This window comes from Sceloporus occidentalis, unplaced genomic scaffold (assembly GCF_023333645.1).
Source record: "Sceloporus occidentalis isolate IW3139 unplaced genomic scaffold, rSceOcc1.0.p SCAF_2, whole genome shotgun sequence".
Lineage (NCBI taxonomy): Eukaryota > Metazoa > Chordata > Lepidosauria > Squamata > Phrynosomatidae > Sceloporus > Sceloporus occidentalis.
Window position 1 is genome coordinate 74919456 of NW_028316982.1, and position 72089 is coordinate 74991544.

Here is a 72089-nt window from a genome sequence, read left to right on the forward strand (position 1 = left end):
CTTATTCATCCAGAATACTAGATACAAACACTGACTGAAAACAGTACTATTTCTTGGTGTGGGATATTGACATCTCTCTCTCTTTCTAGTAGAAGTCTTTTAAGAAATCCAGTAGTCATGTTGGCACATTATTATGTTGTCTAGTTCAGGTTCTTGGAAACAAGCAAGTGGGACACTTCAATGATTCTATGGCATTTACTCTTTATGCACTAAAACCATCCAAAGCAAAACTCAGCTTTCATAGATTTTCATGCCGGCGGTTACCATGGGTTAAAGCACCTGTAAAATGTCCCTGAAACATGAGGGCGTGAAAGCCAGTCAAGCTTCTGAAATGTCAGTGAAGCATTCCCTCACCTCTACCGTCATTGAATCATTCATGGAGCAGCCATTTCCTTTTAATGGGAACTTTACTTCAGGGATGCTTTACTGGCGCTTTACCGTCGCTTAACACACGGTAAATGCTGGTGTGAAAATACTATCATGCTGAATGAGATTGAACTCTGGAGAAAATCATGAGAAGAGAGAGAGAAAAAATAATGGTACATAATAGTATGTGAGGAACAGACTTCTCAAAGTATAGTGGAAAATAGGGCTGGGAATAATATATATATATATATATATATATATATATATATATATATATATATTTAAAAAACCATGTTTTTAGGGTGTCAATAAACTCTGGACTAACAGTAATCTTTAAAATTCAGGATTTGGATTGGAATTCACTTGGATACTTCCAAATGAATAATCTTCATAATTACATAGCTACACAGTGACTCCCAGCCTGATCTCTGCAATTCCCACTTTCTGGGTGGCAGTTACTGCAATCAATGGGGGCCTGTTCTTGTTGATCAGAAAGTAGCTGATAGATAGTCTCATCTCCTCCCATGAGGGATCACCTGTATGAGGGGTAGAAAGAGGATCCACCTCACACTGCAGATTGCTCATGCAAGGGGGGTGGGACCTTCATTCACTTGCTTCTTGATCGACATAAGAACAGACTCCCATTAATTGTAGCAGCTGCTGCCTGGCAAATGGGAACTTTTCTGGGCTCTTACATTTTCCTTAAACTAAGGAATATGTAGGGATTGTGAATACAAAACAGCCACAAATGTGTAACTCCAGGTTACACATTTATAATTGACTTATGTACAGAACACACTGCAGATATAATCCAGTCTGAGACCGCTTTAATTGCCCTGGCTGAATGCTGGAGAATTCTAGGAAATGTAGTTTTGTGAACCATTTAGCCTTCTCTGCCAGAGAGCTCTGGTGCCACAACAAACTATCATTCCCAGGATTCCCTACCACCGAGACAGGGCAGTTAAAGTGGTCTCAAACTGGAATATTTCTGCAGTATGTTTTGGACCTTCAGTGAATTTGGCCTTATTATGTGCAAAATTCATATGTGATTGTTTTGTACAGAAAACAAGATTTTTGAACAGGAGACAACATTTTTGTACAGAAAATTTTGTTTGTAGGCAGAAATTTATTTTCTGCACAGAAAAGGCTATTTCCTGTGCAAAAAGTATGAATTCTGTGACATGTTTTTGTAGAGAAAACTTAGGTCCAGCTTACTTACAGGAACGTCTCCTTCCATATAATCCACCCCGCACACTCAGGTCCTCTGGGACTAACTTACTAGAGCCAAAGAAGACCATGCTTGCTGTGGTTACCCAGAGGACCTTTTCATTGGCTGCTCCTAAATTTGGAATGACCTACCGGAGGAGATCCATCATATAACATCTCTTGAGGCCTTTTAAAAAGCCGTTAAGATGGATCTCTTTCGGCGGGCATTCCCGAACTGATAAGCCAGCCAACTTTCATCAAAACAATGGATTTGACCCTTGATTTCCCTAAATGCAAACCATAATGCAAGCTGCAAAGGCCTCTAAAAACAGTAGTTGAGAGACATAATATAAAAAAGCGTTCCTTCTTTGAACTTTGATGTGAAGCCTCCATGGAGGGAGAGGCTTTTGAATGCCCTTTGCCTCCTCCAGCTCAGGAAAGTTGGTTAATTCCCTGAGTTGTCCTTGAATGCAGTGTAAGGACTTACATTGGAAGAGGAAATTGCATAGGAGATCAACAATGTTATCATTTCATGAATACAATTTTCGAGTTGGAAATAATCCTAATGGTGATCTAGTCCAATTTCCTGTTGAATTACTTCTAAAGTGCAGGAAGTGATTGCTACAACAATTGTTCCTAATAAAGGGAAGGGTGATCATGGACACTTTTGACAACTCAGTGAAAGTTAAGGACATATTATACACCAAAAAAAAGTTTAAATGCCCTTATCAAAATAACGGAAAGGAAATTGAAGAGAGGCCTTAAAAAAAACTGGTTGTTGTTTGTTTTTTTTGAAACCCACAAGTTAAGAATCCTTGAACTGTAGCCACTTTCACTGGTGATTATCCACACTTACCTTAAATCTCTTCAGTGAAGAATAGCTCCATTTTACTGCAGTTTCGGATTGTTGGATCAAGACATTTCTCCTGCAACCTAAAATTAGCTTCACAGCACTGTACCATTTATGTATACAAACATATGCATACAGCCAGTGGTGTATCTAGCATATAAGGCACCCGGTGCAGATAAATTTCTTAACACCCTCCAACATAATTATTTTCAGTAGTGATTATGAAACGAAACATGATGGTGATAATGATGATGCCACTGCTACTGCCCATCTCTTTGGGGTGCTGGTGAGGAGATAGGCTATCAGCAGTGGTAGCAGGGTGGTGGAGCAGACTCCATGTTTCTGCCAGTGCCTCTACTGACCATCTCTTCAGGGTGCAGGTGATCCCGAAAGAGACAGGCAATAGCAGGAGCAGCAGCAGTGACAGTGGTGGAAGTGGGGCTGACTTCTTTTTTCTGCCAGCGTACCCTCCTTGCTGCCTAGCTTTCCTGCTAACCCAGCAGACCTTTCTAGGTCTGCAGGGGCTATTGGCCAGGTAGGAAAAGGAGGAGGAAGAGAAGAAGAGTCCATGGCCACCAAGGCTCAGTGCGTGGAAAAGGAGATGCTCATTGACAGTGACTGCTAGCGAGGTGAGCATCTTCACACACTGAGTCTCATTCACACATCCCATACCTTTGAGGCTCAGTGGGCAGGGAAGGGGATGTCCACCTTGCTCGCTGACAATGACTGTGAGTGAACATAATTCCCCATCCACTGAGCTGCACCTCACCCCACACCTTCAAGGTTTAGGGATCAATGGTGTCACTCCATTTAGGGGTTCACCTGGTACATCCTGCATACCCACATCTACCTAGTGACACCCCTACATACAGCCCCAAGTACCTTACACATTACCTAGACAAAATCAAACACATCCCTGCCTCCAAGAAGCATAAAATCTAAAATAAGGAAAGGGAAAACAAAAGAAGAGGTGAGAAAGGAGGAAAGAGAAAAAATGCAGGTTAATATTAAACCTCTCTCTATAACTTCCTGCTACATTTAAATATGCAGTTGTGTCTATATCTATAAGTAGATAATGTATGGATCTGGATTGGTAGGTGTATAGTTGAGAATGATGATTGGGAATGGGGATTAAGGAGAGATCAGGGCCATAACATTAAAGTTCTTGCCAAAGACAACTGAAAGCTGTAAAAGTTACTCTTTATACTACTACTACTAATAATAATATGTTTTATTTATAGACCGCTATTCCACAATGATCATAGCGGTGTACAGTAAAAATCTTAATGCAATACAAATACAAGGTGACAAAGGAGGGAGAAGTCTCGTCCTTCAGGCAGTCCCTGATGTTGCTGGGTCTGCCTGATGACTCCCTCTGAGGCCGAGATGACAGTTGAGGAGGGAGGGGCCTCTTCCTTCAGACAGTCCCTGATGTTACTGGGTCTGCCTGATGACTCCCTCTGAGGCTGAGATGACAGTTGAGGAGGGAGGGGCCTCTTCCTTCAGGCAGTCCCTGATGTTGCTGGGTCTGCCTGATCGCTCCCTCTGAGGCCGAAATGACAGTTGAGGAGGGAGGGGCCTCTTCCTTCAGGCAGTCCCTGATGTTGCTGGGTCTGCCTGATGACTCCCTCTGAGGCCAAGATGACAGTTGAGGAGGGAGGGGCCTCTTCCTTCAGGCAGTCCAAGATGTTGCTGGTCTGCCTGATGGCTCCCTCTGAGGCCGAGATGACAGTTGAGGAGGGAGGGGCCTCTTCCTTCAGGCAGTCCCTGATGTTGCTGGGTCTGCCTGATGACTCCCTCTGAGGCCGAGATGATAAAACTAAAACTCCCATAATCAGCTAGCTAGGCTGGAGGAGGGATGTATTGGGGAAAACAACATCAAAATTACAAGCTACAATTTGCAATTTCAGTTTTGTGTACATATATCTTGCATCCAAATGTATGTAAAATGTCTCAACGTTAAAAATGCTATTAACTGAAATAAATGTATAGAAGTACAAAATACTTTTTAAAATACCTGTAGGGATTCCAAAAAGAGTTTCCCCAGAATTTTCCAGCATTTATGCCTGGCAGGTGATAAGAGATTGTCGCACTCAATTGAGACCAAATTACACTGGTGCCTCGGGTTACGAAATTAATTCGTTCCGCCATTCCTTTCGTAACCCGAAAATTTCGTAACCCGAAAAATAATCCGTTAGCACTGGAAAGCCTATAGCTGCACTTTGCAGCATTTGAATTTCGCGCCGAAATGAATTTCGTAACCCGAAAAATATTTCGTAACCCGAAACAGTTTTTGCCAATCCAACTTTTTCGTATCCCGGAAATTTCGTAACCCGATCATTTCGTATCCCGAGGCACCAGTGTATCCCCGACTAGATAAAGTCAAATTTAAATTTAAAAGTAGCTATTATTGCACTCAGCCACGGCTGGGTGAATGCAACCCATCTGCAGCCCAGACCCCAGCTGCACTTATCCAGAGGCTTTTCAAAAACGACAAGTTCCTGGGACAAATCCTCTTTAATCATGATGTGTGCGAAAATCTTCACACAACTTTCCCAGGATAATGAACAGTTTAAATCCCAAATCCCCCCCCCCCCCGATTTCCTCCCATGTGATAAATTGCTATGAAATAACCCGGTGTGAAACTCGAGTTATTTCATAGGTGCTCATAGTCCCTCCCAGCTGCACTCAGTGCAGTTTGTTGAGTTGGGGGGGGGGGCACCAAAAAACCCACTTGCAAATCTTTTTTCATGGTGCCTCAAGGATCTGGATCCTTGGTAATGGGAACTACCAATCTGGATCGGCGCCCCTATGCCCCTTCCATCTCTCCTTCTTCATCCTCCTCTTCCCAAAGCAGCCACTGCACTGCTGCCCCCTTCCTCCCTCCTCCTCTTCCTCCTCCTCCCTCCTCCCTCTTCACTTTCTTTCCACTTTTCTTGATTAATGTCTTCAGAGGAGTTTTGCTATGGCTCTGAGGCTGACAAAGTGTAGCTGCTTCTGCACCACTGCCTCTTCCTCCTCTTCCTTCCTCCTCCTCTTCCCCATCCCCCTCACTGCTGCCGCTGCCACATCCCTCATCTTCCTCCTTTTCCTCTTCCTCCCCCCCTCACAGCCACATCCCTCATCTTCTTCCCTCCTCATCTTCCTTCCTCCTCTTCCTCTCCCCTCACTGCTGCCATCACCGCTGCATCCCTTTTCCTCCTCCAGTATGAATGGCAAGGAGCAATTCAATCAGGATAAATACAGTGAGAACTATGAACCTGATCGATTTGGTGTGGCATCGCAAAGGAGATCCCGGATCTCCTCAATGCAAAAATATAAGTATGAAGGGGCCCATAGACACTAGGCACAGGCCTCTTATACCAATGGAACCCACTTCAGCTTCTTTATTTTAGAGTTCTGCTGATAATGTGATCTGCTGGAAATACTTTTCTGCTGTCTAAAACCTACAGTAGGCAGAAGAGCCACAAAGGGGATAAAAGAAGGAAGAGCCAAATTAAGCCAGATCCACTCTTTCCACTCTTGAGTATAATTTATCCTACCCACATCATATAAAATAGAAGTCTTCAATGTCTTATTGCTAAGTTTTCATTGGAAATCATTGCCAGCAGGTACATTTTGGGATCCAAAGTTGCTTTCAAATTAAAAATCTTCAAGAACAAAGTGTTATTCTTTTGGACCATAATTTCCCCACTGATCCAGTGGGATGTTCTGACCTACATCTTGGACATATTTCACCACGTTCTCTTTAATTATTTCAGCCTCCATTTCTAATTTTAATAATAATTTGTAAACTTGGGAGATTGGTGGTTATTTTCAGAAGTTATTATTTTGTCAGAGTTTGGATCTGCTGTCCCTATTCCCATATTTATCATCAACCTATTTCTTTAATTGTTGAAAGAGGAACAAATTACAATTACAACCTTCTGAAATTAATTCTTCTTGTGATTTTATCTTTATCTGATTATGTTCTAAACTGATGAGATTGACATAGGTTATCAATTTCTGACTAAACATCTTTTCTATAGAATTCTTCATTAATTGAGTCTAATTCTGGTATATCTTTACGCAGTTTTAATTTATACTTCATTCAGACCTTTAATAGGGATATTTTTACAAAGCGATTCTCAAAGTCCTTATTAACTTTTGATTTATCATTCAATAGGTAGGCATGCTAACCAAATCTGTTACCCATAACTTCCAAATGTAACAGTCATCTGTTTTTTGTGGGGTTTTTTTTTGTAAAATAAAATCAGTAATCCAGTTGAAACCACATGCATAATAATATAGTTTCAAGTTAGGTAGGGCCATGCCTCCACTACCTACATCATTCTGAATTGTCTTAATTTTAATTCTTAGTTTCATCCCTGCCAACATACATGATGAAAGTCCTTCAGCCGGTTTTTAAAGGGAATATCGTTTGTAATAATTGGTCTATTTCAGAACAAAAATATTATTTTCTGTAACACACTCATATTTAGTCTTGAGATTCTGCTCATCCATGATAGTTTATCCCATCTCTTTCTATTTTTTAAAATATCTTTTATATTTACAGTAAGATATTTTTATGTCTTGTCAATCTTTATATCTTTATTGTAGTTGTTTTGAAACAAATCAGAATTCTTAGTTGCCAGTGTTATTCCTAAATACTTAACTCATTTTGTATTGGAAAATCAGTCAGTTTTACAATATCTTCTTTTTCCTTCCCAGTCAGATAAATAGTCAATATAGATCTTTGTTAATTTGGAACTTTGATGCAACTCCATAGTATTTCAATGTATCCAAAATGACATTAGCATCTTCTAATGGTTTTGCCAAAGTAAGTACAGCATAATTGATGAATACCCAAAGTTTATATTCATATCCTTTAACTCCTATCAGTTTGTTTTCTCTAATGTCTCTATTCAAAATTTCACGTGTAATCAAAAACAAAAGTGGTGACAGAGGGTACCCTTATCTAGCCCCCTTCTGTATATTACAGCTGTCAGTCCTTACTCCATGAGCAATTTGTTTTGTATAAACTGCCCCTATCCACCTTCGGAAAATTTCCCCCATACCTATTCTTTTTAAAATTTCATTCATGAACATGCCCTTGACACTGTCAAATGCTTTCTCATTATCTATAAATATTAAAGCCAGGTTTTTGTCTATATTATTTTCATGACATTCTATCATATTTAATACCATCCGAATATTATATTTTAGCATTTTCTTTGGCAAAAACCTACTTTGATCATTATGAATCCAATCTACAAAAAACTTTTTAAAATGTTCTGCCATAATTGATGTGAATATTTTATAATCACCACTGAACACGGATACTGGTGTATAATTTTAAAATCTAAGACATTAAATGCTCTATCCTCTTCCAGGTTTAAAGTGATATTTGCTTCAACCCATGATTTAGGTATATTTCCATCTAAAGTTGCATTCATTGTTCTTTGTAGGGGCATTGCCAATTTTTCTTTAACTTTTTTTTTTTTTTTTGCAATATTTTGCAATGAAGCCATCTGGACCAGGAGCTTTTCCATTCTTACCTCTTTTTATTGCCTCTAGGACATCAGAAAATTAGTTTACAAAGTGCTGGGCAATTCTAACTCTTCTGCATCATTCTTATAGTCACATGCTTTGTTTAATGCCAGTGCAATGCTTCTTCCTTGATTGCATCCTACTTCAGCTGTTGTGACATACCCTTACTTGCTCACGTTTTGCAGTTTGGCCAGCTACGAATGCACACTATGCCACTGGTCTTTAAATGAGTATTATTCTGAAAATTCTAATTAGACTTTGGGCAGCTTCACATGAGCACATTCCTTCAGGGACTATCATAACTATGGCCCCATACAGACAGGCCAAAATAAAGCTGCTTCAGGTCACTTTGGAGGTGTGCTGTTTTAATGATGCATGTGTACTAAGAGTCTGGAAGCTGCGCCAAAGCCAAGATCCAGTCCTAACATACCTCCAAAGTGACCCGAAGCAGCTTTATTTTGGCCTGTCTGTATGGGGCCAAAGTCTTGGATGTGATTTCTTTGGGGGGGGGGAGGGAGCTAGCAGAAGGATGAAACATAGATTCAGTGTAACAGCCTTTGGGGAAGAAGTCAAGACAGAGTAGAAATGGAATTGCTTTTTATTGGGTTGATTTTCCCTCTGTAGTAAGCTTTGCTTTCCCACTGACTAAGACAAAGAGGAAGTGATTAAGAAAGGTCTATGAGCAGTCAGCTTTTGTGCAGCAGGGAGAGGGCTATTCTTCTAGGGGCTATAGTCCAAAAAACAAATTTCTCAAAGCTATGGGTCACGCTTCCTAATACTGAAAGTTATTCAGCAGTGAAACAGATAGCTTCAGGAAGATGGTGGTTTCTTATCTGGTAGAGTCAAAGTGGTCTGGTGTGATCACTATTATGGCAAACCTTTCAAAGTTATACTGTACAGTGTAGAGAGCTGGTGTTGTATAGTACCTGGAGTGTTGGAGTTGGACTCTGGGAGACTGGAGTTCTCCCTGTTCAATAATGGAAACTGACTGGATGACATTGAGCAAGTCACACACTCTCAAGCTAAGTTAATGGCAATGCCAACTCTCCTTGCTGAGAAAGCCCTATGAGTGGGTTGCCATTAAGTCAGAGTTGACTTGAAGGCACACAACAACCAAAACACTGCCTCTGAAGAGGGAAGTTCCAATGCCTTGTTATGGCTGAATGGAAGGGCTTCTGGGGTAGAACTGTTGGCTTTCAGGTTGATTTTAGGGGGGAAATGTTTTTGTTTGTTGTTGACAGCCATGGCTTAGTAATAGATCAGTGGAACATGCTGGACCCTTCCTTTTTCAAGCCAACAGCTTTTAACTGGCAGGAGCCATGAGGAAGAAGAATTATACCATGTGTGGTATGACTCTCCAGATTTTGTTGGGTTCAAATTCCAATCATCCCTGATCATTGGCCATGTCAGCTGGGGCTGATAGGCGTTAGAATCTAATAACATCAAGAAGAAAACAGGTCTTCTCAGCCTGAGTTACTCAGAGGATCAAATGACAAAGTTAAGATTAGGAGCTCAATAGTTTGAGGATAAGTAGCTCAGGAAGTAAAAGAGATGGATAGAACTTTTCATTAATAGCATTGCTATAAGCACATGATGAACAAGCCATTCACTCGACACATGAAGCTTGATGATGGGGACTTAAATTGCCCAGGCTTCAAGAATAAGGTCTCAAAGCCTGGACAAAGAGCATACCGTTCTCACAATGCCTTCCTCCAAGAGTTTAATTTCCTCTGAAAGTAGTTATCGCTATGAACAAAGTCAGCAAATTGGTCAGCATTCTGGATGACAATAGACTCTTGATTCAGGTAGAGGTTATGATTGTTCAGGAGGCAATATGGAGGAAGGTCAGTGTTTATAAGGGCTGAAATGAAAAACTGTATTTTTGTTGTGTACTTGGTACTTTCCTCCCATGGTTACCTATTTTACTTAACTGTTACTTGTTTTAATATAAATAACTATTCTCTTTTTTAATAATTTAAATCCCACTTGACAGTGTCAATTGGGATGCTGAAGCAGCTTAAACATCAATGAAACAAACAGAATAAAAATGTTTCAACAAAAAAGCCAAAAACAAACAAAAACATTTTTTACAAACCATTATGGCCATACACAGACATAATGCCTGTAATTACAAAACTGGTGTGAATTTCAAATATCTGGATTGAGGGAAAATATCCTGATGCATAGTTACACCAGACAAAAGAGACCCATCTTAACTTGTCCTGCACTTTGGAATCCATATTAGTTCAGGCTGGAGCTGAGTAGGGAATCATCCTCACCAGCCAGAATCCAGGGCTAATCTGGCCCCAGAGCTGCCCTGGATTCCCTGTTTGCTTGATCTAGACACTATATTTCTATTGATGCAGCCAAACACATCCAGTTTGGGTAACAGAACACCACTGTAGCCACATCTACATGTGCTAATTAAACCAGTTTTCCCCTCCAAGTTGTCTACAAATCTTCGATTCATGTATGGATTGTTGTTTATGATGTGAGACCAGTTCAACACCAAAATCTGCCGCATTCCTCCTCCAAACCTGGTTTAAAATAATTAACTTTTTGCTCTGGATTATGCAGGAAAAAAACAGATCACTCGATTGGGACACTGGGAGGATGACTACACACACATCCCAACTGTGTCAACTGGCAGTTCTGCTGCTAGAAAAAAATTGTAGGATTGAAAGAGACCTCAAAAGCCATCAAGTCTAACCCCCCTGCCATGCAGGAACTCACAATCAAAGCACCCCTGACAAATGGCCATCTGGCCTCTATTTAAAGACATCCAAAGAAGGATATTCCACCACTCTCCAAAGGAGTGTGTTCCATGGTTGAACAGCTCTTACTGTCAGGAAGTTCCTCCTAATGTTTAGGTGGAAACCCTTTTCTTGTAGCTTGCATCCATTGTTCCAGGTCCTATTCTCTGGAGCAGCAGAAAACAAGCTTGCTCCATTTTCAATATGACACCCCCTCAAATACTTAAACAGGGCTATCATATCACCTCTTAACCTTCTCTTCTCCAGGTTAAACATACCCAGCTCCTAAGTCTCTCATTATAAGGCATGGTTTCCAGACCCTTCACCATTGTGGTTGCTTTCCTCTGGACATTCTTCAGTTTGTCAACATCCTTTTTGAAATGTGGTGCCCAGAATGGACACAGTATTCCAGGTGAGGCCTAGCCAAAGCAGAATAGAGTAGTACTATTATTTTCCTTGCTCTAAACGGTATACATCTGTTGATGCTATTGCATTGGCCTTTTTAGCCAAGTCACTCCCTCTGAGGTCACAGCAAAAAGGTGCCCAACTCTACGATTGCTGCTGAATGCCTTGTTTCTCACACTCTTTCTCAACAAGGTTGAGAAAATTGGTGAGCACTCTTTACATATGTAGTTAAGAATAACTTATCCACCTATTGAATGAAGTTGTGTATGCTGATGCCATTGATTCACTGCCTTACCTTGCTGTATGACTGTGTTTTAAATTTTGTATAAGTGGGTTTTTATCTAGAGATGTTTTGTAACGGTTTTTTATGGTTGTAGTGGTTTTCTATGGCTGTAAACCGCTTTGATCTGTGGAAAAGTGGTATAAAAATAAAATGTATTATTATTATTATTATTATTGCCTCAAAGTAGTTAATTTTGAAGCTGTGTTTTCCCTTCTCATTCTCAGTATAGAAATAATTATTGCACAGAGAAAAAGAATGGAACATTCCAGATTTCAGAGTGCTTGCTGGAAATGCAGAGTAGCTGCAATTGGTATAGTTGGTAGTCTCTCTAATTCAGGTTTAATCTCACAGAAGAGCAACCCCCTCATACCCTTGTTCATAAAATTTATTTTTAAAAAATACACTGTGCCAGTGCAAATGCATGTCAACTCTGTTGAGTGTGCAGTTGAAAGACAGTGGGTTGCATCCCTCAATATGGACAATAAAAATATAACTGGTTGACAACTCATGAAAATTTGGTGGGGTTTTTTATAACTGGCTCTGGGAAAGAGCAGAGCTCATTGTGACTTGTATTTTAACCTCTATGTGTGTGTCTTTGACAGGCAGAATGAAAGCCTTGCTTAAGCTAATAATGTTGTTATTAAGAAATCTCCTTTTGTTGACAGGCTGTCTGTCTGTGTATACCAGTGACTGATTTCCTTCCCCCCAAATTAGGCTTTCTGGCCCTTTATAGATTAAATGTTTTCAACCTCTGCTTAAAATATGTAGAAGCTTGTAGAGTGGTAAAACGTCACGATCTGGCCACAGCCGTCACCATTATGATGAGACATATTGTGCTCATCTTCACATTACACCCCCTCACACACACACACATGTATCTTGTACATCTGTGCCCCCCTTTGCTGGTGAGGTGGTGAGACCAATCCATATGCATAATACTGAGAGTGAAGAATCTCTGTTTAAACACACAACAGCCTAGTCAGAGCAAGAATGGAAGAGCACGAAAGAAGCCTTGTGTATGGCACCTTAAACTGCATCATTAAAGGGTGATACAAATATATTAAACAATTGAAAATAGTCTTATTAAAATTCTTCTCTTTTCTCAACATTCTCCAGAGGTCTTGCCTGAGCAGAAGTTTACAAACCTACCATACACTCTTAATTTAGGCAAAATATGATGGCAATCTAGGGATAGGCAAAAGTGCAAAACCAGCACACACACAAACTCAAATGTTAGACTGTGGAATGCTATCTAACACTATGATCCACCATACTGTACTTTCATAGAATCATAGAATTGTAGAGTTGGAAGAGACCACAAGGGCCATCCAGTCCAACCCCCTGCCATGCAGGAACTCTCAATCAAAGCATCCCCGACAGATGACCATCCAGCCTCTGCTTAAAGACCTCCAAAGAAGGATACTTCACCACACTCCGAGGGAGTGTGTTCCACTGTTGAACAGCCCTTACTGTCGAGAAGTTCCTCCTAATATTGAAATGGAATCTTTTTTCCTGCAGCTTGCATCCATTGCTCCAGGTCCTAGTCTCTGGAGCAGCTGAAGACAAGCTTGCTCCTTCCTCAATATGACATTCCTTCAAATATTTAAACGGGGCTATCATATCACCTCTTAACCTTCTTTTCTCCAGGCTAAACATCCCCAGCTCTCTAAGACGTTCCTCATAGGACATGGTTTCCAGTTAGTTTCTCCTTCATCATAGGTACCCCACCCCCATGTACTCCTGTTTCATCTTTTTTAAAATTGTATAGTCTCTCCCTTCCTTCTTTCCACTACTCTTCAGTACAATCCCAGCCTGAGGAACTCCTCGTATCACCACCAGCAGAAGCAGTAACAGAAGCATTTTCAGGCTATATTATGTGAAGTAAGAAACTGTGTGCAATTCGCCTTCATTCATGGAATTTATTCTTGTTAAAAGAATGCACAATTTTATGTCACATCATCTAAGTTTCATTGAACTCAGCAGCCCACACATATCAATTATAGCATAAAAGATACTCCTCTCTGGAGAGACAACAGTGTAACAAGAAAAAACAAACCACATTTATAGCACCACACTAGCCACAATACAATTGGGGGCTGGTCCTGTCTTTTTTCTCTGCCAGGAAAACATTTTCTTCAGCTCCGCTCTGAAGCTATTGTGTAGCCAAGCATATAGGAAGGCATTAGTACAAGCAGACATCATAGCAAACCAGTGGCAGAGGAGTTGAATGAGGTTAAAGTACTGCTTGTTGATTAGTTTAATATCTATGTCCTTTATGATATTAAAGATGTGCAGAGGCAGCCAACAAATGCCGAAGGCAGCTACTACCAACACCAGCAAGCGAAAGGTCCTCTTTCTTCTGGCTCGGACACATTCAGATTGGCTCTGGGTGACATTCCCAGGGACTATGCGGTTCTTCAGCTTGATGGAGATCCTCAGGTAGGACACAGAGATAACTGTTAAAGGCAGGACATATGTGAGGATGAGGGTACTATAGGCGTAGGCTAAGCGATCCTTCTTCCTGTGGAACCAAAATTCTTCACAGATAGAAAAGTCCAGTTCTGGGAATTCTGCATGGTAAGTGCGGACCAAGGCTGGGGCAGCTAGAATGTAGCTCAGCAGCCAAATAGCAGCCAGAATATAGGCACAGATGGGTATAGTGAGCCTTCCCCGGAGTGGATAGACCATGGCATGGTATCTGTCCACAGCTATGACAGTCAGAGTGAAAACAGAGACAAACACTGTGACTGGTTGCATTAGAAATACAAAGTAGCACATGAAGCGTCCATAGACCCATCCTCTAGGCTCAAAGGCGTAAGCCAGGGTTAGGGGGACACAGGTGGCACACATAAGCATGTCTGAGAATGCCAGGTTCCCAACAAGGAAGTTGGTGACGTTGTGCATTTTTTTGGTTTTGCAGATAACATAGATGAGGAGGTAATTCCCAATGATGCCAACAAAAACCACAAGGGAGTAGCAAGGAATGATGAGAGGTTTGAAGAACTGGACCAGCTGAAGCCCCAGGAAGAGGTTGCTGGCATTGCTATTGATTGCTGAAAGCAAACTCTGTGAGGTTAAGTTCTCTAGACTCATTGTCTTTCTCCTGTACAGTTTTTGTTGCCAGTTGAGTTAATCTGAGCACATACATAGAAACAGAGATATGTACAGTTGTATACTTTAGTTCACCTTGGATGAAATGACTATATACTCATCTGAAAAAGAGAAGAAGTGAAGGTGAGCCTCTACAGTACGATTTTTCTTCTTAAGAATGGCTAGATGCAATCTGTCTACTAGTATTTTCTTCTCTTATTCCATGTTAAACCAATCACTTCACAAGCATGCTGTTTAATAGATAATTATTACAAGTACTATACTTACAGTGGTTGTCTCTAGAAATCAATTGGTTTCCTTCTGCATGCCAGTTTAAAGCTGCTCTTTCTTTTTTTGCTGCAAATGCAAAGCCAGCTCTGTGTGTGCATGGGATTGTCGTGCATGGGATGTGTGTGAGAGAGAAGGAGAGAAAGAGAGAGGGAAATGGCAGGAGGGAGGGAGGAAGAGAGGAGAAATATGTTCAAGCAAATTGCAGTTTATATATTATACAGCAGAGATCAATCCTTTTAGTAGCCTTGACTAAACCTAAATGTCTGTGGAAGGCTATATCTCCATTGGCTATCTGCATCATTACATGTCTTCAGTATATCCTTTGCAGTTTGAAAGACACACATTTCTCTCCTTGTCTTCTAGTTTATCTGTGAATCCTGTGTCACAAAAAACAATAGAACATTTTCCATTAAAAATCTTGAAAAGACTGGAGAACAAATCCTTTTAGAAGAATCTTCATAGGAACACTGGAAATAGCTGGCTTTGGCACTGCTGACTTTTAAGAAATCAAATACATACTAAAAGGTGATAGTGCTAAAATGTAATGCCACTAGGGGGACTCAGCTACATGAAAGTTAATAATTGTGGCCTTCGATCTGTGTATAGCTCTGATTCATGTTTAATTATCAGTGGCTGAGTGTGTCAGTTTCTCTATAAGGTTCAAATATAAATCCAGAATTCTCTCCTTTTCATTGCTTACATATTTTCAGTGCATCTGTAGTGCTAAGGGAATATGTTTTGTATCTGATAGTTTGAGGGGCCTAGATGCTCTAAAGGCACCAGATCCTATCTGATCTTGAAAGCTAAGCAGGTCAGCCTAGGACTTGGATGGGAGACCACAAATGAATACCAAGTGCTGTAGAGGATGGAACTGGCAAAACCACCTCTGAGTATTCATTACCTTAGAAAACCCTACGAAATTCACAGACTAGCCAGAAGTCATAGAAGTTAGCAGGCATGTGCGTGTGTGAGTAGACACACACACACACACACACAGCTGATAGATTGACATTTCTCAAAATGGAATTACATTTTTTTTTTTGTTTCCACAGATCTAGTCTCTTGAGCACATATGTTTGGTTGCATTATATTAAGCAGAGTTTTGTATTTAATTTGTTCTCTGTTTAGTACTTTAGCATTAAGCATACTTCAGTAGTCACATAGCTATTACTTCTACCTTCTGTGTGAAAATAATTTCAAAACAAAATAGATATCTGAGAATCTCTTAGTTGCACTAATGATAAACTCTAGTCCTTTTCATTATTTTGACTTGCAGTTGGTCTAAATCCGCTATGTTTCTTCTCAGTCCACCTGGAACCCCCCAACACCACATCCTGATAGATCAGGCATACTAAATGTGTTTTTATCCATCAACATGATGGATTTCATAAGTAATGCATAGATAATCATAATCAAATCCCTGCCCTGTTCTCCCACTTCTTACAGTCATCCTTCCTTATCTAAGGTTTGTAGAGATTTAATCTTCCACACTTGAAAATATTATTTTTGCCATTTTATATAAGGGCCATCATTTTACTATCCCACTGTATATAATAGGACTTGGGCATCCATGGATTTTGGTATCCATTGGGTATCCTAGAACCAACCCTAGCATATATCAAGGTCCGACTGTAGTTTATATTTGAATTATTTGCTTTACATTCACAAATAGCTTTAGTTTGATTTATGGTAGTTTACAGTTATGCCCACACACATGACCATTAACAACTCGTTTTAGAGAATCTGGCTGACATTTGCCAAGAAATTAATGAACAGTAGTGATTCCCTTCTCACATAGCATCCTGATGTAAAGTGACAGGGGAGACTATTATAGTCCTCTTTACAGGAAAATGTTTGAATGTTTGGCAGGTTTTCCTCCATCCCTAACTTGGAAATAAAGAGAGATGACAATGATGAAGTAAACTAGGGCCACAACATATTTATAAATCACTCAAGTCTTACAGTGGAGTCTTTCCTAGAGCAGAACCACCTGTCATTCTGTGTCAACCTCCCTGGCTATTCAGACTGATATACTGTATATATACTCATGTATAAGTATAGATATTTTAGACAAAAAAAGTTGACTTATACACTAGTCAATGTAGGTAGTGTACTTTAATCCATATATAACCATCCCCTGGTGAAAGGCAAAGTTTAATTTGCCCTGGAAGCACTGACTCCCATCTACTCTCTCACTCATTCTGTCTTTAGTATGAGAACAGTTACACCTGCTGGAATTTTTTAAGTTCTTTCGCATTGTTTTCCTTTGCTTCATTCTTTAGATCCTTTGTTACATGCCAATAAGTTTTACCCTTGATTTATTCACAGGTCATATCAAAATCCATAATTTTGGCTGCAAAATTTGCCCTCAACTTATACATGAGGTCAATTTATAGTTGAATATATATGGTATACCTGACCCAATATACGGTATCGCTACAGACAGATACTAGCTGGCTTATCTCCTATGGAAATGCCTGCCTCATGCACACTGCCCCACAAACCCAGAGGCTTTAAGGCAGGGATGGCCTTCAGGCTGCATATCCTGGATGATACGTTTGTGGTCCTTAAGTCCCCACCAGTACCCAAAGACCCCACAATACCACCAGTTATGTTTTTTTTAATGACATAATTTGGAGGCAATTATTACCTGAAAACCGTGCAGAAAATCTGCCAAGCATGTATAAACACCTCACCAATACAACCTGCCCGGAACTCCACATGGCATGCCCTTAAATGCCCTGGAGGAGCCCTGGTGGCACAGTGGTTAAATGCCTGTACTGCAGCCACTCACTTGCAAACCATATGGTTGTGAGTTCAATACCAGCCAGGGACTTAGGGTTGACTCAGCCTTGCATGCTTCTGATGTCACTAAAATGAATACCCAGATTGTTGGGGGCAATTAGCTTACACATTGTAAACCACTTAGGGAGTGCTTAAGTGCACTGATAGACGGTATAGAAATGTACTTGTTATTGCTATTAAATGACTCAATTTTCCTCTGTACTCCCTCTCAAAATGGTGACAGGAAGATATTTGAGTTTTCTGTGGCTGCAAGATGTGGGTTATGGGGAAGTTAAGGGAATTGTCCCCTTTCCCCACACAGCTGCCTACTGTGTACTACCTGTCACAACAACAGAGCTAACCTTAAACATAGCTCTTTACCCCACAGAGCCATTCAGGATGATATAAAGGCAATCTGAGAGGAAGCTGTGCTTACCCAAATGTGAAACGTGTAGCCCATCACTTCTCCAGAGCTGTCCTTAGCTCATTATTGACTTTGTGTTTAGACCAGTCCAAACAAGTGGCCAACCAGAACTGTGCTAGCATAGTTGCTAGAATAACCTGTATTGAATATGGACACAGTATTTTTCAGGATTTGATTCTGTTGTATCAGAGCCTAGAAAAGTTATTGGTTAACACCTGGCCAACAAAAAGTTTGAAGAATTCCCAGAAAATATTTTTTTTTCTCATACTGTTGTCAGAAACTCCTAGGCTTATAAACCAATTCCGGAATATAGCAGAGTAGCTGTCAATTTGCAGAAACGTGTTCACAGCCCCCAGTGAAGATAACAGCCACTGGATGTCTTCCAGGAGTGAAGGAATGCAGGATCCTTGGGAACGCTCCAGCAAATGCTGCACCGGCTTCTGCTGATTAACGACCAGTCAAGAGCCAGACTCCTGAATGTGCTTATCTTTATTTACAGAGTGCAATTCAATCACCAACACTATCATACAGAACTCACTAAACCAAACTCCTCTCAAACCCACACAGAATACTGGAAGCCCCTGAGTTTATATACACACCAGACCATGCGGTCCTCTAAACTCAGCCACTTCCTATGTCACACAGTAAAGTGTCCTCCTGTCCATACAGACACGTGTTCATCTTTGTGCTTTGCTGCACGCAGACAGCAGACTGACCTTGTGCCTATGAGCATCAGCTGTAGCTGATTAGCTTTGTCCTTGTGGTGCTGAATGCCCATGGTTGCCACACACATCTAAGCATTTCACAGCTTGCTTTAACCCTTAACAACTGTGATGTTACAAAAACTACAAACTAGTCCTGAAAAGTATTATGCTCATGCTCACAATGGCCTGTTCTAAAAGTGATCTTGGCACACTAATAGAAAACAGTTACAGGTACATCTACCCTGTAAAAATAATGCAGTTTGACACCATTTCAAGTGCTGTAGCTCCATCCTATGGAACCCCAGGATTTCTAGTTTTACTAGGTCTTTAGTGTTCTTTGCCAAAGAGTGTCAATGTTTCACAAAACCGCATTTTCCAGGATTCTATAGGATGGAGCCATGGCAGTAAAAGTGATGTCAAACCACATTATTTCTACAGTGTAAATGCACCCTACATTAGACTAGGACCACATTATTACAGCTGGATATGTTCAGACAATATTTTATTCAATAACTCCGTTGGAAAAGCCAAATAGCCAATTAATATTTATCTTCCAATCATATTCCAAATATCACCACTCTTCAGAAGCCTAGTTATATTAGAAATGCCTCTTCTTCTCAAAAAAGTAATTAACTCTTTCTGACATTATTTGAACCTGTGGATCTGGGCCACCCACCAGTTAACTAGAATATTTGGGTTTTAAACTTATTTTAATTCAATGACCTCAGTTAAACCAAATCGGAGCCTCGTACATACCTCTGGGAACACGGCCTGTTTTTCCATGGAGGGACACCGCAGCAGCCAAACTGCCCCATGTCCCTCCATCCCCAAAAGAACCTGAAAAAAGTGTTCTTTTTGGGTCACCGGATGGATGTCACAAGTGCGCCGGCGCACTCATGACGTAAGTGATGCACAGCAATGTGTATATACTGCATGTCGCTTACACCAGTATGGCGGCACCTGTGTGGACGGGATGCCTCCATTAGGCTGCTGCCTGCCGTGCCAGAGTTAGGGACTGTGTGGTTGGTGCACGGTCCCTAACCCTAGTATTGGCGGCAGCATGGCGCTTCAGAACCGACTGTCCCAGGCCTAACTTAATTGCAATACTTTGCAAGTGGATTAAAATGTAGATCATTTTTGTGATCATAGATTGTAGTTACTGAGAGCCTCGTTTACACTGAAGTCTCCTTAGACATTCTGATATGCAGAAGGTTTCTCATATCCAATCCAAGTAAGCCTCGTATATTAAAAACTTTTATTAATATGCACCTCACTGTAACTCCCAAATAATCCCCTGTGTGTTATCTAAACTTCTGAATAATCAAATGTTTCTAAAATACGTATTTTCTACATTCTAAAATAGGTATTTTCCCTAGCTCTCAGGCATTAGTGTTAAACATTGATTAGTTAATGGTTAGCTGGGGGCAAATTGTCACTACTGAAACAGTTACAGTTTTCATATTATAAAGTTGGCTGAAAGAGATTGAAAATATTGGCTGATAAGCTTTTGCCATTAGACTTTCTTCTTCCACTTATTATAAAGGAGGACATCACACTTTCATTATCACATCTACAAAACCTTGTTGATGTTCTGTTTTGACATGAAATGGTCATATTCAAAGGATAGGGATTTATGTTCTTCTGTGGTGGAAATTCCTTGTTGAAATAAAAAAGCTATAGAAAGATGGAGTCACCTTTGTCAGCCAGAGAGATGGTTTTTGAAATAAAGGCTTGGAGTTTAGAAAAACTAGAGCAAAGGAATAATGAGTGCGTCTTGACCTGGATGGAAGCTGGCACCAGTAAAAAGACATAACATAAACTACTGAGATAAGGACATTCAGGAGCAAGGTTAGGAGGAAAGCCACTGAATTCCTACAGGAGGGGGTAAGGAGTGATGCAGTTTTAATGTATGCATGTATTTCTGTTCTGATTGTAAGAATTCTGTATGTTTAAATTGTAATTAGCCAATCAGGTGTATTGAAGAAGCTTCTTTGTCTTGAATAATATAAAAAGAGCCATTTTGTCTTGTTCGGGGTCTCAGCTTTTGGAACTTGAATTCCACTGAGTTCATTGTTTTCCTTTGTCGACAATTGGAAATAAACTTATGGATTTTCAATTACTAGGTCCTCTTGCCAATCCTATTGCTCTGCCAATCCTAGAAATTTAAGTTTCCTGAAATTTCTGTTACACTTCCAGATACTGTGATGCTAAGTTGGACTCACATTGTTTCCTCGGTCTTTTTCAATTGATCCACAGTCTCTTTGTAAGCTTTAAAATCTGGCATTAACAGAATAGAATTTAAGAATGCAAAATGAATTATCATTATAATAATTATTATATTATAACATTATAATAATTATAATTATCATAATAACCCATTCTTCCTCCTAGGTCCAAAGAGCATTTTCATGGTTCCCATCCTTTAATATGCACTGAAGATTTTCACACCAGCACTTACCATGGGATAAGCACTGATAAAACACCAGTAAAATGTCAGTGAAGCACACGTGTTTGAAAGCCTGACACACTTCTGAAATGTCAGAGAATTGCCCCCTTGCCTCTAGCATCCTTGAATCATTCGTAGAGCAACAATTTCCTATGAACTCAAAATTTCCGTACATAGGAAATTGCTGCTCTGCAAACAATTCAAGGGAGCTAGAGGTGAGGGGACAATTCCCTGACGTTTCAGGAGCATGTCAGGCTTTCACACACACATGTTTCCCTGATGTTTTACCATGTTTTACCAGTGCTTACGCCACAGTAAGAGCTGGTGTGAAAATCTTCATTGTCATAGTCTTCTGGACTATGACAAGCGTTGTTATCTAGCCTCAGTGTCACCCACTGAGTTATATAACTAGCACCACCCTATTCAAGATCTACAAAATTGGGAAGCTTTTATTTTCCATAATATGCAAAGTGCACACATCAATGGTGGCAATGCTTGTTTATCTGGTATTAGGCCTGCCATGTGTCCCAGGAAACCATGAAAAGTCCCAGATTTAAGAGTCTGAAAAATGTCCTGGCTCGCTTGTTGATTGAAGAAGCAGATCCAGGATTCCTCAAGCCAGGAGTGAAATCACACAAGAAGACCCATAATCCTGTCCTTCAGACTCTGGGCTGTACTATGTAGGCATGCCAGAACCAGAAGGTAGGAAGGGAAAGGTAAGGAAAGGAGACAAGTGAAGGGTCTTAACAGAGGAGGGCTTGTGTTGTGCCCTGGTAAGTGTGTGGTGACACTGCTTGAGGTGGTGAAACTGCAAGAGTAGGAGGGAGTCCTTACTCTGGTGGCTGTTTAGAAGCCTCCATTCCTCCCCTAAGTGTGTGTGGGGAAAAAAATCATTTGATAAGTTCCCTTCCAAGTTGGTGCCAAAGTAGCATGGAGTCCCTCTTATTCTGGTGACTGAGAGTTTCTTTCCATCCCTCACCATAAGAGAGTGTGGGGAGAAACATTGCTAATTTCCTTTCCAAGGAACTAGAATTCAGAGATATATGTTTAAGATATATGTTTAATTTGCACTGCAGAAATAATGCCGTTTGATACTGCTTTAACTGTCATGGCTCAGTGCTGTGGAATTCTGGGATCTGTAGCTTTGTGAGCTAATTAGCCTCTCAAGGAACTCTGTTGCTACAATAAACTACAAATCTCAGAATGTAAATTGATGGTAATATATAAACAATGACAACAACAACAACTCTAATATGCAATAAAAATGTTAAATGTAAAAATTTTGGGTTTGTGTGTTTTGTGTTTTGGAGGGGGCTTGTCGATTAGCCACTGAATTCAGTCCCATATACTTTCCACCCAGTTTTATGGAAGAGAATAATGGCAGCCTTATCTGGTACATTCCACCATTATGTTTCAACTTTGGAACTCCTTATATAGTAAACATTGACCAGAGAGAGCTGGCGCGATGTGATGGTTTGAACGCTGGACCAAGGACTCCCTAGTTCAGATCCAAATGCTCACAAAGCTTACTTGGGACATTTGCCCTGTCTCTATCTTTCAGCCAGGTTTTTGTGATGATAAATGCTTAGAAGAGAACCACATACAGTGGCCAGGTACATTGCTAGTGCAATGCAAATTTAGCCTGATTTTCAGTGAAATACTTCACCTTATGCCTGAATAGATACTTGGAAACATCGGCCTGTTACAGACTGCCAAAATAAAGCTGCTTCGGGTCTCTTTGGAGGTATGCTATTTAAATGATGCATGGGTCCTAAGAGTCCGGAGGTCACGCCAAAGCCACACTCCATTCCTAAGCACTGGAGTGCAGCTTTGGTGCAGCTTCCGGATTCTTAGGATGCATGCATCATTTAAATAGTATACCTCCAAAGAGACCCGAAGCAGCTTTATTTTGGCAGTCTGTAACAGGCCATCCTCTTCAGAATTAATGCAACAGCATTACATAAAGAACTAATTGCCTTCTTTCTAAACCCTGCAGAACAGAAAGAGCTAAAAGATTAATTAAGTAAGCCTAATGAATTAATTGGCTTTAATATCCATTGATACCTGTTACATGAATATGTGGTCACTACTTTTAGTCAAGAAACTGATACAGGAGTTAAGAGGTTACTCAAAACAGACAGTTTCCGTCACTTTAAGTTCTCTAGTACATATAGGCGCGGGACAGACTGTCCAAAAAGGACGGTTTCCCAGTGGCTATTTTTGCTCTGCCAGGAAGCCGCAGCCTCCAAATCATTAGGCTTCCCCGTGGAGCAAAAAAGAACCCACGAAAAGTGGGTTCTTCTTGCGCCACCATTATGACATCGCAGTGTGCCAATGGTGCACTCACAATATCATAATGGTGCCACAATGTGCGGATGCTATGTGTCCGGCACATAACAATGGCAGCGCCCATCTGTACAGGGCGCTGCCATTTTGACACTCTCTTCACATGCAAGGGTTGCAGGGCGTCTGTAAGGGCCACCCCAAGGCACCCATCACATGTGACGGGGGCATCCTTTCCGACCAATCTGGACTGGGCCATAGCTAACCCACAACTGGACCATCTGAATATTCATTAAACACGTGTAACCTTTTTTGGCTAATGTTGAACACAATAGACTAGCAAATAGATGGCATAATGGCATTTCATTTCTGATATCGGATAACAGTAACATACATCTATTTCCAGGTCCCCCCCTCAACTGCATTATGTTTTTGGTTTATAGTTTAAGCTTATTTACTGTTTTATCCTTATTCTGTATTGCCAACTTCTGTAACATCTAAATTTCTAGAAAGTAGCATATATATTGGGCCACTGTGCTTCAAAAATCAGATACAATTATTTCAAAGCTACTTGAGAATAATTCAATAATCACCGGCATTCATTAAAAAACTTTAACATTGTATAAAGAGATAGAAACAAAGAGACTGGAGTGTTGTGTTGGATAAGACATCAAAAATGTGACTCCCACTATTAGTCTTTCAAGCAGCAAATTAAGTTAAGTTCAAAGCCTATGAGAATTAGTGTTTAGTAAGAGATACAAGAGTAGTAGTAAATGGAAAACCTGCTCTGACTTGCCTATGTTCTTTTTAAAATGAGGTGCCCATAACTGAATGCAGTACTCCAGCCAATCAATTAGATAGAATGAAGAAGCCAGTAGGAATGAATTGCTCTGCTCCACCCTGTTTGGGACTCTGTGTTACTGTTGTTTGGCCTTACTTTATCCATCTCTTCTCCCTCACATTGCCTCATCCCTTCCTCCTTTGCTTCATCTCCATGCCGTACAGGGAGCATCCACCGAACTTCCTTTCTACTTTCTGCTCCATCTCTCCTCCCTCACCCTAATTTGCCTCACTTCATGCTGTCACCAGCCTGCTGCCTTCCTAGCTGTCCATGGGGTCTCTGCCAGAAAAAAAAATTGGTGGCAGAGGTAGGGCAGCCCAATCTGCTCGTAAACAGCTGTATTTGGATTCATCTTTAAAATGATCTGCCTTTATATTTATGATCTGACTGAGTACTTCTACCATGCAACCCTAAGCATGTACTCTTTGAACCATTTGTCATCATTTTTGAGAAATCTTGGAGAACAGCTGAGGTGCCAAAGGACTGTAGAAGGGTAAACATTGTTGTCCTCTTCAAAAAAAAAAAGGTGAAGAAGAAGAAGAAGAAGAAGAAGAAGAAGAAGAAGAAGAAGAAGAAGAAGAAGACGACTATAGACCAGTCAGTCTGACCTCAATACCAGGAAAAATATTACAACTGATTATACAGGAGTCTCTCTGCACATATCTTGATGGCAATGCAGTAGTGATTAGGAGCCAGCATGAGTTTGGAAAGAACAAATTCTGCCAAATTAATCTTATATCTTTTTTTAGTCAGTTTAGTAGATGGTGGGAATGCTGTAGAGGTCATTTATCCTGATATCAGTAAAGCATCATAAGATCCCCTATAATATTTTGATTAGTGAATTGATTCAATGTGGAATAGATGGGAACACTGTCAGATGAATCCATATTTGTTTAGAAAAGTATGCTTAAAGAGTAATTATCAATGGCTGAGCTTCAGACTAGAAGGAGGTCTGGACTGGACTGTCTCAGTGTTCTACCCTAGGGCTATTCCAATCCAATATTTTTATCAATGTCTTAGATGTTGGGGTAGAGGGAATCCTATCAAATCTGCAAATGACTTGGGGGGGATAACACAATCCTCTGTGTACAGGGAAACTGGGATGGGGAATTGACTCCTGGATCATTTCTACTCTAAAGTTCCATTCACACTACAGTATTATAGTGGTATTATTCCATTTTAACTGGCATGGTTCCAAGTTATGGAATCATGGTATTGGTAATTTAGGAAGGCTCATTTAGAATTCTCAGCCAGAAAGCTCTAGTGTCTCACTGAAGGACAAACCCCAGGACTCCACAGGATGGCAGTTAAATTGGAATAATAGCCTTATAAACCTGTAGTACAAATGGGCTGTAGGTTAACTAATGAAACAATGCAATGGACTGAAAACTTTCTGATTTAGTGGCGAAAGCTGTGGGGAAGGAATGTCTGTTTTCTAGCAACCCAAGACTGGCATCAATGTGTTGTTGTTGTGTGTAATTTGTTTTATTTCCAATCAGTGTTGAACACATCTGCTTCAAGTTTCTCATGACTGGTTATATTATTACACTGCTGATGTTGATCAGAAAACCTCTTCCTATAATCAAATCTTTCAGAAACAGGAGATGTAAACAGTAGTTGCCTAATCAGAAAACACTCTGTTGCTATAACAAGAAAGAATGAACTACAATCAGTCCTTGGCTTCCTTTTGTATGCTTCTGGTATTGACCTTCTACATCCAGAAGACCCACTGCAATTTAAGCTGTATTTATATGTGGCTTTGTGTGTCATCCTTTCTGGAAAACTAGGCTGGGAGGCTCATATTTACAAAAAAAGATATAAACAGTGGGCCATCAATGAGCCTTTAGATCAGATAGCTAACATGGGGTGAAGATTTTCTTTGCTGTTAAGGGACTTTTAAGATCTTGCAACTGAGATTTGTGCTATGATGAAGCTTTAAAATACTTTATTCTGTAAAGGGAAATGTACCACCTGTTGTACCCCTCTCCTTCCAGCATACGATAACTTTGCTTTGTATGTTTCAGGCAAAATGCCAGCCATTGTTTGCTAAATGAAGGACAAATTGGTGAGTTTATAACCTTCCCTGCAGACCAAAGAATAAAGAAACACTATTGTTGCTGAGTTTAGGCAAAAACCATAGCTTTATTGCTCATGAAAGTCCTGCAACTGAAAACATTAGAACTAGTCTGCAGCTTCAAAACACAATTCATATATGAGCTGATGAGGAGCAGATAAAATGGAGACTTGAGGATGCATGCTGGACCCTCTCAAGATGGTTTTGTACCTTTTAACCCCTCCATATTCCCTTGATAGCCTTTTTTGTGGACAAAAGCGAAGATGAATTGTCTTTTTTGGAAACCTCAATGAGTGACAATTCACCTTTCAAATAAAATGCAACACACACACACACACACACACACACACACACACACCATCTGCTTATCATCAAGGCTGCGGTACTCCCTTCACTTATATATCTGTATCTATCTATCTATCTATCTATCTATCTATCTATCTATCTATCTATCTATCTAAAATCCATTTTAACTGTGTTAACTATATGCCTTTTTAAATAAAATTATTATTTGTTTTCTTTAAAAGCTTACATTATTATCATTGTGGACATGATCACTATCACCATCTATTTATTTATTTATAAATGTACATGGCACTTTACACAAGAGGTTTACAATTTTAATTAATTCAGTTTAGCAGTTTATTAGCCCCAGAGTTACAATTTAAATAGACAGGACACAAAAGGAAAAGGGATGACAGTGAGGGAGGGGATTAAATCCAGTTGATGCTTGCTGCCACAGTAGTGACAGCCAGGAATAAAGGAGGTCCTTTCATCAGCCAGTGGAACCAAGGCACAATGCTGGAGAGCCCCTGCAACTGCTTGGCTCAATAAGCAACCAAGAAGACACTGCAGATGTCATTTTCCAGCAAGCCAATCTGCAGGGCCTTGGAAATGTTTCAGTTGGGGTGCCACAAGACTGAAAAAATGGGTTTGGGGAGTCATGCTTGATTATTGATGGCTGTAAATAGGAATCGCAAGCAGCTTTGAGACCATAAGTTGAGCTTGCATTCTCATAACTGCTGAACAAGATGTCAGTGGTAATTGAACTATCAGTAAAATTACAATTCAGTGGTAAAAAAAACAAGCCATTGAAAACAGCAACAAATATGAGTAATACAGCACATGAAAGGCCTTTTCCTTCTGAGCTCTCAAAAGCCTGTTGAAACAAAAAGGTCTTCATTTGACTTAAATTAAACAATAGCAAGGAGGGTCTCTAGAAGAGGAGTTCCAGAGAAGCTCATGTACTCCGTGAAAGGCTGCTCACCTACCACTTATCTCACTTAGTCATTTTGTGAACATGATTAGAACTGCTAGAGCCAAAACAGTCAGATCTTGGAAAAAATACAAGAGAGATTGTTTCTCCAACACTGGCTGGATAGACTCTCGTGGATCACTCTGTCTAGCAGAAAATTGACAATAAAAGCCCAATTGGCAAGGAAATAAATAAAAAAAGATAACTTTGAAGAGACATGGAATCCATTTATATCTCAGGGTTTAGATGCAACAGTGAATCAATGCTCACCATCAACTCAGGGGACTTTTTTGCATTAATTTTTTTTACACAAATAGTTAATATAAGGACAGTCATAAATTAGGCTATCACTGGAGTATCCTGGCTCCCCAGCTGCCCTGACTTGCCCCTGCTACTTCACCCTCTGCTTCTGCACCAAGGTGGCTGTCTTCTATCACTCACTTCTGAGGTCATAATGATGTTCCCAGCAATGGTCACATAAGTGATGTGCAGTAGTGGTGAATTGTGTTAACGTTGTTATACCCCAGTTCTGGTGTAGAATATGTCAGATGCCATCCAGACTGTCAGCACTGGATGCATCATCCAAACAAGACAACACCAAAATGGGGAGGGGGTTTTTGGCCCATGCAGTCAAGGTCTAAGATTTGCCCAAGATCACCCTGTGGATTTCCTTGACTGAGAAGTGATTCAATCTCCTAGCCAACATTCAAATCACTATACCACACTACCTCTGCCCTTTATAAGAATGAAATAAAGTCTTTCTTGCAGTGGAAAAACTCATCCTTGCTGCTACTGACACCACTATTGCTGTTTTATCACTATTATGGAAAGGGCAGGAGGAACATTAGCATGCCATTGTACATGCCCTTCTCCCTGAGACCCCTCTTCACACCCTCCAACTCCCAGTTTGGCTCAGACAGTCCCAATTATTCCTCTATTGTCCCCTTTGCCAGGAGCTTTCAAAAGCCTCTCTCTCCTCCCCCCACTTTTCCCCTTTGTCTATAGCTTATTTCAGTAACTTCAAACTGAATTCAAAGTGCCAAAGTAGCTTGCACTCAAGTCAGCAGCAAGAAGAAAAAAGGAGAAGGCAGAATCTTGCCCTTCCCTCTAAATTCAAGCAAAAGCCAACGGCTGCAGCCTCTCTTAGCTGAGTGTTGTTCCTCAGTAATAGCTTCTGCCATCTTGACCACATTCTGATGCTGCTCAGCCACATGTGTCCCACTTTTCCCATGCAAAATGTTGGAAGGTATGTCTCCTAGGAGGAAGAAGACATCAAAAGGCTTTAAGATTTCAGGTTCTGTTTCAATAAGAAAAATATTGCTTCTTTAAAGTATGGCTAATAGAATCAGTAATAGGGGACAACAAATCAAAGTGTAGAGGAGAGTGGCAGGAGATAGGCCTATTGCCCCCCTGCCAGGCGCAAAGAGTGGTGTGGGGACAGGAAAGGAAATGTAGCTTGCTTACTTTATAACAAACCACCATTTCGACCATAAACAATCACAGAGCTGTGCTACTTAATCCACTTCTCAGCAGAGATTGCAGAGAGTACTGAAATAATGAAATGAGTAAGGTGATTTTTATTAACCAGACAACAAAACTAATAGTCAGGGAGAATGAAAGTGGATGGACCTGTTTGGCCCTTTGGCCAGATACCACTGCCAAACAAGCACTGTGTGAGATAGATTGTTAGCAAACACTTGGTGATCGATCCACACTTTCTGGCTCCTTTGATAATAGAATAACAGAGAAATGAGATGAAAGATGCACAAAGCATAGTTCTAGAGACTGAATTTACCTCCAAATTTAGAATGTTGGAACTGAAAGGCCCCCTTCTAACCCCGGGGGAATCATTAAGATGATGCAGGGGGTGTGACCCACATCAGGTGACACCCTAAGGGGGACACCCCACTGCATCCCAAACCTCTGCCTTTTGGAAGAACAGGCTGTGACATTCACCTGTGTTCCTTTTAAATGCTGAAGAGATGGTGTGAGTGGGACAAGGCTTAGTGGTAGGTGATTTTTTTTTAAAAAAAAATTAAATACTTTTTAAACAATTCTTTAAAAACATCACATCTTACCACATTTTCACTTTAACTACATGAAACCATGTACATGTAAAAACATTTAGGCTGTTTAAAAGTATAATTTAATCTTGCTAGTTGTTTGTGTCACAATTATTACCATTACATTCAGTGGTATATGTGATTCACAATTTATGAGTAACATAGTACAAAAAACGTGATTAAGAATTCTGTGTGCTGTAGTATGGGAGGAGGTCAATGGGGTGGGTGACACTACAAGTTACCACACCAGATGAGGCCAACCCTAGTGACACCGCTGCTTAATCCCAAACAAATATGCAGGAGACTAGTGATAGTAGAGCTGAAATTTTATTTAAAAAAATTGGTCCTAAGCCACAACACCCTGCATGGTTCCCTTCACTCACTAAACATCAGAACTGTCAAAAACAATCCCTCCCTTTCAGTGAAAAAGAGGTGTACCCTTTTGACCACTGCCACTACCCCCCAGCACTGGGTGACACCAGGGGTGGGAATGCCACTGATTCACACAATACACTTACATGCTGACTAGCCCATGGTCTGAGCCATGCCCCTAGCTTTGTATATTTTATTCCTATATTTCACATTCTCATCCCAGCTCCCAGCACCTGAGTGCTTCTTTCAAAGTTAAAGTCAAGAGTAGGCTCAGCATCATAATAATTGAAGAACCAATTTAGCCATTCCAGAAGTAGGTAAAATGTATGTGGAAATGATGGGAGGACAGCTTGACCTACTGTTTGACTTGTCTGCAATTCATATTTTAGTGGTTCTTCAGAATAGCCAAGTTCTAAATGATGGTAGCCTAGTTTATAACAAAAGTCATTTCAAACCTTTTATTCCTTTCCTTTTCCATATTTGTTCTTCTGAGAATACTTCATGAAGAGAGCATTATAAAAAATATTTATAACATGTCATTTTTTAAAAGGCAATCTACCTTAATTGGTGGAAGCTTATTTAATATTGCTTTGTTTGTGTAATTTTGTTTATTGTTTAATGATGGGTGTATTTTAGTTAAGGGATGAGGGGTGGAATTTTAGTTTGTATACGTTATGTACTGTTTAGGTATTTTATTTATTTGTTTATGTTAATCATTTATGTGTTATGTATTTTTTGTAATTTTGTAAACTGCTTTGATCTTATTGGAAAGGCGGTATATAAATTATTATTATTATTATTATTATTATTATCATCTCTTTCAAAATAGGTAACACATTGTGTGTTTTCCAAGAGGATAAGGTTACATCTGTGCTGCTTGGAGTTTTCATTTGTTGTTAAGACCGTTATCTTCTGATTAGTGTCTTTACTTTCATATTGGTGGTTGGTTTTTCCATTTTGGTCCGTAGACCAATCCAGGAACTGGCTTTATCAGGAAACTGCAGTAGAGATAATACTTACTACAAAATATATAATTCTGTACAGTTTTTACATTTTCGAACATGTTGATTTTTAATGTCCCTTGACAATTGCATGTACGGGCATACCTCAGCTAACAAAGCCTCTGACAAAGAAGCACCTTTTCACAAAGTCTTTTAATGCTTGACTGGTCCCCCTTTCCCTCTTTGTCTCTTGTCAACTGGAGGATTTTTTGCAGCATTGGCACCACACTGGTGGAGGAGGAGGCTGGAGAAATGCAGAATTTCAATGACAGGTTTCAGGTTCATGTCCTTAGTAATAAATAAATAAATGTAAGAAAAGCCAGCATGGCATAGTGGTTTGAGTGTTTGACTGACTCTCCTGGTGTTCGACTTTTGCGTGTTCAACTGGTTTGATTCCCAGCTTGGCCATGAAACCCACTGGGTTACCTTGGGCAAGTCATTATCTCTCAGCCTCAGGGGGAGGCATTTGCAAGCCTCCTTTGAACAAACCTTGCCAAGAAAACCCCATGATAGGTTCACCTTAACAACAACTAAACGAAAGAATAGGATTTTATTCCACCTGATTCTATTGTAAATGTTTATACCTGCCTACAACAGAAAAGGTAATCAGCAGCTACCTCCAGAATCTCTTATTTGTGTAATTAGATTATGAGATCTGAGTGTGATCAGTGAACCTGGACTGATGTGTAATAAAACAGTTTCCAGAGAGAAATAAAAGTTTCCAGGGAGAGGTAGAATTCATCTTTTGATGGGGAAAAAAAAACAAGAGTCTTTGTGACGTCTGAAACATTAATGACTTTATTAAGGCATAACCTTTCATGGATTTGAGTGCACTTCACCAGTGAAGTGTTGTCCACAGCTGACAGGTATATAGAAACAGGGAAAATGAAGTGTAAAACTGACACTAAACCATGACAATTAAAGTAGTGAAAAGAAACACAGTGGCCATTCCTAATGCAATGCTACCGATAACACAAATATCCTGACATTGCTGAACTAATTTACATATTTCATCCAATCTTAATCCCTTATTATGAAATATCATAAAGATGTAGAGTGTCATCTAAAAGGCAATTAGATAAAACTGTGACTTACTCAAACACACAAAACTGAGCAGAAGAAAATGAATTATAATATCCAGTAAAAATATATCCATGCTGTTCCTCTATATAATAATTGCCAATATATATACTTAATGAATAAGAGCATTTAATATGTACAGGCAATTACAAGCTTGACAATCTTTAACTGTACAGATTTCAAAGTGAAAATGTATATAACAATGTGTAGTTTGAATTTGACATTTTAATGCCATTTGTCGGTACTGAATAACTGGCTGAGAATGACTACAGGCTGAATTCATTATACATTGCACATTGTACAATGTTTTAAACACTTAAATTTGACATTAATCACATTCATATCCCATATAAAAAGTTCTGTTAACACTGCTGTGCTACATTAAAACACAAAATAAATTTCCTCCACCATCACACCAGCATTGTTACTGGGTGGGAATATCCGGTATATCATTGAATTGTAAATTAAATTTCTTATTTTCATTACTTCCATATATATTTCATTCAAAGTATTCATCTTCAGAGTATACCAAGAATATATTTTGTATTGAAGTATGGTTTGGGCAAGAATAAAAATATTTCATTAGTTGCCGGTCTGAATCTTTTCTGCACATTTATCTTCAGAAGCTCAAGGTAGACAAATGTTTATCATAAGATCAGATGTGGGAAAGGCAGTCAGATAACAACACTCACAGTCACACTTTGCCCAGAAGGAATTACTTTCCTATGCCAGATAAGTAATTTTTTAAGCTCTTCTCTAAAGCTATCATGAAGCCAGGCATATATAAAGGGGTTGTAGCACACTGAACTCATAGCAAACCAGTGGCAAACCAATTGGACCAGGCTGAAATAATAGGCATCAATAGCATTGATGTTGATATCCCGTATAAAGTTAAAAGTGTGAAGGGGAAGCCAGCACACCCCAAAGACCACTACCACCATGACCAACAGGCAGAAAGTCCTCTTCCGCCTTGCTCTGTCCCAGTCTGCTTGGTTCTGAGTGACACTCCCTGGCATTACCCTGTTCTTTAGCTTCAAGGAGATCTTGATATAGGATATCAAAATGGCCAACAGAGGGAAGAGGTACGTGATGAGCAGCAAACACAAGGCATAGGTTTGTTTCTGGTGTTCTTGCTCCCCCCAGAATTCCTCACACAGGGTGACACCCTGTTTATCCAGCTTCACATAATAGGTGTGTGCCATGGCTGGCAATGCCAGGCAGCAGGAGAGAATCCAAATGAAGATAATCATGTAGGCACTGAGCTGCAGGGAGACACGGCGTCGCAATGGGTGCATAATGACAATGTACCGGTCTATCGCAATGGTGGCCAAGGTGAAGATGGAGACATAGACAGTGACAGGCTGCATGAAGTAGACAAAGTAGCACATGGTGCTGCCAAAAATCCAGCCACGTGGCTCAAAAACATATGCAAGAGTGAGTGGGACGCATGTGGTGCACATAGCCACATCAGAAAGGGCCAAGTTTCCAATGAGGAAGTTTGTGACATTGTGCATCTTCTTTACACGCAAGATGACATGAACCAAAAGACAGTTACCCACCATTCCAATAACAACCACAACTGTGTACATAAAGATGATCAGCAACTTTAGCCGTTGGACTAGCTGTAAACCCTGGAAAACCACTGTGGTCCCATTCATACCAGAGTTGGGAGTTATTATGGTGCAGTTGATAGGGATAGTTCCAGGACTTCCAAAGTTCTCAGACATTTTGACCTGTAAGATAATGAGCCACATATATTAATGAGTTCTCTGTCCATGGAAATACTACAATGCTTGGTGAAAGAGCATTTGTAGCTCAGATTTCCAATCTCCAGTATCTGCAACCCAAATAATGTGATTAATATTAAATTCTCAGTATGAAGAAACATACAAAAATGCATTTTACTGTGCAATTTGATCATCACCATTTTTTGTAAGGTAACAACGGAGAACAGAATATGAAAGTGTATAAAGAATTATAGGTGAAAAGGCAAAAAAGTGGGAGTGGAGGCAGAAGACATTAAGAACTGATATTTTCCGAAAGGCAAGATGAGAAATCTCATGCTTCCAATTCCCACCCACTCCACAAAAATCTTTATTTATGCTACTTTATGCTACAAGAAGATTGGAAGTTCTTAAAAAGCATGCAGCTTAACCAGTTTTGGGGCTGATTATGATGGGGCGAAAGGCTCTACCTCATTTCTCTATGCTCTCCTACTAATTTTAACTGAGTGATTTTTTTTGGGGGGGGGGGGAATGCCCTGTACCCAGGAACAAACCAAGAGATTCATGTCATATGTTGTTTGTCCCATTGCTGGTAGGAGTCAATAACTTTGAGATGAGAATCTAATAATGTATGAAAAAGGATGAGTTAAAAGCAAGATACTAGGCTCCCAAAACAAGCTCACAGACTAATGTGGTAAAGGATAAAAATTGTAAAGTTGCCTGCCAAATCTTAATGATATTTGATTTCCTCAGCTAGCCAAAGAAAGATTGCCCTATCTGAAAGAATATCAGACTTCTCTCAAATCATGTGCACTGAGCTCTTTACCATCCCAAGGTGGGACTCTTTGACTCTACTTGGTACACTCCTTCTGAGAAATGTGTGATGTTTTCCTTAGGCTCTGTTCAGCAGCCTGAAAGGCCAGCCTGGGGGCGGAGTTGGGGTGTCACATCCAAATGATGCACACCCCCAACTCTGCCCCCCAATGGCACCATGATACTGCATGCCACTCCATATGGCAAATGGCATCATGGTGCTCTTCCGGCGCTGCCTCCATACAACGCAGCACCAAAGGAGAGCCATATGGCAACACGGCTATGGTGTCCTTTCCAGGGTGCAAAAAGGAGCCACCTTTTGCAGCTCCTTTTCACACCCTGAAAAGGTTGGATTGGGGCTATGGCATGAGGTTGCCGTTGCCCCAATCTATCTGAAGAAGGGGCAGCTAGAAGCCACCCTTTTGGGGCTGTTTGCACAGCCCCTTACTCAGTAAAGCCAATCCAGGAAAATCTTCACTAATGGGGAAACAACTAATTTAGTTTTCACTGGTAGACAGAAAACCATCTGTAGATAGCTGGAGACTTCTTCTGCATACAGCCATTTAAAAGAAGAGAAGAAGATGGTGCTTCTTATACAGTATTCTCAGTAGAACCAGTTGGAAATTGAAATTGACTGTGATCTGCCAAAATTGTTCTAACCCACACATAAAAGCCTGGAGGACATATCCCTAAATTAAATACTAAATGCTTAGTGTGAGGAAAGAGAAGGGGAAGTGTGAAACATCTGGCTTGAACATCCAAGGACCTATCACAATACCTAAAGGAATGTGTGTAAAAAGCCTTTCTCCCTCATTGAAGAGAACAGAGAGAGAGAGCTCATCCAGGTAGAACTCAGTGTGCTTGCTGGTTTCTTTCAAAGGCTGGAATTAAATATAAAACTTAAAATCAATCACTGCACATTGATTACTCCTCCTCCTTTAAGCATATCTTCTCACATCACACATTCTGAAATCCATATCTGGGCAACCAAACCAGGTCTCTAAGTTTAAAGCACAATACACAATATAAATAGTTAAAATGTACAATAAGTTGAAGTATAATTAGCTAAATACTCTATATAATACAGCTATCAGTGAATGGTTCTCAGAAATAGCAAATGCTCTTTTGCAAGCTGAAGTACAGCAGGTCACCTGAGACACCCAAATGTAAAATATAATAAAAATATGAAAAACATGAGGTGAGATGGCAGGGGGAGTACTTAAATCCAGCTACTTTGTAAATACATTTCCCAAAGGGAAAAGGTAATGAGCAACAATTTTTGTAGATAACAATGTAAATTTCTTCTAGAGTTAACACAAATAATGAAATAGCAGGAAGACAGTGCAGGTTATAAGGACAATCCTAACTGATGCAGGTTTAAGATGACCTAAAGTGATGCATATTGATAAATACATAAAGCTCTTTCCTTGAGAAATGTTAGAAAAAGACTTCAGTGGCCATGAAAAACAGCATTAGACACATTAGACATGCAATTGAGAAACAGACACCAACAGCAAACATCTACTTTTTTGCATCAGAAATGGACTAAATGGGGTTAACAACTAGATTCTTTTCCATACCTTTACTTTGGTGAGCTGTGTTGTCTGCTGTGAAGAGGAGACAATCCTAGGTCTGGTATCATTGTCTTCGTGAGTCAATATGCTGTGCCTGGCTTGTGAAACCAGCCAAACTGATGATCAGGAGTTTAAAGGGACAGAGATTGATTTTGCTGACATTGGTTGTCACTACCCTTTCCTTTCCCCCACTATTTAGAGCATGTTGTTTGGAGTACAGTGTGCTTTCTTCAAATATCATACCTGTTGATTTCCATTTAGAAAGTGATTTTATTTCATCCTCACTTTAAAAACAACAACACTTTTATTCAACAAAATAGATTTGAATACATTAAACTGCAGAATATTCCCCTGATCCATTTACTCTCTCCTAGTGCACAGAATATTGAGGAACTTTGCAAATATGAGGAGATATGAAGTAGGATCACTAAAAAAATGAGGATTAGCAAACAAATATGCTTAATAGTGTTCTGTTTTGTTTTAAATCACAGAATCCCCAGGTGAACATGCAAAACATCAGTGACACACACTTCCTTATAATGCTATGGGGACAAAGGTATCAGTCTGCTCGAATCTTAAAGAGTGGCAGTTTCAAGAGACAAGGGTGTGAGTGCTATCCATGGTCCTGAAACAACCAGGGAAATGATTCAGAATATTCAGCATTCACAAGAGGTGAAACTAAACTGTTAACCATCTTCCCGCAGTTGCCTAGAGTATCTTTCACAATACAGGTATTTTAACTTATTTTCTTTTAATCCAACTATTCATGGCCAATGGTGAGAAATGATGGGAGATGATGTTTGAAATACCCATGGAGCCAAAGTTTTCTCAATCCTCAATTACTTAAGTATTGGGAATCGTTGTATTATTAATTTAGAAACTATATTTATAGAAAAAGCTGAAAGTTTTGTTTCACATCCTTGATTCTGGAATAGCTAAGAATGCTAATTATAGCTGGGTGTTTTCAGGAGAAAATCTTAAGAACATAAGAAGGGTCATGTTGGTTCAGAGCAAGGATCTGGTCCAACATTCTGGTCACACCATGGCCAACCAGTTGTATATGGGATGTCCACAAATTGTAAATGTACCCTCCATCTTGTGTTCATCCTTACTAGTCATCCACTGGTGACCCTGGAATGCATCTAAATAATGCTTTTTGACAGCACTTTAACTGCCATGGCTTCATCCTATAGAATCCTGGGACATGCAGGTTTTTGAGGCACCAGCACTCTTCAGCAGAGAAGGCTAAAGACATTGTAAAACAAAAAATCCCAGATTCCATAACACTTAAACTGGTGTCAAACTGCATTCTTTCTGAAGTATAGATGCACCACTAATTTCCATCAATTTATCAAATTCCCTTTTAAAACCAGACACGTTGGCAACCATCATGACATCTTGTGACAGTAAATTCCACAGTTCAACTTTGTACTCTGTGAAGAAGTTACTTATTTGTCCTGAATCTCTTGCTACTTAGCTCCAGGGAATAAATCCAAGTTTTAATATTATGAGACAAAAGGTAAACACCATGCTTAAATGTATATGCATACCATTGCTAAACATTTTGGATCTTCCATTTTTAACCTGTATGCTGCAATTTTCTCTGTCAAACATCACTGGGGGCTCTTTCAGACTACACAGCTATAGGACTATGATTCCTCTTTAACCACCATCATTCCATCCTATGAAATCCTGGAATTTGCCAGGTAGAGGAGGGTATTTAGAATTTTTGGCCAAAAATTGAATGATTCTATACTGCATGCTATATATACTGGCAACATCCTGTGGGATATAGGCTCCCACAAGATATTGCCATGGCAGAATCATAGTGTTATAACTGTGCAGCACAAAAGAGTCCTGTTGACTATACTTCATCAGCATCAGTTTATCCAGAAACGTAGAGAATATAATTAATAGTGTCTATTGTTGTTACTGAAAATAGGAATACAAATGTTTTTGGTCCACATAAACAAAAGAAAAAGAAGATTTTGTGAATCCTGGACCACAAATATTAACACAGCAAACCTTGGCCCTTGATCAATAAATTATATATTTATCAGTATACCCACTTTGCCCCTATGAAAGAGATATCCATACTCTTTTATTCACTTGTATTAAATGTGCTATTTGTAATTCATATTCCCATATACTGGTTTATGGGAAAGGGGTTATCATTCATCTTTTGTAAGAAAAGCATTAAAAGGATTTCTGTCTCTTGTTATATATATATATATATATATATATATATATATATATCATTTTCACTTAGCAACTTACAAAACAAAACAAAGCAAAATATAAAACAATGTATTGTGCAAAACCTCAGTACCCACAGTTATATGTATGAGCATATGAGATACAGCCATGATATATATGAAGCTGTCAGAATACCAAGAAACAAAAAGAAATGGAGGCAAAACATCAGCATAGTGCTGAAAAACAGACTATAAAAATGAAGCAGCACTGTCTCATTGAGTATCTTGTGTTTGTATGAAGAAAGGCCAACTGAAAGATATTGAGCATTTTATGGGGAACTATTAATATTTTATGTAATCCCATTTTCCAACACTAGACGTTCTGTTTCTTCCTTCCTTCCCCCTTCCTTCCCTTACTCTTCCTTTTCGTTCCTATCTTGTGCTTTGTATTACCCTCTCTTTTCCCCTCCAGAATTTGGGAGTGGGGAAGAAGTGTCTCTCTCTCTTAATTCTTAAATACTTACAACCAGGTACTTCTTTTCAGTGGTTGATGGAACTATATTGATTTATTGATATTATGCATGGGAAGGGTTGGAATCTTCCTGATCTTTACAGGAAGGAGACTGACACAAACTCCTTCCTGAGATATGATAGTTTCCATCCCCCCCACATGAAGCGAAATCTACCCTATTTCCAGTTCCTCAGGCTAAGAAGGAATTGCACTTGCTTAATGGAATTTGACAGACAAGCCAAAACTCTAATAGAACAATTTTTAGTTCGAGGACACCCCAGGAAGGGTTTGAAACAGGCCTACTTAAGGAAAATGGAAAGAAGGACCCTGTTCCTGGAGGGAGTACAATCTAGAATGTATATACCCATCATATATAACAGACACACAAGATACATACAGACTGTCAATCTTAAATATTGGGACTTACTCCAGGACATCCCTGGGTGCTCAGAAAAACCCTTATTTGTTTATAAACTTGCTAAGAATCTTGCAGATCATTTAGTCCACAGTAAATGCATGGTCAAGGAGACTCAGCCAAGCTTGTTACAGAGGAAAACCAAAGGGAATGTTCCATGCTATAACTGGAGTGTATGCAGATATTGTGTCAAAACTACTGAATTCATCAACCCTATTAACAATAGAATGTACTTATTGAATGATTTGTTTACTTGTGATACTAAGGGGGTTATATATGCCATCCAATGTTCTTGTGATATCTTGTATATCGGCATGACTACTCAAAAAATCAAAATGAGGATATCTGAACACAGGAGCTGCATAAGGAACCGAAGAGCCGCTGCACTAATGGTCCAGCATTTTATACAGTTCAAGTATTCAGACATGGACATTAAATTCTGGATGATCAAGAAAGTGTCTGGTACTGAGGCCAATTTGGAGAAAAAACTTCGAGAAAGAGAACTCTTTTGGATTTTCTCTTTACAAACACAGAAACCTTACAGACTAAATCAGAACTGTAATTGGGCCGAGATTGTGTAATTGTTCCATTATCTTATCCTGATTTATGCACGTGTATGTCTGCATGAATGCTATCTTCTCTGGATGTATGCACTGGCATATTCACATGAATACAATTGTAGTGGATATTAATACCTGCAGGATCTTACTTGCTGTAAAATGATTTCAGGCTGTGTAAAACAGGTGCATTAGATTTGAGATTGGGAGAGGGATATAGAGCTCCCTCCTGTTAACTTCCATCAGGGCTTGTATCTACCTATGGGACATCCAAGTTTCTGTAAGTAAGGATATACTTTGGAGTATTTTTACCAAAATTCTTGTCATTAAAACTTTCAATTTGTCTGTATATATATATTTCTCTCTAGGTACTACTGCACAAGGTCCAAATTGGGCAGCTACTTGCTTACTATTACTGGGTGTCTCCACATATTTTGTTAAATATTTTTCAAGCTGTAACACCAGGTATTTCTGTATTATGTGCTATCTTTTATATGGTCCCCCTTATATATCTTGTTGATATGTGATTCCAACTCATTTTATTTTTTCAGCTAATCCTAACCACTGATGAAGACTCCTAGCTGAAACGTGTTTGGTCTTGGTTGGTTTATTTCTCAGTTGTAATAGGCTTACTGTGTTATCCCTTTTATTTATCGTCTGAGAGGTGTTAAGAACTTTATTTGTATATGCACTAGTACTCTGTATGTTTGACACTTCCATATATCTGATATATTATTTGGGATTTACAGTTCTCAAGTCTAGTACATATTGGTAACACTAGCCCTTTTTTACACTGGGGCTTTGCACACAGACCAAAACAAGTCAGTCTGTTTGCAGGATTGTATACATTTTATCTTTTTAAATTTTTCTTGCATTCCACCCCTTCATTTTGTTTTAATAAAACTATTGTGTTTTTAAAGTTTTTTCCCCTAGACCTTTTTGCTTTCAAACCTGTTGTTTTTGGGTTTAGGGTATCACCTTTTTCTTTTCTTTGTGGATTCCATAATATACATATACATCATTCATGCAGTAGTTTTTATTCCCACAATGGCATTACGTTTTCTGCAGTAGTTGGATTGTGTGCTGCTATGAGGCAAGAGGCTATCCTAATGGTTGCAATGCTGCTGATAGTTTTTCCCAGGTTTTGCTGAGGAGCAAGACTTAATGTAATCCAGTCACATGGGATTTGGAGGAATTCAAGCTTTTTTCAGGAGAGGGGATTCCATTTACTCTACTGAGAAAAGATTTGTGTTGTTTACCAGAGTATCTGCAAGTATCTATGATGGTGCACATTATCAAACATGACCACTTCTCATGGATTCACATAGATTCTCATGGCTGCACAGTTTGTGCAGAGGGGCAGCAAATAAATGCAAATCTGTGTAGGAAAGTGAAGACAATTGAGTGTTGGTGTGAATGTGCAAAAATCCTCAGCAATTTGCATAATACACTTATATGTAGACTAGCTTTAAGTTGACACCATCCATGCTCTCCATTCACAGGCAAAGACCTTGCTGTTTAAGGTGTTTAATATGTATCATTCATGGGGGGATGGTATTGGTGCATCCTTTATTTTTTAACTTTTGAATGCCTTTTAAATAATTTATACTGTTTTAACATGATGATTTTAATTGTTTTAAAATGTTGCTGTTGGGTTTTTCTTGATTGCTTTTATGAATCACTTCGTGTCCCACTCCTGGAGAAAGGTGGCATATAAATGAAACAAATGAACTACATGGTTCTTCAGATATTCTTACATTCTTGAGGGACAACATTGTCTATAGGCAAAACAACCAATATTTCAGTGAAGAAAATTACCTCAGTATACATTTTGTTATCTTATCATCAAAGAAACAAATGGATTCTTAGATCATCCTTGTATGATTTCTTGTGTTCCCAATGTGAATCACTGAGGACATTGGACTGGTGGAACCTGAAATGGGATAGTTTTCAAAGAAATAGTTATGTTAGCATCTTGCAGCTTAAAAGGGAGGAAGGAAAAAAGCAAGGTGGAAAAATGTGGCAGCACATGAACTTTTGTGGATATAAACCCACTTCTTGAGATGTAGTTAGTATCAAGTGGTATTAAGGCCTTAGGTATAAAGCATATTTATACAGTCGTAAGAGTAGGATAGAATGTAACAGGATCCAGAAAGATGCAAACCCTGAACTTTTCCCTAAATTCTTATAGGGCTGAATAAGGTGCTACAGATCTTTCAGATCTTTACAGTGGGCACTATGCAAAGGGATCTTGTAGCACTTTGAGACTAACTGCAAAACAAGCTATAGCATAAGCTTTCTTACAACTTCTTTTGCACAGTCTCAAAGATGCTCCAAGATCCCTTTGCATACTGCTATGCCAGACAAACACAGCTATGACTCTTAATTTACAACGGCCAGTATGTAATGTATGAAAGCAATAAATCTGCCTACCAGAGGTCAGTTTCCCAGTGTCAATCACATCAATGTGATATGGGTCACACTTCTGATATGAATTGTGATGCACATCCCTCTTACATATATTCTTGCCACTGCATGGACTCCCATCTCCTCACAACCACATTTCATATACAAAGAAGATATCAACTGAAGTGTAAGAATAAAGAACATATTGTTCCTTGGAAGGAAGTGTAAGATTGTCTGCATCAACACTGGTTTTATGATTGTGCCATAGAAAGACTCAGGTTCAACATCCAGAACTTCCACTTAAATAAACTTCTATGACAAGATTCTGCCTTAAACTCTAGAGATGTACAACTATTTTGAACTGGCCTAATTTCTTTGTATTACAGTTATAACCCCACCCACTCATATGTCTCACCATTACCAAGCGGTCCCACAAAAACTCATCAAATTATCAAGAGTTGGCTTAGATATAATTTCCCCCACTTTTAATGTTTGTATTTCTTTACTTCCTTTGTTTCCTAACTGTGCTTAAATTTAAGACAGCCAAGGAAAATCAGAAGATTCCCAATATGTGATGAAGATGAAAAAGCTATCAACATGCTCCAAGGTCCAAGGGCTGCATGTGGCCTGTAGGCTGCATTTTGCCCACCACAGTATATAAAATCATTTCATTATTTTATACTTATTTTTTTTAAAAGTATTTTATACTATATAGCAAGAAACGCATAATGGTAACCAGGCTGCGGCTGGTTCATTTGTCACATCCCAGTAAAACAGTTTCACAGTTAGGTGAACAGTAATGACTGTGTCAAATCCCTAGTGCTTATGAGCAGATTAGTGGGGGAAATTCCTTCACAGAATATGCAGGTTCTACTAACATATGTATATTGATTTTGGATTTGTGAATAATGTTAACATTAATGCAACCATATCTGAAAATTAAGGTAGCATTTTATGTCCTTTGGGAGAAGTGCTCTTACAGATGATAGGGAAACCTTGTTGGATGCAAACTTTGTTGCTATTACATGTCACACTAGTGAAGAAAAAAGAGTTGATGCTCATGTTTTTAATACTCATGAGACAGAATGGAGGGGAAAAAATCTATGAAATATCTTTTGCTTCCCATTCATGACTCATGTTGGGTCAGATCAGATACTTTTCTGACTGCTCCATTTTATGTAGGTATAAAGAAAGGTGTTGAACAGTTTCTAACACTGACAGCCATTCATGTGGAAGTATAACATTCAATATGTGCCTGCACAGATAGAATCCAGATAAGATATAGTGGCCTCTCTCATGTTTTACCATGAAATCTGTCTGTTCATATTCGAGGCAAGATAGGAAGTTTAGAAGGACACACACACTCTTGCTCCTGCTCATTGCCATACATCAGAGGGTGATCTAAGAACTGAGTTCATTCCTAATTAAGCCAAAGTGAATAATTCCCGCAGTGTTATCTGAGCAAGCAAAAAATGGTTGGAAATAATTTAGAATCATCAAGTCCAAATGTTCTTGATTGGAAAATCCCAGTATTCCATTCCATTTGTTAAGCTGAGAGTTGCAGTCCAAGAACATCTGGAAGGCAGCACAGGCCCACACCAGGGTAGACTTATATTGGTTTCCTTGATGCATGTTCTTACAAGTATGTCCAATATCAAATGTTGCCCAGTCCTCAAATTGTAAATTGCTGCCTTCTGTGAAGAGCATATAATTACACAGAAGTGGCAGCAGACAAATTTACACAAAACTTTTATGACCAAGCTATAGTCAGCATGACTTCTGTTGCTGCCTAAGGGCTGATGTCCAAAAGGCATAACGCTTGATTGCTCAAACTTTGATGTCTTGAAGCTGAATATATAAAATGACTCCTATAGTGGTGGGAAAATGTGGAAGATGTGTTTCTGGTGTTTGATTTCCATGGCATCAAGTATCAATCTGGGTATGAAAATCGATCAATGAACATCTGCATATAATGGGTGCTGGATCACAGAATGTTCTACTGTGAAAATGTGTATTTCGAATGCAGTCGCCCCTCCTAATGCACAGATCTGAGATCCTCACCCATGAATATACTTGGAGGGGCGACCTCCGCAATTTGGTATGCCCTTGCCATGCACATGGGGGCACTCTCCATTCAAGCTTATGGGGTTTGAATAAACACAAGCCTCTGTTTTCACCGGGGGGGGGGGGGGAGGGGGGATAGATCCCCTGCGAAAACAGAGGGCCAACTTTACAGCATATTGTTTCTCAACATTTTCTTCATATGTAAACATTTGTTTGACTCATAGTCTTTGAAATAAATTTCTTGAAGATTGTTAAAAGGAGCACAGTTAAGATAAGTGTATCTGTTTGGGGGGAGGGCATTTCTCTCATTATAAGCCTCACCATTTATGCATATAAAAATTATAACTACTGAGCAAATAAATTGAATTCAGACATGCTCTCGTGGTTTCCACAATTATGCTAAATGACAAAGCTATCTAAATAGCAATAGCAGATTCATTTATATACCACTTCATACCACACTAAGCAGTCTACATCTGTAAACTAATTGCTCCCAACAAGCTGTGTGCTCATTTTAACAACCTCAGTAGGATGCCAGAGTGAGTCAACCCTGAGCCCCAGGCTGGTATTGAACTCACAACCTTGTGGTTTGTGAGTGAGAGGCTGCAGTACTAGCATTTAACCACTGCGCCACCAGGGCATCTTAAATAAATAAATCAATAAAATTTTAAAAAATGATATGGACATTATAAATAAATATATAAATAACTAAATATTACTATATATATAGTAAGTTAAAAAATGCTGAAAACTGGCACACCCTCTCAATTCCAACTTCAACCAGGCATATTGTATACTTCTCTCAGGGGCTGTACAGACCTGCACTTTGTGCTGGCCTGTACATGCAGTAAGGGCTGAGTGTCCACACGCTCAAAGCCCTTACCATTCTGCCTGGCCACCGTTATGGCACGCGCCTATCCACACAGCACACACCATGATGATGCACACTGGGCGCAGCACCCAAATGGCACTGCATGGAAGGGTATCATGACACTGTGCCACAGTACTTATGATGTGCCTTCCGGGATGCAAAAAGAAGCCCCTTTTCAGCATGTGGTTGTCGTGGCCTCCATCCGGGGGTTCAAAGGAGTGGCATTGAGCCGCCCATATGTACAGCCCCACAGTCTTTAGTGAAAGTTACTGACGTGTATTCAGGCTTCTTCTGGTGATCCTCCATTAGCCTGATAAAGCTATGAGCAGAAACTGAAAAATCATTAAGATTTTCCTGTCCCATTAAAACAGGGATGAGGAGAGTATGGCCTGTGGGTGGCATGCAGTCCTCTGGGCTGTTTGGTGGTCCCCAGGGTCCAATTTTCTTCACCTCCAAATGCCTAGCTCACTTCTGATCAGTGTACATAAGCACTCCCTAAGGCTGTTTACAATGTGTAAGCTGATTGCCCCCAACAAGCTGGGTACTCATTTTAGCGACCTCGGGAGGATGTCAGGCTGAGTCGACCCTGAGCCCCTGGCTGGTACTGAACTCACAACCTCGTGGTTTGTGGGCAAGTGGCTTGCAGTACAGGCATATAACCACTGTGCCACCAGTATGTTCAGTTTTATTCCAAAACAAGAAATCATGCAGTATTCTGATGTTTCCAGGGGAGTCTATATTACACAAGGAATCTATTAGGTTGTCTATGGAATGGTAATTCCTTTTGTTAAAGAATGTGGCCTCTCAATGTCAGGCTATGCATTAAGGTTATTTCACAGACAAGTATATTGGCACAGTCCTTTTGCCCATCTGCAGGATATGTGCCCCCCAGTCCTGTATGGTATAATGAATTAACTAGTGTTTATTATATTTAAAAAGGTACCTTCCTTCCCACCTGTCAGAGGAATGAGAATATGTATATGAACGGTAAGTCATAAACAAGTTTGTGATGGTATATAATATTATTACTGGCTATGGATACATCTTTTCATTTTTCAGGCTTTACGAATCTTAAGACAACATAAGAGTGTCACACAGAAGATGAGTTAGCTTGTTTCTGCTGCTCCAAAGTGTAGGATTTAAAATGATGGATTCAAATTTCAAGAAAGGAGATTCTTACTAAAGATTGGGTATAACTTCCTGGTGGAAAGAGGGTTTTTTTCCCCATTCAGAATAGACGCCATCAAGAGATGGTGAACTGTCCTTCATTGAAGTTTTTAATCACCCAGACTCTCAGTCGTACTTTATTGATGGATTCCTGCAGTGGCAGGGGACTGAATTCTGTTACTCCAGCTGTATGTTTCCACTGGTCTGAATCCCGTGTCAACTAATATAGACTTATTTGATTGATTATTGAATGCTACATCGATACTTATATAAATTCCATTGATTCAAGGATTACTAGGAGGACTCACACCACAGAATGAAATGGTGCCTTCCTGCTTTTAAGATTATGTCTGTGTGTGTTCTCAATGCACATGTTTGCATATTTTTCTGGTGCAACGAGTGCCTGACACCTGCCTGCCTTCTCATTTTGAATTTGTGTAGCAACCACATGAAAATAGCACTTGAACCTCTTCTGAATTCCAGCAACAAAACACTAACAATGTATTTTCCTTTTGAAAAAAAAATCAAAAAGATAAAAACCCTGCATTACTGGATTCCTATGTACACCTGAGACAGTTTATTATGCAAGGTCAAGTATGGTAATGACTAAAGAGCATGATGATTGAAAGTTATATTTATAGAAGTAAAAAGTGTTTTCCTACAAAGGAGAGTATAACTGCCTTATTCATTTGTCATTTTATTAGCTGGTAAAGTCCATGTGTGCCAGTGCATGAGAGCCAGTGTGGCGTAGTGGTATGAGTGTTGAACTATGGCTCTGGAGACCAGGGTTTGATTCCCAGCCTGGCCATGAAACCCATGAGGTGACCTTGGGTAAGTCACATTCTCTCAGCCTCGGGGGAAAGGCAATGGCAAACCTCCTCTGAACAAATCTTGTCAAGAAAACTCCATGATAGATTTGCCTTAGGATTGCCATAAGGCAGTAATTATTTGAAGGCACACAACAGCAACAACAAAGTCTGTATCTTTATATGATACATTCTTAAATTTGAGTTGAAATATGGGAGTGGGGTCCTTGATATCTGGCTATAGAAAAATGTTTCCTATCTAGTGATTCCATTGGTCCATCTCCCACGGTGTCTCCCAGGTCATCCCCTCCTATTCAGCACTTACCATGTATCAGTCAGCAGCCATTGAAATCAAAGAGTCTGTCCCCCTGATGATTGGGAAGCACCTGGCTGAGGGACCTATAGAATCCATACTAGGCCAACTAATAATACCTTTATTACTGGTCCATTGACAACCTTTGTTTTGGGTGAATAAAGGACTGCAAATTTAGTGCACTGAGAACCACGTCTATGCAATTGTCATTACCTACTCTAAACCTAAGCACTAACAAAATAAGTGGATCTTGTCATCACTTCTCTTCCTCTTGATTTGATTTGATTTGATATCAGCTAGAACTTTCTCTCCTCACAGACTCTCTACACAAATAGCAAGAAAAAGTCATAGTGCCTGTGACCTCATCCCCAACCTCATATAACACTTACATTTTGCATCAGTGCAACAGCAGAGGATTGAGGGATTGTTTGGAGGTGTTACAAACAGAAGCAAGGTGTTAGCAAATCTCTTCAAATATTTTCAGCCTTCAGATAGGCCTAGCCAGGGAAACTGTAATTCAAAAACATCCAGAGGGTCACAGTTCTTCAGCCCTGATAGACCAACTGCTGTGATGGGCCTGCCACCGGCCAGGGCAACAGCAAAGGAGAGCTGTCCCTTTGGGGGGAGCAAGAGAGCATTTGGCTGGTAGGGGAGGGAATATTTTAATATATTGTAATGCAGTTAATTTAACTATATTTTGATGTTGATATTTTAGTTAAGGTAAGGTGATGAATTTTTAGTTGTGTTTATGTTATATAATTGCTTATGTAATTGTTTTTGCATTTTTGTAAACCGCCTTGATCCTTTGGAAAGGCGATATATAAAAAAAATAAAATTTATATAATATAATATAAAACACAGTTTAAAAAAAAGATAAAGTGCTCTTGATCTACAGCAGATTGAGAGCAATCAAAAGAAACCTTGAATACTGAATTACATTAAATAAGATAGAAATTATCTGCTTGTTATGCTCATTAAATTCAGTTATGCACATAAAAGAGGACAATTGGAATCTGGCTAGAGCAACTTTCCCCAATCTGGAGCCCTCCAGATATTTCTGACTACAAATCCCATAATTATTAAAATGCCTGATCATTGTCAATGCTGGCTAGGAATTCTGAGAATTGTAATCCAAAGCATCTGCAGGGCCCCAGGTTGGAAAATGCTAATTGAATGCTTTTATGAGACTTGGACTTCTATTACTGTGGTTTTCAGCAACATTCCAGAAGAACAAACAGAACACAACAGACAATACTGAGAAAAATACCAAGATAATGGGAATTTCATTCAACACATATGGAGGATACCAGTTTGGTCAGGCAATGGAGCACTCTGGCTGAGAGCTCTAAATGCCTCTTCCTCTACTGCCAATCCCAGGATTCCATGGGATGGAGCCATGACAGTTAAAGTGGAATAATAACACTATACAGTAATTGCACACTGTGAATGGACCCAGGTTGGGGTGGGGAGAGATACTTCAGGAGTAGCTTTAACCTGCATTGCAGAACTCTACCTTGGTGGGAAACAGTTCACATTAATCCTTGATTGAGATACTTCTACCCTTAGAGAGAAAGATGCCTTAATTAGTTTTTAAATACTGAGATGAATATATTTATGACTTGTGGGATGTAAGGAAGACTGCCTAATGACTAGTCTTATTAACATAACAGCCTAATGACTCAGTTGTCCTTACTAAAAATCAGTACAGAGTTTGCATTTTTAAATTGCTTGATTTGACCATTAGGAAGAGTAAAGCAATCACTTAAGGCAGCAATCCACTAGCTGTGTTTCAGATAGCCTTCTACCCTAACATATGGTAGAGGATGTTATCCCATCCCTAGCACTGAAGTAATTCAGTTGCTAATCCAGTCTGTTTCTGTAAGTAATAGGGGTAGGGTGTCATCTTTGTGTCAGCCAACAAATGTCTTGCTTTGACCCTGGTAATTTTGTTACAGATTCTTCCCATGACATGACAGAAAGGGGAACATGAGAGTGGCTTCTGGCCACTTTGGGGGCATGCGTCATTTGAATATCATGCCCCCAAGGTGGCCAGAAGTGGCCTTATTTGGCCAGTGTGTTTTGGGCCCAAGAAAACTGTATTTTGGTAAGCATATTTATTGCTTTCACACTTTTGTACTACAGATCAATAACTTGAGAGAGCATTATCATCTTACACTAAATGGTGAAGCCAATGACACAATCTCCTCCCCCCTGTTGTTGTTGTTGTTGTTGTTGGTATCCTCCTACATTTTGATCCCAATCCTATAAGTGTGTAACTCTGTTTAACTAGCTGAGCTGTAACACTGTACTCCACCAGTGCAGCTGATGAAGCAGATTAACATCCATGAAAACTCATGATGAAATAAATCAGTGAATTCAAAGTGGCTACTAGATTCTTTATTCACGCTGTCCACATTTTCCTTCCTATGCTGTGACAGAGTAACACCATCATCTCTTTGGAAATTATTGAGAAAACACGCTGATAAAATATTGTATCAATAAAATACAAAACCACTATAAATGCTAAACACACATTGCAATAGGCTAAATGGGAAATACAAAAAGAATGGTTGTTATAATGTCATTGTAATGACAAACTCTCCTGATCTGTAGATTATATCCCATTTCAGTAGTTTATCCCCCCAGCTCCACCCCTGGTGCCCTCAAAAAATACTGAGCACAAATGTTATTGAGCATAAAACATCTTATTTGTCTGGGATGCCAGCTGAAATTTCCTTCTGGTTTCCTGCATATCTTCAAAAATATTCATTATCCTGTAGAAGAATGGAAATATGAGACATCTTTAAAATATTTCATTAAAATATATGTTAAACTTCTGCGAAGTATCTTGTACATGTCTCATATTATTTCCAAAGGTAATTAGTTTTATGGTAGTGATATAAGAGGCCAGAAGGCATTTTCATCTCCAGTCCATGATAAATAACATGTTTTGTGCTCTATAATAGCTTGCAATTAAGTAGATGTTAATAAAATATTAAAATCAGATATAATCAGGAGATCTTGTCACTAGAGTAACATGATAATAACCATTCTTCATTTCGTATTTTACGATATATTATTGTATGGAATCAGGATTTATAGTTTATACTTGAATAATTTTGTATTACCCTGTATTATCAATAAGATTATCCTCCTCATCTTTTTCACAGATCCTGACTCAGAATTTGCTTCCGCAGCATTTGATTTGTTTTACATCTGGTCAATGGAAAAACAATTATCTAAAGTATGTGTCTCTGACAATAGCTATTGGACAATGCACCTGTATAGATGTATAAGAGATTCTGGGATTTGTAGTTTTGTGAGATATTTAGACTTCCCTGGCAGGGAGCTCTGGTGCCATAACAAACTACAAATCCCAGGGTTCTATAGGATCAAGCCATGACAGTTAAATTGTTGTCAAACTGCATTAATTCTACAGTGTGGCTGTATCCTGTATTGCATAATTTTATGCATACTCAGCTATATAGATGAGGTGCTATGGAAACCTGCTAGTGAATTGCAAAGATACATATCAAGGCACTGGCAAGCATGCTTGATGTGCCTTGGACTCTACAGTTGCACATCAGTACTTCCTAGCTGATGTCCCAATGTATATCAAACTCTACTGATGCATGCTAACAGTGCCCAGCTGTTGTCCAGATGTGCATGGTGAGCATCCAGTGTTCATCAGCCTCCATGCACAATTGTCATTTTGCCAGCTCCCCTGCCTAGAAACTTCATGGCAGCCCTTTGCTGAATACGGATGTTTCAAAATTGCTCAGTTCCATTTTCTGCAGATGTAAGTCCACCTACATAGACATAACTTCCATAATGAATTTTTTTCACACTTTTTTTTCAGACAGCCACAGATGAATTTAATGAGGATTGTTACTTTTATACAAAAAAACCCCACCAAAAATCTTGCATGAAAAAAAAAATCTTGCACAAATAGCAGCACAACAAAACCTTGCAAAAGAAAGATGTGCCTGTGTGTGAGGTTGAAAGCTTTCATGGCCGGCATCCATAGTTTTTTGTGGGTTTTTTTTTTTCTGGGCTCTGTGGCCATGTTCTAGAAGAGTTTATTCCTGACATTTCACCAGCATCTGTGGCTGGAATCTTCAGAGAATGCCTCTTTGCACAAGATTGGTGGGTTTTGCACAAGTGGCTATCTGGAAATAGTGTTTTGTTTTGTTTTTTGTTTTTGCATATACCCCATAATTCTCATGTTAAAAAAAACTTTGTGTATTTCTGTACAGAATAATTTCACAAAACACTTCAGGATATGCAAGTAATGCACAGAATTCTCACCACTGTATAATTCTTACCAGTTAGATTGCCAAGTGTGAAGAGAACCTGTTTTTCAGCCAGCAAATGAATAATGATGGCCAGCACCCTGTTCAGTAGTTATGAAATTGTAAATTGGATTTACAATCTCATAACTGCTTGGGATTCACATTTATTTTCATTAACAAAAACTGAATATGACCCACCCACCCCAAATCATTCCTTTTCAATCTGGCAGCACCTCAACCAAAGAGTTTCAAGGTGTTGCAGATCAGGGGAGCTGGGAAAAGATGTTTACAGTGCTCTCCCAGTCATGAGTCATTGAGCCAAATAGTTATGGCAGGATCCAAAGGATCTCTCTGACTCTCTTTGTTCTTCATATGTCCCAAGCCCAGGAAAGAGGTGTTGCTGATATTTCCTAGTGCTCTGATCTCCAACATCTTGGAAATGGTTCAGTTAGGTTACTGTCAGGCTGCAAAGGTAGGTTTATGAGGAATGGTAGTCATTATAGTAATGTCTGGCAAGCCAAGATCTTTGCTGATAAATTCTTTCCATCCGTATAATATAGTAGCATTGCAGGCAATGTAACGTTATGGTACCTGTTTTAGAAAGCAGTTGCCCAAGCTAGAAATCTCGAATTCTGCCAACAGATGTCATAATTTAATTGCTAAAATGAAAAGTCTAGGGTTGAAACTTAAATGAAAGAGCCATTCCATCTGCCTTGAATTACTGCACAATGAATCCCAGAATTCTTAGCATTTCTCATGGTCCCTCAGTAGAACTTACTCACATATATGTGCACATGTTCTTTTTATGGCATGTGTTTCATTATCAAGGACTGACTTAGACCCCATCATTTAGCTTTACGCCATAAAGAACTCATATTCACACTAAGCATTCTCAGTTGTGAAGTGATTATGCTGATCATTTAAAGCAATATTGCCCTGAAGGACTCCTCACATGTGATGACTAAAATTTCATATATTTTATCACTTCTGGTAGAGATTTTGGGCTGCATTTACACTGGAGAGTTGATGCATTTTGACACTGCTTTAGCTGACATGGCTCATCATATACAATTCTGGGATGTGTAGGTTGTTGTTGTTTTTTTAGATATTTAGCCTTCTTTGTTGGCGAGCTCTGGTGCCACAACAAGTTTCTAATCCCCTGATTTTATAGGATGAAACCATGACAGTAAAAGCAGTGTGACAGCAGCCTTGGCCAGGACTGAGACCACAGTATGGTATGAGGTGGTGGTTACCATTAATCATTTCACACTGTAGCCTGAATAAATTCCCCACAATGTCTTATTGTGGTGCGATGTTGGGTGCATTATAGGAACTAAAAATGGCAGCTAGGTCCAGCTGAAAGGTATTACATAGACATTCAAGTCATAATTCTATTTTAAATTCAAGACATTTTTGTTTATGGAAGCATTTCAGATTACAGCCTGATATCTCAGACAGTTCAGACTAAGGACCTTATCACACTAGTGAGAAATGGGATTTAAAGTAGATTTAAATTAGAAAAAAACTGCAAATGCGGGAGGTTTATCACACAACATTTCACCAGACCAGAAATAATACGAAAAAAAGTGAACGTAAAGGGCACAAAAATGGCAGCTTTTTATTTTCAGAACTTCCCAAAAGTAAAAAGCTGCCATTTTTGTCCCCTTTACCTTTGCTTTATTTTCGTGTTATTTCGGGTCTGGCGAAATGTTGTGTGATAAACTTTCTGCACTTGCAGGTTTTTCTAATTTATTTTTTTAATAAATTTATTAAAGATAAAAATACATAAATTGGAAAACATACAAGACAAACAAACAAATAAGACTATAAAGCACAAAAAATATGCATCGGTTCCTGCTTGTCTCTATACAGGCTTCTAATCTGTTATCAGTTCCAGTACAATATAATGTATGACAATCTCTTAATAGGGTTTAATTAATCTAAATAAGGGGAGGTTAAGGCCTAAACAAAAAGCGTCTTAATGATATCAATAATTACATAGATCACTTAAAAGTATACCAAATATATAATATAAAAAAAAAACCAAAAAAAAAAACCCTCAGGGTCTTTATGACAGGTCTAACTTGGAAAGTTACAGTTTTAATTCTTCTCCTTTTTCCCCATATAATCATGCAGAGGGTCCAGGTTTTCTTGTTTTCCTCCCAATCAGAATCTTCTACTAAACAGGTAAGTTTCTCCATCTCAACAAAACTGATTAGTCTATTTAGCCACTCATGAGTATCTGGAAGCTCTTTTTTCTTCCAGTACTTGGTAAATACTAATCTTGCCATCATGGACATATAAAATAAAATTTTCCCATATTTTTTTTCTAATTGGGTATCCATAACCATACTTAACAAAACAAAACAAAACAAAACAAAATTAGGTCAAAATTTAAGTTTCAATCTAAGATTTCCTTCATTAATTTATAACAATTTAACAATATCTATTTGCCACTTTGCATTTCCACCAGATGTGTATATAAGAGCCAACTGAAGTTTCACATTTCCAACATTTATTATTGGGGATTTGTATACTGACGCAATTTTGGCAGGTGTTAAATGCCATCTTGTTTGCATCTTCAAAAGGTTTTCTTTAATGTCTGAACAAATTGTGTATTTATGCCTTATCTTCCAATTGTTCTAATTTAAAACTACTTTAAATCCCATTTTCCAGCGGGATTTTGCTAGGGTTATAAGGTCCTAAGTCTGTATTGTTTTTCCATAGTTTATAGTTTTAGAGCTATGTTAATGGATAAATTGTTTATTTCAAAATTTTGTGCTTTGTTATTTTAGATTGTAGAATTGTGCAAAACTTACTGCGCTATATAAGTAAATAATAATAATAATAACAACAACAACAACAACAACACAATTGGCCCTCCTCATACACGGATATTTTATACATAGATTCAAGCATACTCAGCTTGAAAATATTCAAAAAAAAGTATAAATTTCAAGTATCAAACCTTGATTTTTTCCATTTTATATAAGGGACATTTTGTTATGCCATTGTATTTAATGGGACTTGAGCATACATGGATTTTGTTATTCACGGGGGTTCCTGGAACCAAACCCCAACGTATAACAAGGGTCCACTGTAATAATAATAATAATGGGGAAGCTCAGCCAGTAGTTGGCCCTGCCAAAACACTGGGGTCCCAACAGTTGTCCAATATTTTGCTGGTGGCTTGTTTGAGCCAAATAGCAACTAGGGAGAGGATGTAATGTAAAATGAAAAGATTAAGCCACCCTTTCCCACACACCACAGTTCCAACTCTGATCCCTGAGTTTTCAAGTTATGTTTGAGAGATGTATTCCCCAAAAATAACTTTTCCCCAAAATCTGCTTAATTCCCTTCCTCATCACAACAGCTATTTAGAACAAAAGTTTCCCACGACACATTTAGCATCACATAATCTTAAGTCCTGGAGTCAAAAAGGAAGAAATTGGCTCTCTTTTAACACTGTTCATTTTAGTTCTTTGAAGCTGTGTCAAGTTATTCTCTAGAGGCACAACAAACACAGACTCTTTAGGACTAATGAAAGGAAAAATTCCCCATGCTAAAATCATAGAGATATATTCTACGAAAGATCAACAGTCCAGAGGCTAAGCCTGAATAGGCCTCCATATGAACAATAATGAGCAACAGTAGATTTGATAACACACTCTCCATAATATAATAATTACTGGAAAGGGGGGCAAAGAAAAACTGATGAACAGCTGCCAGCAGAGAATTCAAGCTTCATGAAACCAGCTTTAAAGGAAACAAACCAAACACAAATCCTATTTTCTTCATGAAGATGCATGTTTCCACTGCACCTTAGGGGAGTCATTCCTCCATGACATTTGTTTGTGCTTGTCATTTCCAATTCACTGCAATTGCCTAATATTTGAAAGAATCATCATAATTTCTCCTAAAAGATATGGGGAGGAGCCTTCTTCGTTGTGGCATCTCGGTTGTGAAATGCCCTCTATGATTGACTCTGATATCTTTTGGCACAGAGGGAAAGGAAGGTTACTTGCCTGTAACTGTAGTTCTTTAAGTGGTCATCTATGCCCTCACAGAAATGGGTCTCATACCTGTACAGATAGATACACAAAGGGGAAACCCACTCCCTTCAGGCACAGGCATAAATAGTGCACTGTCTCTCAGTAGTAAACCAGAAACAAAAAAGGGTTGTGTGAAGGCACAGATGACCACACAAAGAACTACAATCACAAGTAAGCAAACTGTCCTCCTTCTTTGTGGTCTCTGTGCCTCTCTCAATTGGGTGATTTGCTAGCTTACCCCAACTGGTCAACAGAGGATAGATAGCAATAGCAAGTACATTTCTATACCACTTATCAGTGCACTTAAGTACTCCCTAAGCAGTTTACAAAGTGTAAACGAATTGCCCCCAACAATCTGGGTACTCATTTTAGCGACCTCGGAAGGATGCAAGCCCGAGTCAAGCTTGAGCCCTTTTGCTAATATTGAACTCGCAACCTTAAGGTTTGTGAGTGGCTGCAGTACAGGCATTTAACCACTGCGCCACCAGGGTACTGCCACCAGGGTTGACAGTACCGTCATTCCAAAGGCTGCATCAGCCTGAACTCTACAGCCTATCCAGTAGTATCAGATAAAGCTTGAAGGCTGAACCCAAGTAGCCACTCTACATACTTCTGGCAGAGAAATGCCACTTAGCCATACCTAGGATCTGGACACTGCAGGGGTGAAGTGGGATCTGAAGCCCATCAGCTGAGGTTTCTGGCAAGCTGGTAGGCCAAATTAATCAATTCAACCATCCATTTGAACAGCCTCTGTGAACAGACAAGGAAACCCATCTTCTGGCTACCATAGCAGAGAAACAGTGTACATGATTTCCTCATAGCAGCTGTACAGTGAGTACAGTAGGCTAAAGCACATCAAAGATCATGGTAATGTAGGGCCTTTTCCAACTGGGAAGAAGGATCCTTATGGTATGCCAGAAATACAATATCTTGGTTAAGGTGGAAAGGAGAGACCACCTTAGGAAGGAATGCTGGGTATAACACTACCTTGTCCTTGTTGTTGTTGTGTGCCTCCAAGTCATTTTTGACTTATGGTGACCATAAGGTTGATCAGACCAGAGAGCACAAAGTTTTGTGACCCAAAGGTTGATCAGACCAGGCAGAACAAGTACTAGGAGTGGCCATCTGTCCTAGCAATTTTTCCCACTGCAGGAGACATAGTTCTTCATAAGAGCCCTCAAGGACATGCAAAGTAAAACTACTTAACACTAGAAGCTATCCAGAAAGGGAAACACCACAATGGACAAAGAGGAACTGAGGGGAAGTAGCTCTTGGTTCTATTGGACTGCTATTGGACTCTATCTCAGCGTTTTTGCCAGCGGACCGGGGGAGAAGGCCGGAACACCTGGGGAAGGTGGAGAAAGGGGCGCGCCGGGGCAGTGGCGTGTATAAAGCGAGCCTGCCTAGTCCCCTCCTCCGTCACGCCCCCTTGCCTCCAGGAACTGCTGTGTGAGCTGTTTGTTGCTGCCGGGCAGTCTCCTGGGTTGTTAGAGGTGCGCAACTGCGCACCGGCCCAGGAGCCGCCCTCGGACTGCTATTGGACTCCATCTCAGCGCACTTTCGCAGCTGCACAGTTGCGCACATCTGTAACTGCGCGGAAGGCAGGGGTGACGAACCCGCGCCAGCTACCTGGCAGAGAATGATTGTAGTATCTTCTCTTTGTAGTATCTTCTCTCTGCCTTCATTGCTGTATTGTGGGGGGAGGGGGAGGGTATGGATGTGGAGAGTGTTTTGGTTGGGGAGGCAGAGGGTAATTCCCTCGGCGTGAGCGGGGCTCCTATTGGAGTAGTGTGGGGCAGGGGGAGGTATAGCGGTAGGAGAGTGGATCAGCGTTACAGGGGAAGGCGAGATCGATGCTTAATACCTATCTCCCCTTCCTATCCCTCTTCTAACCAAAGAGATCTGAGGGTCATCCCAACCATTCCACAAACCCTGTCTCTGCTCCTGTGCAGTGCCAGGTCTATTAAGAACAAGACCCGCATTATTCATGACCTGCTTGAAGATAATAAAATAAATAATAAAATTTTTATTTATATGCCGCCCTTCCTACGATCAGGGCGGCTTACAACAATATAAAAATATACAAAAATACATAGTTACATAATTAAAAACAACAAGCAAAAAAACCCCATAGCCCAACCTCTTGGCCACGGAAGAGGAGGGAGGCCCACAGGATATTTATTCGGGGAATGCCTGTTGGAATAGGAAGGTTTTAAGATCCTTCCTAAATTGGGCCAGGGTAGTAGACGAGCGGAGCTCTGTGGGCAGCGCATTCCAAAGGGCTGGGGCAGCTATGGAGAACGTCCTCCGAGTGGTGGAGGCCAACCTAGCCCCAGGCACATTCAGCAGCTGCTGCCCAGACGTTCTGAGGGTGCGAGGCGGAATGTACGGGGAGAGGCGGTCCTTAAGGTATCCTGGGCCCAAGCCATTTAGGGCTTTATAGGTAATTACCAACACCTTATATTGAGCTCGGAAGCGAATGGGCAGCCAATGGAGATCTTTTAAAACCGGTGTTATATGGCTGGTCCTGGGAGCACCAGTGACCAGCCGGGCTGCCATGTTCTGCACCATTTGCAGCTTCAGAGTTTGGTATAAGGGTTGCCCCATGTAGAGTACATTGCAGAAATCCAATCTCGAAGTTACCAGAGCGTGTACAACCGTTTCTAGGTCCCTCTGGGCCAGGTATGGGCGCAGCTGGCGAATCAGCCGAAGCTGATAACAGGTGCTCTTGACCGTCGCATTCACCTGAACAACTGTGACCTGGCTTGCATTACTGAGACCTGGCTTGGGCCTGAAGGGGAAGCTGTGTGGGCTCAGGCCCTACCTGCCGGGTACTCGGTGAAGGACCAGACCAGGTTAGGTGGGCGGGAGGGGGTGTTGCTTTGATTCATAAAAACACCTCGTCCCTATCCAGGAACCATGTCCGTCAAACTTCCTATATTGAGTGTATTACCTGACCCTGAAGGCCAGTGACAGTCTAGGGGTTCTGTTGGTCTATCAGCCACCCCGTGCGCTAACAGACTCCCTTAACGAGCTGACACAGTTGGTCTCGGAGCTGGTGCTGGAATCCCCCAGGCTCTTGGTCCTGGGGGATCTCAACATTCCCTTCGCGGCCAACCAGATTCCATCTGGTGCGGCTCGGGAATTCATGGATACCATGACAGCCATGGGCCTGTCACAATTGGTCTCGGGGGGTAATACACTCGATATGTTTTTTTGTACAGACATGGAAATTCCGTGGGCGGAAATAATCAATATTTCCACCCTGTCATGGACGGATCATTTCCTGGTGGAGGCAAAAATCAAAGCATCTACCCAGATCCCTCCCGGGGGTGGCGGACCCATTAGAATGGTCCACCCTCGAAGGCTGATGGAACCCAAAAGTTGGGAATGACGGCAATTCTGTTGACGCCCTGACTAACATCTGGAACACCGATCTCTCCAGGGCTATACACAGTATCGCTCCCAAGCGCCCTCTTAGGCCTGCTTCCAAAAAGAAGCCCTGGTACACGGAAGATCTCCGGGCAAGGAAGTGGGTGCTGCGACGGCTAGAGCGTGACTGGCGGGCACACCAACGCTTACCCGACAAGGCTCTCCTAGACCGTCTGTTGGAGGACTACGGAGAGGCGATAGATGCAACAAAGAACTCGTTCTTTGGTGCACGTATCGCATCTGCGGAGTCGCGTCCAGCAGAGCTGTTCAGGGTAGTGAGGGAGCTTACTCGGCTCCCCCCTGCCCTGAACCCTATTTTAGAACCATCTAAGGCCTGCTGTGACCAATTTAACAACTTCTTCGCGGATAAAACCTCTCGGATAAGGGAAGGTCTTGACGCCAGTATTAGTGCAGAAACCAGAGTAGAGGTATCCAGAGCTTCTGTGGACTCGATTATACTGGATCACTTTGAGTCTGTAGATACCGATGATGTGGACAAGATCCTTAGAAGTGTTAGGAAGACAACTTGCTCCCTCGATCCCTGTCCCTCATGGCTAGTGGCTCAGGGGGGAACGGTAGTAACTTCCATGTTACACCATATAATTAATACATCATTGAGGGATGGGCAATTTCCATCTAGCTTGAAATTGGCCATTGTAAAACCCTTGCTAAAAAAGCCCTCCCTTGACCCCCTGATGCATAACAATTATCGGCCAGTATCGCTATTGCCATTTTTGGGGAAGGTGATTGAGAGGGCAGTTGCAATCCAGCTTCAATCGATCTTGGATGAAACGGATTATCTAGACCCATTTCAAACCGGCTTTCGGGCAGGTCTCCCTGGTCGATGATCTCCATCTGGGCATGGACAGGGGTAGCGTGTCCCTGTTAGTGCTCTTGGACATCTCAGCGGCTTTCAATACCATTGACCATGGTATCCTTCTGGAGCACCTAGTGGAGCTGGGAATCGGAGGCACTGCGCTCCAGTGGTTCCAATCGTATCTCTCTCGGAGGTTCCAGATGGTGCAGCTGGGGGACGTGTGCTCTGACAAGAGGGCCCTTACATCTGGGGTCCCTCAAGGAGCCATTCTGTCCCCCATGCTTTTTAACATTTACATGAAACCGCTGGGAGAGATCATCCGGAGGCATGGGGCGCAGGGTTATCAGTACGCTGATGACACCCAAATAGTCTTCTCTATGTCTCCGACTGATTCAGTGACCAAGGATGGCATCTCTCCTCTCGTTGCCTGTCTGGAGTCGGTAATGGGCTGAATGAGGGAAAACAGACTCAGCCTGAATCCAGAGAAAACGGAAGTACTCGTGATAGGTTCCCCTGGCCCGGGGATGGCGGTGGTTCCACCTGTTCTGAACGGGATCACGCTTCCCGTGAAGGACTCAGTACGCAGTCTAGGGGTGCTCCTTGATTCGTCGCTCCACCTTACATCTCAGGTGGATGCAACGGTCAGGAGCACCTGTTATCAGCTTAGGCTGATACGCCAGCTGCGAACCTACCTGGGCCGGGGGGACCTTGAAACGGTAGTACATGCTCTGGTAACCTCTCGATTGGATTTCTGCAATGCGCTCTACATGGGGCAACCCTTGTACCATACCCAGAAGCTGCAATTGGTGCAGAATATGGCGGCAAGACTGGTCACTAATACACCTAGGACCATCCACATAACACCGGTCCTTAAAGACCTTCACTGGCTGCCTATTCGCTTCTGGGCGCAATACAAGGTGTTGGTTATTACCTATAAAGCCCTAAATGGCTTGGGCCCAGGGTACTTGGAGGACCGCCTCCCTCCGTACAATCCGCCCCGCACACTCAGATCAACCAGGAAGCAATTATTAAGAGTTCCGGAGGTCAGATTAGTTACTACCACCAGGAGGGCCTTCTCTATCTCGGCCCCCAATCTCTGGAACTCGCTTCCCGATGAGCTCTGCTCGGCCACCTCACTGAACCAATTTAAGAAGGGGTTAAAAACACACCTCTTCGAGCAGGCATACCCCTGACTCCTGACTCCCGATGTGCTCCCCCCTCTCGTCAGCACTGTTGAGCTGGCACAAGATGTGGTTTTATTGCTGTAGTTGGTGTTCTGATGTTTTATATGATGTTTTGTATTTTGATAGTTTTAGATTGTATTTGCACATGTTGTTAACCACTTTGATTTTTAGAAAAGCGGTATATAAATAAAAAAATTATTATTATTATTATTTATTTATGTCTGTGCCTGGTGGTGGTGGAGTCCCCCCCAAAAGCTACTCAGCTCTGGAATGTTACATGTGTGGATCTGTGTAGACATAAAACCATATGTGTGAGGGCACAGATGACCACTCAAAGAACTACAATTACAGGTAAGCAAACTATCCTTTCCCTCTGTGCCAAAAAATAACAGAGTCAATCACATAGGGCATTTCACATCCAAGGTGCCACACAAAGAAGGCTCCTCCCTGTATCTATTAGCCGAAATAATTATGATTCTTTCAAATATTAGGCAAGTGCACTGAATTGAAAATGACAGGCACAAACAAACGTGGAGGAGTGACTCCCTAAGGTGCAGCAGATATATGCATTTTCAAGAAGAAAATAGGATTTGTCTTTGGGTATTTGTTTTGTTTAAAGCTGGTTTCATGAAGCTTGAATTTTCTGCTGGCAGCTGTTCATCATAGATACCACAGAAAATAAACTTTTTGTTGTCTGGGGTTTTAAAAACTGTTGGATTCTGCTATATTCATTATAGCTATACAACAGCTTTGAACAAATCCTGAATTCTGAAGCAAGTTAGGAGGATTTGGTGCAATTAGGAATGGATCTGAAAAAAGCATGAATCAGCCCAACTTGGATCCAGGGCTGATTATCTTGGTTCAAGATGAGCCAAAGTGATTTGAGCTAATTTGGAGAAAAAGTTTGTTATTTATAAAAGCCAAGTCGTACACTTTCAACATCATATAAGGAAAACACCATGGTGGGGTGATGAAGGAGGGGTGGGGGAGAGCTAAACTTTGCTCATTGTCAGCTCCAATTTCCACCCTCATCAGTACTACCCAGTCCTTAAAAGAGAGAGAGAGAGAGAGAGAGAGAGAGAGATGTTGTACAGTCTTTGAACTGGATTTATTCTTTTTTCAGTTGAAAATTTGTGTTCCCCATGCACACCTCTGCAAACTGCTATTGGCAAAATGTTATTGCTGCGTAACCACCCACTGTTTACCACTCTGCCTTTCAGCTAGAGATGTATATCTTAGACTATTTCATTCTCATATGGGAGGATAAAAACTTCATCATTCTCCATTGACTGTAAAGAAAAACAAATTTTTATGTACCATTTTTGCCTTGAAGTTACACATCCTGATGTGTTTCAAGATATAATTTGGTGTTATGGGGAGAAGGGGATGGTAGGGCAATATGGTTTTTGCACAAAAACACTGTTTTCAGAAACACACATAACTTCTGTGTGAAACCCCCTGCACATTTTTTTTTTGCATTAAGAATTAGGTTTCTGAACATAGCACCCTCCCTCATTTTGCACCAAAAAAATTCCACTGTGGAAACATTAAGCTGTTTTTCTCCAAAAATTATGTTTTTGTAGTGAAAACCACATCTATCTATCTATCTATCTATCTATCTATCTATCTATCATTTATTTATAGAGTTCTGTAGATTTTTCACAGCACTTTATATAGTAGAAATCATAATGAAATAAGAACTAATAATGTAACTAACAATGTGCCTATGCCACTTCCTTTGCTAAAAAAAAATCCCACCCATTGCAGCCTGGCAGTGTGCCAGACAAAGCATATCTAAATTACTGGAGATGTGGGTACCAGAAAATATGTCTGCTGTGCTGTCCTGGTTGTGAGGTGCATTAAGAACAGGCAGCTGGAGAGACTCCTTAGAATTTTGCCACAGACATCCTTTCTCAGTGCTCCAGTCTTCAGTATCTGAAAACCACTCCCGTTTGACTTTTGCAAGTCTGCAAAAGCAGACTTATGGGGCCACATTTCTACATTCATGAACATAAATGTGAATTCCAAGGAATTATGAGATAATAATTCCAGTTTACAGTCATGTAACTACAGAACATTCAGCCCATGTGTTTGCACAAATAAAAATCACATGTATTTCTGTGCAGAATTACTAACCAAACTACTTTGGAATATGCAAATACCAGCAGAAAAATTACTTCTGTGTTATTCTTCCTGGACATCAGAAAGGCCATTTTCCAGAAAGGAACTGAATAATGGTGAATATGATTTCCACTGCTGCTCTCAGCACACTACTTAATTTGGGTCATTACTTCCATTTTTAACTATGAATTGAGACCATAGAATCATAGAATCATAGAGTTGGAAGAGATCACTAGGGCCATCCAGTCCAACCCCCTGCCATGCAGGAAATCCAAATCAAAGCATCCCTGACAGATGGCCATCCAGCCTCTGTTTAAAGACCTCCAAAGAAGGAGACTCTATCACCCTCTGAGGGAGTGCATTCCACTGTCGAACAGCCCTTACTGTCAGGAAGTTCCTCCTAATGTTGAGGTGGAATCTCTTTTCCTGTAGCTTGCATCCATTGTTCCGGGTTCTGTTCTCTGGAGCAGAAGAAAACAAGCATGTTCCCTCCTCAATATGACATCCCTTCAAATATTTAAATAGCACTATCATATCACCGCTTAACCTTCTTTTCTCCAGGCTAAACATCCCCAGCTCCCTAAGTCGTTCCTCATAGGACATGGTTTCCAGACCCTTCACCATTTTTGTCACCCTCCTTTGGACACGCTCCAGTTTCTCAATGTCCTTTCTGAATTGTGGCGCCCAGAACTGGACACAATATTCTAGGTGGGGCCTAACCAAAGCAGAATACAGTGGCACTATTACTTCTCTTGATCTAGACACTATACTTTTATTGATGCAGCCTAAAATTGCATTGGCCTTTTTAGCTGCCGCATTACACTGTTGACTCATGTTCAACTTGTGGTCTACTTGGTCTCCTAGATCCCTTTCACACATACTTTCATTCAGCCAGGTGTCCCCCATCCTATATCTGTGCATTTTATTTTTCCGCCCTAAGTGCAATACCTTACATTTCTCCGTGTTGAATTTCATTTTGTTAGCTTCGGCCCAGCTTTCTAGTCTATTCAGGTGATTTTGAATCTTGGTCCTGTCCTCTGGGGTATTAGCTATTCCTCCTAATTTTGTGTCATCTGCAAATTTGATAAGTATGCTCCCAATTCTGTCATCCAGGTCATTGATAAAGATGTTGAATAACACTGGGCCCAGGACAGAGCCCTGTGGAACCCCACTGGTCACTTCTCTCCAGGATGAAAAGGAGCCATTGTTGAGCACCCTTTGGGTTCGGCCGGTCAGCCAGTTACAAATCCATGTAACAGTTGCCTTGTCTAGCCCACATTTTACAAGCTTGTATGCAAGAATGTCATGGGAAACCTTGTCAAAGGCCTTACTGAAATCAAGATATACTATATCCACAGCATTCCCTTCATCTACCAAGCTGGTAATTTTATCAAAGAAAGAGATTAGATTTGTCTGGCATGACTTGTTTCTCTGAAACCCATGTTGAGTTTTTGTGATTATGGAATTGCCATCTAGATGTTCACAGACTCTTTGTTTAATTATCTGCTCTAGAATCTTTCCTGGGATTGATGTCAGACTAACTGGACGATAATTGTTGGGACCGTCTTTTTTCCCCTTTTTGAAAATGGGGACAACGTTTGCCCTCCTCCAGTCTGCTGGGACTTCTCCCGTTTTCCAGGAGTTTTCAAAGATTATTGCCAATGGCTCTGATATTACATTTGCCAGTTCTTTTAATACCCTTGGATGGAGTTCATCTGGTCCCGGAGACTTAAATTCATTTAGATTAACAAGGTGTTCCTCTACTATCTCTTTACTTATTCTGTGCTGAAATTCCCCTATTCTGTCCTCTGCTCCATTATCCTCAGGTTGAGCACCCTTTTCCTTTTTTGAGAAGACTGAGGCAAAGAAGGTGTTGAGTAATTCTGCCTTTTCTCTGTCCCCTGTTAACATTTTGCCATCCTCTCGACGCAGTGGCCCTACCATTTCCTTCTTCTTACTTTTGCTGCGGACATATCCAAAAAACCCCTTTTTGTTGTCTTTAACCTCTCTAACAAGTCTGAGTTCATTCTGTGCTTTAGCTTTTCTGACTTTACCCCTACACATGCCTGCTATTTCTTTGAATTCCTTTTTCGTGATTTCCCCCTTTTCCCATTTCTTATACATGTTCCGTTTCAAACTTAGCTCAGTTGAAAGTTCCTTTGTCATCCATCCTGGTTTCTTGAGACTTCTCCCATTTTTCTTTCTCACTGGAACTGTTTGAAATTGTGCCTTCAGTATCTCCCTTTTGAGAAATTCCCATCCGTCCTGAACTCCTTTATCTTTTAGTACTTCTGACCATGGAATCGCCCTCAATACTTCTCTAAGTTTACTGAAATTCACTCTCCTAAAGTCTAGAATGCGTGTTTGACTATGCCTGGCTTCTCCTTTCCACTGTATAACAAACTCCAGGAGAACATGGTCACTTCCACCTAATGATCCCACCACTTGCACCCCATTAACCAAGTCATCCTTGTTGGTTAGGATCAGATTTAAAATAGCTGACCCTCTTGTTGCCTCTTCCACCTTTTGGACAATGAAATTGTCTTCCAGGCAAGTGAGGAATTTGCTAGACCTTGAGGATTTTGCTGAGTTTGACTTCCAGCAAATATCAGGATAGTTGAAGTCACCCATCACTACTACATCTCTCCTTTCTGAGTGTGTGGTCATCTGTTCTAGAAAGGTATCATCCAATTCCTCAGTCTGACTTGGGGGTCTGTAGTAGACTCCCACAATAATATCCTTGTTGTTTCCCTCCCCTTTAATTTTTATCCACATGCTCTCCACCGGGCTGCCAGTACTGATGTCCTAGATCTCTTCACTGGTGTAAATATCTCTGACATATAGTGCTATTCCTCCTCCTTTCCTGTTTGGCCTATTTCTCTTAGAAAGGTTATACCCCTCTATTTCCACATTCCAATTATAAGACTCATCCCACCAGGTTTCGGTGATGCCTATTATATCATATTTGCTTTGTTGTACTAGGAGTTCAAGTTCATCTTGCTTATTTCCCATGCTCTGTGCATTAGTGTAGAGACATCGCAGATCACGGGTCCTCTCGAGACATCTTGTCAGGCCTACAAATCACTGCTTCTGTACCCCTCAGCAAGGAGTCCCCCACTACGACCACATGCCTCCTCCAAGGCTTAGCAGCGACTGTTCCCTCGGGTGGGACTCTCAGGCTCCCCTGCTCTTCCCTGAAGTCTGTCCATGCTGCTCTTTTTCCTCCTTGATAAGGGAAAGAGCTTCGAATCGATTCTCTAGCTGCAAGCTCCCTGAATCCTACACCATGTCTGCACAGCATAAATCTACACTCACCTAATTAAATGATGGTTACATTACAACACCCTTCTGATGAATATCAGCACTTTGCAGACAACTGCTTATCTATAAACATTTGCTGTTTCTGTCTTCCCAGTAAGTCAAATGGTACATTGAAGGCAATGATAATGGATGCAGCAATGTGAAACTATACATCCAACCATACACTTGTGCACATCTGCTTAAAATGCTGTGAACTGAATACATACAGTACATTATGCCATGATGAAAAAAGGGCAACCACATATGTAATGCTTATCAGTGCACTTAAGCACTCCCTAAGTTTACAATGTGTAACCGTACTTCAGCTCTGCCATCTAGGTATGACTATGATGGAAGAGCTTGACCTGTAATTCATTTTTGAAAAAAAACTGACACCAAAGAAGGTGGCCAGAATAGAAAACCTCGGAGGTGTCAGTCTTAAATTTGGCAGAGCTATCTCTTCTGAAGAGGCCACCAGGTCCCCAGATTTCATGTGTCAATGTAAACGAAGTCCAAAAAATTACAGCTATTTTGTTTCCTCAGTGCAATCTAGATTTCTGAATCTTGATTTAGATTTAGGATCCTGAACAGACTGAGGAGCTTATAGCATGAACTTTAAAAGTGGCTCCAACCACCTGGGTCGGAGCCAGGATGCGGGATGGAGGCAGGGATTATTGCATGCTAAATCACCACCCGCCATCAGCCTGGGTCCAAACCGAGTCCCAGGTGCACTCCACCAGCACTTTTTCAAAGTCAGAAATTTTTTGGCTTTTAAAAAGTGCTGGCAGAGCACGGCTTGGATCTGGGCTGATGGCAGGCGGCAATTAGGCAGTGATTTAGTGTGAGATAACCCTCACCTCAATCCCGCTAAAGTTCATTTGATGAGCTCCTGACTTGGGTTCAGCTCAGTATGAACCAAATCAGGTTCTGAACCAAACTGGGAAGCCATGTCTAACTGCACAGCCCTAATTCTTATCTTTATACTATTCTGGGAAATATGAGCATTTTGGACTACTTTGTATATTGTCCTGATATTTATTTGATTTGGGGCAATAAATATGCTTAACGGACTAAATTTGCCATGTATTTACAAGCTAATGCTGCAATCCTAAGCATTTGTGGAGGGAAATAAGTTCAGCTGATCATAGAAAGACATCAATCTGTTTTAACATGCCTAGGATAAGGTTGCAAATATTCTCTAGAAAACCTTTCCCCTTCTGCAGAACTGGACTTCAATACACAAAAGAGAAAAACAGCAAGTCTTTTTTTTTTTTTTTTTTTTGCATTATAGCTGAAGATAGGGTTAGCATTTGATAGTCTTATTATATCAGTTGAAATCAGTTGGGGCAAAGCAAGCACTCTTTGTACCAGCAGTAGCTCTGAATAGCATATTACTGCAATTCTGGCCCCAGAGAATAAGGCATACATAGATTGCATCTTCATGATACATTTTAGAGAACCAGTATTAGCTTCTTAAAGCTTCAGGAGGTCTTTCTTCAACAAAATAGAAAAAATGTTCAATTCATGAACACAGCTGATGATTTTTATGGAGTTGCATAACCAACATTATTTTCTTTAGTCAAAGGCCAACGTGGTGCCTGGGGGGGGGGGCTTAAAAAGAGGAAAATAGAATTGATTTCAAAAATAGTATTATACAGTCTCTGCAGAAACACTCCAAAAGTCTTCCAAAATATCTCCCGTCTCTCCCTTCAGAGGCAGCCCAATGTAATCCATGTCAAAAATAATGAGATCTCCCTGTTTGCTAAGAGTGCATCAAGTTGCAACCACAGGAGGTCAATTCATTTTTGCATTTTCTAATACACCACTTAAACATGTCAGTCAATAAAGGAGGTAGTGGTCCTTCAGGTTGTTTAAACAGTAACCAGATTAATTTTTATTAAGCTTTAAATTAGCTTTGCCTAGAATGAAAATAGATATATACTCTTTTAAGTCAGATAGGACATTATTGCACAGCTTAAAAAAGTGATTTACCACTGTTGAATTGAATTCTAATTCGGGATGCATACGGATACTATCACATGTGTTTTTGCTGCCTGCCGGCAAGGTGCAACCCAAGTAACTTCCAATCAGAATGCCAGCTCAGCCAGCCGATTTGCAAAGACGGGAGCTTCCACATCTGTGGATTAAAAAAAAATGTGGATACGGTGGGCCAACTGTATATAATATCTAGGGCAACTGCTGGTGTTTAAGAACAGTTAATGTGCTTTCACATGGTTTGAGCATAAGAAAAGATTTTGTGAGATACTCATTTACTTAAAACAAACAAATAAACAAAAAGTAAATAAAACCTATCACTTTCCCACAGCTGTTCAAATGCGATTTTCATGCGGTTTCCCTTAAAAGTTCATTGTTCTTCCCCACAAATTCATGTGAGAGACTGACAGTATCAGCTAAACATACCAGTCTATAGCAGTCTTGGCTGCATTGTTCTGAGTTGTTGGGCATTATCTTTCTTTAGAGAGCAATTAGGCACCTGAAAGACTGACAGATTTGGAATAAGTTTTTGTGGATGTTAGGTGAATGCATATTGTCAAACGGATGATTTAATGCACATGTGCTTGCATGCTCACTCTTGTTCTCTCTCTCTCTCTCTCTCTCTCTCACACACACACACACACACATTGTAAAATGGTGAAAAATGCAAAAAAAAAAAAAACTTCCAAGAGAAATTGTTTGCTGATCACTCAAGGCTAGAGAGCATGTAAAAAAGTTTAGGGCAGAGGCCAGGATTCAATCCTCTGCTGGATCTTGCTGTTTCTGCCAGAATCAGTCAATCCCGATTCTTCCTGCTAGCCCTCTGTGCCACCCAGCCATGCCTTGAGGGGTTCAATTGTCTTAGGCATTGTTTGTAGCACAAGCTTCCATACATTGCTGTAAACTAAATTTATCACATACATACAAAATTATAGTTGTTCTTGTGTACCTTCAAGTTGTTTCTGACTTATGGTGACCCTAAGGCAAACCTATCATGGGATTTTCTTCGCAAGATTTGTTTAGAATGGGTTTGTCATTGTCTTCCTCTGAAGCCAAGAGAGTATGATTTGCCCAAGGTTACCCAGTGAATTTCCATGGCTGAAGAGGGATTCAAACCCTTGTCTCCAGAGTTATAGTTCAGTGGTCAAATCACTATACCATGCTGGCTCTCCATAAAAGTATATGCCCTAGCAAATGTGTTACTTTCTTAGGCATCACACATTTCTTTGTTGTTTTGGGAAATGTACACATTTTTTTTTCATTTTAAAAAAGTTTTTAAAAAACAAAAACCAATCAGCAACATGTAATTTCATGGCCAAGGTTTTTACATTCATTTTCCAAGGCCCTGTTATGCTGCTGCCTCTTAATGAGTCATTCACTCCTACCACATCTTTCCAGTCTTCACTTTCTTCAGATGCATATTTGATGCCTGTAATCAAGGCTGCAAAATTATACAACTTAGATACTTTGGAAACCAACAGCGTTGGCATCAAAGCAATCTAGTGTTAATCTTCCATATTAATCTTACTTCATGCTTAGTATTTGTTAGTAGAGTCATTTCCCAGTTTACATTTTTAGCCAAACATGTTGTGCTTAAACATATGCTTCAAAGCAGAAGCTTCAGTGTATACTATATGTCTTACAGCCTGTTAAGGCATGTGTTTTTTCTGCAACACGTGAAGAATTTAACTGCAAAGGAGATATAGGAGCACATGCAAACCCCAGCACTAACACCACTGAGCATTCAGCCTCCTGCAGATATCAGTATTTCAGTACAAAAATCTGAAGGGAACATTATGTTTAAGACAAAACTCCTTCAATGACAGATACCTGCTTTATCAGGTGACCTAAATGTGAAGAGCTTCAGAAATGTGTTTAGCTGAATATTTTATGAACCCCTTTCAGAAGTTTGGACAAATAGGCAAGAGCATAGGGATGTTGGTACCAGGGCTTGTACGCATAGACAAATGCTTATCCTATTATAACCCTTTCATGCATTAAAGGTGAATGTATACTTGACATTACCATTAGCTTCTAATTGACCTTATAAGCTATAGCAGAAAAATTGCAGTTTCCATTGCAGGTTTCATTTAGTTGTGGAACCACATCAATGCACATGATATTTAACTGTGTTTTATAAGCAGAACACACAAATATCAAGGCTTGATTACCAATGGTGAAACTAGATCAATGTTCCAATGCTGTTGCTACAAATACCAACTTCTTCTATAGTGAGCAGGCCCTCCTCACTAGCCCCTACCCCATTGCCCACTATTCACATGGACGCGCGCGCACACACACAGAGTCACCTTGCCTTTTCCATCCCCTATTCTTGTCATTCTTACTAATGTCACTCTGCAGTTCTTAACGGCTTGTTCACTGACTTCTCTACATACTGTCCAGGATGTCTATAGCTTACTAGTTTTCAGAAGGGGATGGGAAGCTCTGGCAGGACATGGAGTGCTACGAAAAGCAAAGTTATTGTTTCTTTGCTCTTTCCTTCTGCATGGTAGATAGTCATACAGCAGGATAAGGGAAATGAATACATAGAGGAATGGAACACAGAGAAGCAAGGTCGCTATTTTAGTAATTTACTTACTTCCAAGACCTTTAGACTTTTAGAGATAGTCACTGGAATCCTGCGGGTGTCTTCTGCATGTGTACCTTTCTATATGGAAGCATTTGGAGATTTTTGTCTAATATAGAACATTCCCATTCAGAGCTGTGCATGTAGCACCACTGTGATGCAGATACACATGCACATTTTAATGTATAGGCTAACTCCATTTCAAAAACACAAGCCTTCAATGGTTTCGGAAAAGCTTTATTCAGCAAGCACAGATGATCACAGTACATTGAGGAGATTATCAGATGGGGGAGGAAATGTCCTTGTCCGATCCTTTTCCTGTTCTCACAGCGCAATAGCGAGAAGACTTTCAAACTATGTTGCACTTGTACAGACATTATCCCATCAGGAAAGTGCAATTGACCACAATCGTATAAAAGACTTTCAAATGATAGTTTTTTGTGAAGCACCTGGACCGGGCTCTACAGGCTATTGGTTATTCCAGCACAGACATCAGAAGGGCTGCCAGGCCCAGGAAAACCCAGAGGAGTGAAGACAAGCAGCCACCCAAAGGGAAGGTATTTTTACCATACATCAAAGGAGTCACAGACAGAATAGGCAAAGTGGTGAGGAAGCACAACCTTCAAATGGTTTACAAACCGACGAAGAAAATACAGCAAATGCTTCACTCAGTCAAGTACAGAGAGACCCTTTCACAGCCACAGGAGTTTACCGCATACCATGCAGCTGCGGACAAGTCTACATAGGGACCACCAAACGCAGTGTGCAAACAAGAATCATGGAACACGAGAGA

At 40.3% G+C, this 72089-nt stretch overlaps 2 protein-coding genes across 2 annotated transcripts; both read right to left on the reverse strand.

The window, feature by feature from the left end:
• Window positions 1–13453: 13453 nt before the first annotated feature.
• Window positions 13454–14587, reverse strand: LOC149318552 (prolactin-releasing peptide receptor-like). The gene has a single exon (XM_089507815.1). The coding sequence runs from the start codon at window positions 14483–14485 to the stop codon at window positions 13454–13456; it is 1032 nt and encodes a 343-aa protein (XP_089363941.1). The 5' UTR covers window positions 14486–14587.
• Window positions 14588–32769: 18182 nt separating this feature from the next.
• Window positions 32770–36274, reverse strand: LOC149318553 (prolactin-releasing peptide receptor-like). The gene is made up of 2 exons (XM_089507816.1): window positions 36218–36274; window positions 32770–33833 (listed from the first exon to the last, which is right to left on the reverse strand). Exon 2 carries the CDS (start codon window positions 33825–33827, stop codon window positions 32775–32777), a length of 1053 nt encoding a protein of 350 aa, XP_089363942.1. The 5' UTR covers window positions 33828–33833; window positions 36218–36274; the 3' UTR covers window positions 32770–32774.
• Window positions 36275–72089: the final 35815 nt, after the last annotated feature.

Coding starts and splice junctions, on each gene's coding strand:
- LOC149318553 (XM_089507816.1), bottom strand. CDS start 33,827: ATGTCTGAGAACTTTGGAAGTCCTGGAACTATCCCTATCAACTGCACC.
- LOC149318552 (XM_089507815.1), bottom strand. CDS start 14,485: ATGAGTCTAGAGAACTTAACCTCACAGAGTTTGCTTTCAGCAATCAAT.